General features: G+C 32.8%; 3 protein-coding genes across 5 annotated transcripts; 1 reads left to right on the plus strand and 2 right to left on the minus strand.

Moving 5' to 3' along the window:
• The first annotated feature begins 4,596 nt into the window (after window positions 1–4,596).
• On the plus strand, window positions 4,597–28,094 carry LOC134238726 (beta-1,4-N-acetylgalactosaminyltransferase bre-4-like). Of its 3 annotated transcripts, none has more exons than XM_062720846.1 (7): window positions 4,597–4,786; window positions 13,619–13,813; window positions 16,318–16,562; window positions 18,505–18,692; window positions 18,808–18,930; window positions 21,574–21,669; window positions 24,427–25,087. In XM_062720846.1, the coding sequence occupies exons 1-7, from the start codon at window positions 4,780–4,782 to the stop codon at window positions 24,545–24,547; spliced, it is 975 nt and encodes a 324-aa protein (XP_062576830.1). In that variant the 5' UTR covers window positions 4,597–4,779; the 3' UTR covers window positions 24,548–25,087. The 3 variants fall into 3 exon arrangements, with proteins under 3 accessions (XP_062576830.1, XP_062576831.1, XP_062576832.1); XM_062720847.1 differs by having other exon boundaries at window positions 16,333–16,562; XM_062720848.1 differs by lacking the exons at window positions 21,574–21,669; window positions 24,427–25,087 and adding an exon at window positions 26,821–28,094.
• Window positions 28,095–30,430: 2,336 nt separating this feature from the next.
• LOC134238733 (SCO-spondin-like) lies at window positions 30,431–52,915 on the minus strand. Its single transcript, XM_062720857.1, has 25 exons — window positions 52,664–52,915; window positions 51,471–51,543; window positions 50,006–50,239; window positions 49,152–49,331; window positions 48,854–49,024; window positions 48,533–48,703; window positions 48,096–48,266; window positions 47,664–47,834; window positions 47,269–47,439; window positions 46,969–47,165; window positions 46,688–46,850; window positions 46,104–46,144; window positions 35,822–35,894; window positions 35,369–35,602; window positions 35,087–35,266; window positions 34,678–34,848; window positions 34,241–34,411; window positions 33,981–34,151; window positions 33,337–33,507; window positions 33,059–33,229; window positions 32,760–32,930; window positions 32,487–32,657; window positions 32,173–32,369; window positions 30,830–30,992; window positions 30,431–30,510 (listed from the first exon to the last, which is right to left on the minus strand). The coding sequence occupies exons 2-25, from the start codon at window positions 51,535–51,537 to the stop codon at window positions 30,443–30,445; spliced, it is 3,849 nt and encodes a 1,282-aa protein (XP_062576841.1). The 5' UTR covers window positions 51,538–51,543; window positions 52,664–52,915; the 3' UTR covers window positions 30,431–30,442.
• Window positions 52,916–63,774: 10,859 nt separating this feature from the next.
• On the minus strand, window positions 63,775–68,886 carry LOC134238734 (uncharacterized). The gene is made up of 5 exons (XM_062720858.1): window positions 68,462–68,886; window positions 66,732–66,927; window positions 66,271–66,371; window positions 65,277–65,378; window positions 63,775–64,759 (listed from the first exon to the last, which is right to left on the minus strand). The coding sequence occupies exons 1-5, from the start codon at window positions 68,520–68,522 to the stop codon at window positions 64,086–64,088; spliced, it is 1,134 nt and encodes a 377-aa protein (XP_062576842.1). The 5' UTR covers window positions 68,523–68,886; the 3' UTR covers window positions 63,775–64,085.
• Between the last annotated feature and the right edge of the window lie 3,203 nt (window positions 68,887–72,089).

The raw sequence follows: 72,089 nt of genomic DNA on the forward strand, positions 1-72,089 counted from the left end.
AATTGCAATGTCCATGTTTTGCTCTGGGAAACCTAAAATACGTTCGAATAAAAAAGTAAAATAGGAGGTGCATAATGGCAATATGTAATAAAGATTCTGTGAAAGTTTCATTAAATTTCACTCAGTAGTATAAGAGGAGTTGCGGATAAGAGAAAAGCGTAACAGACGGACGGACGGACGTACAGACGGACGGACGGACGGAAATCCCGATCACTATATACCCTCCCGCTTTTCAAGCGGGGGGTATAATAAACGTTCCCGAAACTCCAATGGGTCACCACCCCCCCCCCCCTCGTTTCTTTATCTATGTGTCTATATAATACACTTCACAAAACAATCATAACTTTATCACTCTCCAGCCTCTAAAAAAATAAAAATTAAATAAAATTAAAGAATTCAGCAAAATAAATCACTTGATCAGGGATCCTCCTGTCTGTTTTTAAAAATTGCTACGGCGCTAGCTCACCTATCTTTTTAACAAGATAAAAATTCCAAAATATACTTCTCAAAGAATCCCTGATATAACAAATTTCACGAGTGACATACTTTAAATATATATGGAAATATATGAAACAAAATAAGATCTCGTTGCGACCAACGAGAAGGTCTTCCGTACGCTTTTCGATAACATACGATGACACCCTAGGAAACTTTGTGGGAAGTCTGGTTGAAATTGACCCAGTGTTCCTCGAGAAGAAGATGAAAATGTGAAAAGTTTACGACGACGATGATCACAACAAAGACAGACAGCGGACAAATTTTGATCAGAAAAGCTCACTTGAGCCTTCGGCTCAGGTGAGCTAAAAAAAGGGAGAAAAAATATGCACACTTTAAAAATGTTTGAAAATTTATTATTCTTTAATAAGGTTTTTAAGACAACTTTAAAATGATAAATCTAAGGTAATTCTATGCAAATCGTTTACAATGTATTTCCTTTATTGACCTGGAGGCCTGGAGTTGAACAATGATCTCCACTATCTCAAGAGGCCCTCACATGTTTAATCTATTTAAAGCCTATTTGGTTTTAATAAGAAAATGTTTTAATTCTATATATTTAACTGTACACATTTTATCCCTTCTAGAAGCCCCATCATAACCCCGAAATTTTTTTTGAACAATTTACAATCTTCACTTCAAAGGTTGATCAAAAAGTTCTCGAATGATCTCAATGATAAATTATTTACAAACCACAATTAAAAGTAATTCAAACTTTTTGATCACATATTTTTCTTTGCCGACCACAGCTAAAACATGGGTTTTCATTTGTTATCATTTTTTCTCATTTTAGTAGTTTTTTAAAAGATTTTTTAAAATATTTGAAAAAGTTCTCGAATGATCTCAATGATAAATTATTTACAAAACCACAATTAAAAGTAATTCAAACTTTCTGATCACTCTTCGTTTCTTAAGCTATGTAGAGGTTTTCATTTGTTTTTTCTTTTCTTTTTAAATAGTTCTTGAGAAGAATTTTTTAAATATTTGAATATAAATTAAAATATATGAAACTAGATTAGATCTTGTTGCATATATCAATCCACAACATGCTTGAAATTTTTTGGGTCTCTTCTGGTCTACTCTAAAGGTTCTTGAGAAAAAAAATCACATATTTTATAAACTAATACAATTGTATGGAAAAGAAATCATACTGATTTTATTCTGAACATCCTTTTTGTTCAATATCGCTTATCAAAATGTTTTCCTTTTTTGAGATACAAAAGGTCAAATATTTAGCAGTCTGTCCCTTAGTGATGACATCTATTTATGTAATACAGTGTATATAGAGTGTATATATAATTGCAAATCGTAAAGATGAATTTTTTTTTTGGTTCAGTAGTTAATAACAAAATTATGACTGTTACAGACTTATGGATGACTTTTGGTCCCTCTGATCCCCTTATTTGAGGGGTCAATCCCCTTTTCTTTAAACCAAATGAAAGGTCAGTGATTATGAAGATTTTTGTCAGATAACCAATCAGAAGTGGGGCAGAGTTATTTAGGGGTCAGTGCCTCAAGTCCTTCATGGGACCGTTTTGCCCAAATTGAAAAATTGAATATTGTTGAGAGCATTATGCTGAACATCTGTTCTTCAATATAGTTTATCAAAATGTTTATAAAGCTTCAAAGATTTAACATTTTGGCCCCTTTCGTAACCTTATCACGTTATCTACTCCAGTTTTAATGTATTTGGAAACGGAAGGCCTTTACAAGAGACGTTTGCGAAAAACATGCCCCCTAACCACCCTCTGGACATACATGCAAAGAGAATTAACGGAAACTACAATGAATTGGAAGTAAAAAAAATTGTTCCATTGTACTCAAAACAAAACATGGTCAGGATACATGTATATTCTTGCGATTAAACTGCATATCAAATTTCCAAGGTATCAAATATAAAAAATCCAAGGAGCATAATTGTCAAAAATTGTTAGAGCGTACCTCAGACAGAACTTGACCTTGTAATGATAAACGGATAAATTTGTAAACCAAATTTAATATCAGTATGTGCAACCTCAGCAAAGAAAACAAACTAAACCTGCAAATCATTTGATTTTTTCTAAATCCAAGGGTCTAAACTTGCTCAATCGTATATCCAAAGCAGAACCAGACCAAGATATTCTCGATACGTCTGTATAATAAATTTCATATCAGGATGTGCTACTTCTGCAAAGAAAATGAACAGAATATGCCTTCCTTTCTCTGAAAGGGGGAGGGGGCATACAAATATTTAAAGCAACAAACATATGCAATAGGGCAAAAGAATCTCAGGGACGTAGCAACGGGGGGGGGGGTCCCAACATTACCTTTACTTTTGAAAATGTCCATTGAAAGAATGGTTGGCCCCCCACTTCTTACCACAGTATAGTGATGTCAAGGAAATGTAGTATTTTATGCCAAAAAAAATTGGAAGTGAAAGTTGACCTTGAAAAAAGTTGGCCACAGGTAAATAATTTTTTTTTTCTCTGGTTGGCCCCCCACTTTCAAAAACGATGCTACGTGCCTGGTATCTCAAAGAGACATCGTGGCGCACAAAGGTGAACATTGACAAACGTAGAATTTCTTGCTTTACCGTGCATTTTAGTTGCTATATTTTCGCTAATGGTTAATGGTAATCTAACAACCGAGGTCTTTGATAAACGTGATCACTTTAACTTTTACAATCGTCAGCTTCCCTTACTTATGCAGCAATATACCTTCATCACCTGCATACGGAATTTACATATCTCAGTTGATTAGATACGCAAGATCATGCTCTACGTATGAACAATATCTACAACGAGGTAAATTATTGACAAAAAAGTTGATGAAACAAGAATTTCAGCAGGTTCGTTTAAATCAAAATTTCGTACGTTCTGTGGTGGACCTTGTCAGCAAATAGAATTTTGTTATCATATATTGAGTCAAATGCTGACTGACGTTTTTAATAGCTCTACTGGTCAGAGACCAGAAGAGCTTTTGCAATAGTAATGCGTCCGTCGTCCGTCCGTCTGTCTGTAAACAATTTTTCAAAATGCCACTCCTCCTACAGTTTTGGTCTGATTTCAGTATAACTTGGCATACAAGTAGACTACACTAAGATACATAATTCTGTGCATCGGTTTTTGATTTTGATGAACGGTGTTCCAGTGGTTACTAAAAATAGAAATTTCTGTGAAATTCTTTCAAAATGCTACTCCTCCTACAGTTTTGGTCTGATTTCAATATAACTTGGCACACAAGTAGACTACACTAAGAAACATAATTCTGTGCATCGGTTTTAGAAATTTCTATGAAATTCTTTCCAAATGCTAATCAACTTATAGTTTTGGTCCGATTCAATATAACTTGGCACACAAGTAGACTTTACTAAGATACATAATTCTGTGCATCGGTTTTTATTTTGATGAGTGGCAAGGATCATTTTTCTATTCATTGCTGTTTTAAATTTTCAAGTCCCAACTGCTACTTCCTCTTCCTTTGTTTTAAGTATAAACCAGTAGAGCTACAGTCTCGACAGAGACTTCTGGTTTATATATGTACGCATTGAATTGACGACGGATTTTTCCGTTATTTCCCGTTCATGACGAGGAGGAAACCACGGGTGTGACCGGTCGGCATGGAGATGCTCACTCCTCCATGGTACCTGATCCCACCTATGATATTTTGGAGGTCTGTTTTTTGCTCTGCTTCTATTGTGTATTGTTTTATGGACTTCTGATCTGGAATACTGTTCGTTATTTCCATATGTTTCACTATACTCGTAATTTTTTATAAATCTTTCGCTGTATGATGCAGTCTGCATATCTTTAAAGAAACACATGATTTATGACTCGTTATGTAACTTAAAATATATATTTTTATATAAGTGAAAATTCTCAAAGGAGAATTTAAATTTTTATTAATGTTATCCATCTCAAAAAACAACAACAATCAAATAATTAACACGTCAAATTAAAATCAAACTCTATACTTGTAGGTTTCAATTAAACTGACGCATATAACTTAAGATGTATCACACAATGCCCCATACGAGCCACCGTAGAAAACCATCAACTGAGTGCGAGTTGTGTAGATGTGGATAATGGAGAATAGTGGAGTAGACTATATTTTACCATTTTGATCGCTGCCCCTCGCTGTGCAAATCGATTGATATTTTTGAAACTGGGGGCAGTGGACAAGTGTTCGCGGAATATATGTTCATATAATCATGATAATGTGAATGCCTTTGTCTGCTCCTGAGGTCAAATTGAATCATGTAGCAAAGTGGCAATGGAAAGAGTTAATGCCAAAGGATGAGCTCAAATGAAAAGTGAGTAAAAGAAAATACAGCTTTTTTTCATAATGCATTTTTCGAATTAATTAATAATACTCTTTGATGCCCTCTTTGACTTCGTCAGCAGTTTTATGTTACAGTGGATGATGCATACAAGTTCAGCATTCAAGAAGATCATTGATAAATTGCACATTACACATGATGCATTACTCATAGATTAACGGATACATTTTAGCATTCGATTTGTTTTTTTTTCTTTCAGATACTAGACATTTTCGACTTTAGGGCTATAGTTTTGAATCTCGCATAGTATGTATCCATGTAAATTGCTCATGGAAGCTATAAATAACAGCTCTGCATTCATAATAAAACTAAATGCACTTTGACATTTATGTTACAAAATGTTTTGCTGATAAGTGCAAAGTCTTTGTAGTAAGATGCCGTATAATCGATATTGAGACAGGAAAAGGAAATAGATGTGATCATCAGCTGCATGATTATGATGTAACTAAAGTACTTAAAGCATTATAGTATTATTTAATGTTAACTTTCAATATTAAAGTTGAATTCATAAAATTCACAAAAGGGGCTTGGACGCAGACTTGAAGTTATCGATAATATCTTTCAAAATTTTCAGTTTAACACATGACTTATAAAATAGAAGCCAATAGATACTTCTTTTATCTGGAAATTATTTCATCAACGAATTTCAGTTTCACTTTTATCCTTTTTCTTTATTGAAGTTCACTTAATCTTTAAACAAAATTAGGGAAAAATGGTGTGTTAATGAAAAATTTTATACATGTTAAAACTATAAGCTGTGTCCCGTTTACAAAAACATACATGTTTGAAGTGATGTAGAAAAGAATGAGGTTTTCAATGACTTTGATGAATATTTGTGTGTGTGTGTGTTAATAACAACATAGCTTAATCAGTCATAGTTGTATACATTTAAATAATGTACTAGTATTCAATGTGGCTAAGTAATTCGAGTGTGCATTGTTGTTGTTGATTTTAACCAGATAAATGTGAACCATTTTAGCTTCCGCTTATTAAGTACGTACATTTTCAAAACACTTCATATTTTTAAAACGAAGTTTACTCATAATGTTAAGTAGTAAAATAAACAGGATCTCTTCAGAAAAGCAACCAAAAAGAATTGCCCTGCAAAGTGCATAGCTATTTCAGGCAGCACACACACACTTTTGTCAAAACAAAAGGCGAATGGCTTTATGTAAAAGGCAGTATCACACACAAAATTCTCCGCCACTGCCACTGGTTTCCCAATTATTTTATGAGTTCAACATCATATTTGATAATCCTGTACACTATTACAAGGCACGTTTTATTATTGTTTGGACAGGTCACCTCAATAAAAAAGAAATTGTATCAGGGAGGGGAATAGGATCCCCCACTTTTGAAACACACTTTAATATTAAAAATGTTCAGTAAAAGGCTGCCTTGTAAATACCCCCCCCAACCCCCCACCCAATTTTTTGTTGTAGGATAGGTAAATCATTGGATCAGCTGTCATGATTGTGTAATGTTCCCTTATCGACTGCTTACTTTCGTTGAGTGTAATTATCGGTTGACATTTTGACAATGGAATTTCTAATGTTCAATAATGGCCGAACAATTTGATTGTATAAAAAATATCAGTCAGTATTTAATTTTCTCACAGGATCCTTCTGTTAACTTTAGAATTTGTAAACTATGGACTGTTGGTAAATTTGTTTAATCAGCTTGTTTATATTATAAAACAAAACGTCATGAAATTGACTCTGTCTTTCTTTGAACCCCTTTTCTTACCAAAGAAAATATTTTATAGAAGAAAAGAAGAAATCAGATATAGAAGTCAAACATTTGGACTACCTTGAAAATCATTAAAAAAACAAAATACTAGTAATTTTTTTTTATTAAGATTTTCATTTTTCCCACTTCGAGCCCGATATTTATTATGTAAATTTGTAAAGGATTTGCTTGCATACGACTGTTTGGTTTCTCAAATTGTGAGATCCCAGCTGAAGGCATATTAAAAAAAAACGGGTCTTGCGTCCATAGCTTTTTTTATCCTGAAGAAATATTTTGATTATGCACAAAATGCATGATGCCTTCGCTGTTCAAGAAATATCAGCATGCCAATCCATGTTTTATAGTAGGTCGTAAAAAGTAATATTGATCCACAGTGCTGAGGGGGAAAACAAGCGGCTTGGCGGCTCGTGCTATTTTGGGGAAGATTGTGTAAAATTATTCATCATGTCTTCTTTGTTTCCAAGCCTCTATTTGTTCTCATTTAAGGTTTGATGGATTCCATTTTAGGAGTGGATGTGGGTCAACTACACATATCTGATAATTATACCATTTTCATCACGCACAGACACAACCAAAGAGAAAAAACAGCAGAATCATACAGTTATACCGAAAAACACACGACGTACAGTATGCTGTTAAACCAAGTAAAATGAAATGATATCATGATCGCATGAACGTCATTAGAATTTTCCGTAAAGGAAACTTAAATATTGGCAAGGACAGAGGAAACTAATATGTTTAAAACATAAATAATTGCAAATATAACACTTTCTGTCTTTCAATTTCATGTATACGAATTTGGATGTAGAAAAAACGGATCATTATTTTCAGTTTCATTTTCTTGGGCTTTGTGAAGCCTACATTGTAATTTTTACTAGAATTCGGAAATGTCTGTAATCTAATTCTTTTTCGAGAATTTTCCACTAAGGCCATCCTTTAAAAATATTTTTTGTGGTAACACGACCGACTCACGAAAATCCGCCCGACTCAATTTTTTATCACTATTCTAGGCATGTAATTTTTTTTTTTACAGATGTTATCTACTGTCCGTTTTTATCCGACCATGTTTTTCTCTTCTTATTCTCAATTATACAGACGATTGTTTACATGTACAACTAATGAGAAAAGAATTTTGATAATCATGGTCAACACGGTTAAAAATGGCGTCGACAAGGCCGCGGGAATCACAAAGAATGATCACACTTTGTCATAGACATGCGTGTTTACTATCAAACTAGAGGGATGGGGTGTAATAGTAACTATATATAAAGGCTTAAATCTTTGTCAGGTTTTTACATACTTCGTTTCGCGAATTCATAGAATCTTTCTTTATTTCATTTTAATTTATTTTTTTAAAATTTCAATAAATTGACAAATATTGAAACCCTTGTAAGCAATAAATAAACATTTTTTAAAAATCTGTTATAATTATGTGCTGCATATGTACATGTACTTTATTTAGAAAATTAAAAATTACAAAATTTAACAACATTTAAAATGTTTTTTTAAATGTCATGTAGTGAATGGGAGAAAAAGAAAGAATGTGAGAAAGAGTAGAAAAAAACAAAATAAAATATTACATACAAGTCTGTGATCTGATCTTTAGATCCAAATTAAAAGCAAACAAGGCTCGAAGTTAAGGTGGACCACTGATTGCAAAGATAGGCCATGCTATGCACTTAAACCATTAAAAAGACATGTGCTTTTACTTAAAAACCGCCAATAAAATTCCCTTTAGTTACATTACTTGCAGTATGCAGCAATTACATGTATATACATATACAAACCAATGATACAGTAAGAGGATGAGATTCTTTTAAGGTGGGATTCTTCTCATATTTCTTGTATTTAAAAATGAAATTTTTAGAAAACCAAGAAGACAATATCTCTAAGTGATGGTATCAGTCAAATTAAATTTGACCTTTTTATATTAAAGACAAGGTCAGGTCAAGGTCATTACTTTTTTCTGGACACTAATAATAAAAAATATTATTGTTGCCAATTACATGTGTGCGATCCCTACTTGTATTTTAAAAGATTGAATGTTTTTGCTTTTGATTAAATATACTACCATAAAGGGCCTATAAGAATATATTACTATATGGATATAAATAATTTCACTAAAATGGATATTGGCTGATCCGAATTTTCTCTACTTTTCTCTAATTTATACGATATATTAGTTACTAGTATTTTTATATGCTTCGTATATTTAAATTTTTCTCTTTTTCACTCTATCTTAAAGATGTCACATAAAGAAACAAAATGATACAAAAACAAAAAGTTTTGATCGTTTACTATGGGAGAAAAATACTTTTTTAAAACTGATTTTTGCCTCAAATCTGTACTCAGATTGGAAAATCATAAAACTAACATAGTTCTAGCTTGTATGAAAATCATATTTATTTGATATATTTTGGAACTTTATAGTCCCTTATTACTATTAAGTATTATTAGTATTAATTAAACTTACATTTGAAAAGTTCTTCATTTCTTTGATTGTGTAAAAATTTTAACGAAATTCATTGTTCTATAATAATTTTGAGAAGCAGAAATGAAGATATTTTTATACGCCACCATTGCGCTAAAAATATAGTCCCTGCCAGTTTTCAAACGCAGATTACCAAAACTAATTAAAGTTGTACAATTGTGATGAGGAAAGAAAAATATGGTCTTGAATCTCTTTCACCATCGTCGGAAACACACGGGTGATCTCGTCTATACTTATCAGTTGTCACCCGTGGGCAAACTCGCCGAAAAATCGTCGTATGTAATTAAATATGCATGGGTCATTTTTGGCCGCATATGCGATGCGAAACAACGAATCACAGTTCACGTTACGTATGCATGTTCGGCATTGCAAAACATGAAAAACTCATTCCGTAGTTAACACAGCTGATAAATCCAGTCACCGGTGCATTTTGCAGTTAGAAAGAGGTACTCCTGTGTAATATCTGACGGATATTAATTTCAGTGACTGTACAAATTGAATTTCATTGTTTAAATCAAACTTCGCACATTTAACGAGCGTCAAAATATTTACCATAAATAGCAAAGTAATAAACGTATTTTTCAAAATTGAAGAGTTCCAACTTTCTGATTGGTTGACTAAGAACAACAAATTAGCATATTTTACGGCGATATTTCTATGCCCACGGGTGATAAGTATGAAATCATCGATGCTATTTCACCTCAATACAGTATATACGACATTATAAGCAAATGTACTTTGATTATTTTATCTAGTCAGAAACCAGAGAAGAATCCTTCCTTAAGATTAAGAAATCTGGATGATCGGATGCTTGTGTTTAACAACATTATTTTTTATATTTCTTTTTTTTCTAAATTACCTACGTTCCTACTCACACCTAAAATGGTGAGTAGCGTTACCACAAAAAAAATTTTTTTAGCTCTACTGTCCGTCGTCAGTCCGTCCATCTGTAAACAATTTTACAAAATGCTACTCCTCCTACAGTTTTGGACTGATTTCAGTAAAACCTGGCACACAAGTATACTACAATAAGAAACATGATTTAGTACATCGGTTTTTGATTTCGATGAACGGCGATGCCATGGTTACTTAACATAGAAATTTCTGTGAAATTCGTTTAAACGCTACTGCTCCTATAGTTTTTCAATTGCAGCCCGGAGGACCGGGCTGCAAAACTATACATAAAGTTTAAGTGTTGGTGTATGGGAATTTGGGTGGGAGTAGTTATTTAAAATTAAAGGTTTTCTAAACATTGAAAAGATTGTTAATCAGAATGTTCTTTCCATTTATAAATTACGAGATACATAATATATATACTTCCGTAAAGTGAATCCGTAAAAATATATATGTTTTTCATATTTAATATATAAAATTGCTTATCATTTACTATCGAAAAAACGACGGGTCCCCTTTTTTAGAATATCGAATTTTACTTCTCGGATAAAAACGTACTCTGCACAGTTCGTGTTTCATATTCTAAAACTGAAAATTAATACATTTTTAAATATAGGTGATGCGTGTGTCTAACTTCAATTTATATTTTATGCAGCCAACATTTACTTGAGGAATTGATCAAGTTTTAAGTGGTATCGTTTTTGATTGATTTTTATCCGACTACAAGTTTTCAAAATATTCGCAACTATCGTCTCCATTAATTAGACGCATGCCTTTTCACACATATCGAAGCGGTTTGATGATCAACACTCATTTTCATTTTTACTTTATATATTTCCCGGGCATCAATGTTTTCTTGTTTCAATATATACTCGATTCTCATTATATTACGGGTTCCATTGTATCGCGTTATATGCCAAAAAATCGGATACATAGCTCATATCCTTTTTGTTGAAAAGATTATATGTCTGTCGTCTGAATGTAAATTTTTGTGATGATTTAAAATATAGAACATGCGTCGGAAAAGCTTTTATTCAAATAAAGCGTAATTTTGCAGATTTCCATTCCCGTTTTTTTATTATATTTAGACCATTGGACTTATAATCTAGTAAAATCCATAATAAAGTTCATGTTTTGAAATTCTTTAGTTTGCCTAATTGTTTATTTTTTTTATGTAGAATTACATCGTAAAATTAAAAATAAGAATGGAAGTCCATGTCAACAACAAGGTGGCATGTTTTTTTATGATCTCCAATTTAGGAGGTAAATAAGACTTCCTGTTTTAAAAATAGACTGAAAATTAAACGATGCAAGCTTGGGAAAGAATTTGACACTCGAAAGTTAGGCCATAGTTTGGTTTATGAATATCATTTGATGAAAGTTAAAGTAAAAAATTCGAATTACACTTTTTATGCAAAAGTTTTTAAGTACCGCGATATAATGAGATACCAGTATACATGTAATTTGGCACACAAGTAGATTACACAAAGATGCATAATTCTTTTTATTGCTGCCTGTTGCAAAGTTTCAAATCCAAGTGCTACTTTTCCTTGTATTCGTACAGACTAGTAGAGTTACAGTCACCAGAGACTTCTGGTTTAAAAAAAAAAATTTCGGTCTCTCAAACCAAATAGGTTTAGCAGAATTCGAGTTCTCAAGAGAGCTGCGAGTAACGAATAAAAGAATGTGTTAACCAAATCAAGTATTCAGTAAATTATATTCATCAAAATTTGTTATAAAAATTAGATTTGGGTGAAAAATTTGATATGAACAAAATACATTCAAAAGTAAAAGCATCTTTTGAACGTATTAAAAAGTCAATGGTACAACTCGAGGAAGACCGACGAAACCTGTGTAACAGCGCGAAATTTAATTACAACACAGATGTAATAAACTGGGATTATTTCACTTTGTGATATTAAGTTTTAATCGACGAGACACAGAGTGTAATAGGCCCTAATGTTTTATTGATATTCAGTGAAAGTGTTAGAAATGCAGGATTGTCCGTCTGTTTAGTAGAGCGAATTTCCCAAATTGTTATACAAGTATGTTCAAACCAATTTTTTGATGTTTTGCGTTGAATACAATACAAAAAAATACTATATTTTGTTTTATTACATTTTCCATTACATTTTGTGTTGACCTCAGCGCAACATTACACAACACAAATGTGACAACTAAAAAGTGAATTATTACATTTTCCGTTTTTCTTACACAAAATTTAATAATCCCAAAATCATGTCATTACATTTTGTGTTTTTACGTTCTACATTGATCTCGACGCAAAATGAAATATATATAAAACATTAAATAATGTAATTCTTATTAAAATATTTTAAACTATTTTTTTTAATATTATTATGTATATTAACTAAATTTATGCCATACAAGTTTTCACACATGAAGTGTATCAAAAGTGTTTCCACTTTTATTGTTGAGTGTATATTTCCTCGTTGGAAGATATGTATATCTTCCTCATTAGAAGATATCGTTAATTCTAAAAATGTTTAGAATGAATAGTGCTATAAATAGCTACCAAAGAATCAGCTTTAATTTATATAAGGAAGTGTTGTCTGACAATGGTCTACAATCCCAAAATTCATGTCATGTGAAGATGTATATAAAAATGTTTTTAAAAAGGAAATGCTTCTAATTTGAAAAATACACGGCATAAAAGAGTTAAAACCGATACCAACCTACCCATCTCAATCAAAAATTATCCAGCACATGACATGGTTTACACAACATAATCAAAAGACTATGTAATATAACTTAATTTCAATATATATTTTCTAGAGAATCTTTCCCTAATATCATGATAGCTTCATGTCAAGAATTTGTAAAACTTTGGCGTAGACGTTTTCAAAACCATGTTTTATTTTGTCTAATAAAAATTATCAACCAAAAATATATCAAATTTTTCTTTGCCAAATGACAGTTGAAAGCTTCAGATATCATATCATACCTAAAATATCAAATTACACAAGCCTGTTTAAGAAGATTCTTATTAATTTTGGGGTCAAGGTAATAAACACTGTCCGTTTTAACGCTTTATTTCCATGCAGTTTCTCGAAAAACCTTCTCGAGTTTTTGGTTTGAAATGTTATACACCACAACTCTATGCGCATTTTGAGGCCAATATCTCAAGTTAAAAACAAAATCATACATAGTCTGTATGTATAACTATCAAATCCGAGCGATATCTCATGAAACATTTGAGCATTAGCACTGGAATACTTTATAACGTATCCCTTTGACCCGCCCCTCTCCTCTAATAGTCCCACACTAATCTGTAGATCCGCGAATGCTTTCTCATTTCCTTAAGCGGGGTACAACCATTCTTGACAAAATCAATTCTTATATTTTCTATTCTATTTCCAAGTTGATACATTAAGCATTTTGGTACATGTATACATAAATGATATTGCCTTTTTATTTGAAAACCGTTGTATATGTCTACGTGTACGTGTATGATCAAGATGTCACACACGAAATCAATAAAGCACATTTTTACAAGTGAAGTAGATGATCCGATCAAAACAACTTATAGGTCCTCGAACACACAAATTACAAATAAAATTTGCAAGCAATGGGAAATATAAGTAATTAAAAAGCTAAAAGATTTGATTTTTAAAATGGAAATTAGTTTTTAGTTTGTCTTTTTTTTTCAGTTTTGTCGATGCATAAAATGAAATTACGGCTGTGCAGGTTTTCCCGCATACGAAACCGAAGCTTATACGTTCCTCTGGTGATTATGTGTGTCTTTCTGACAGCAATCTATACAGACTTGACTGTACGCGTCAGTGAGAGATGGAACGATCTGGTTTGTCTAGAGAGATATAAAGGATTAGGAGACATGGGACCAGGTAAGCCTGAAAGAATCCATTGTATGCAATAGATTTTTGTACATTTGAGTAATCTCGAGTTGTTTTTTTTTCAATGTATGAGTTCAATCTATTGTTTGCATGTTTCTATCTCATCACTCTTCTTGCACTTGTTTTTCGTGGCATCTAATGATTCACACTATACTTCTGTTTATAAATTACGATATCACCCGAAGGACCAATCCGCACGTCCCGCATTGGGATTCAAACCCGCGACATATAAGTGGCGTTTTTTCCTTTCTGCTAATGTGTAGGCTTGTCACATATTTAACTTGAAGTGTGGGTAGACAAGAAGCTTCCTCACGATCGGTATTAGGGAGAGGTCAAAGGGACCATTTTTGCAAACTCAGACATCTGCAATTTTAATTTGACCAGTGTAAATAATGTTGTAGGTATATTACAGTTTATATCCTGATGTGAAGACCACTTAACAAAACTGAGAACTTATCCTCACTCGATATCTGCTAAGAAAATATGGAAACTTCCTTGCTGAATAATCAAAATTCGATCAAAACGTTCAATTTCCTACTAACAAATATAATTCAAGTTATCAATTTCGTTTCCTGCACATATTATGGACTCCTGTTGCTTTTGATTAAATTTTTCTGATACAGACTTAATATTAATAACACTTGAACTTTGGCTTAATAAAATGTCAAGCTAAGGGAATAGTTTTGTCCTAAAATATAAAGCAAAACTGTAAAGATAATCGGATATATAGGTATAAAAGTGCGGATTGCTAAGAATGCTTTTTTTTTTTACATCTCCAACAAATAAATTAATAGGTACGATTTATTATCAAATCCCCGCCCCTTTATTCAACCAAATTTTTATTCCTGAGAAAATGATGTGTAGGCTACAGCCTTTTTGCCTATATGGAATATACACCACTGATAAGGATCAATCCCTTAACTAGGGGGTGGGACGATACACAGATCTTGCGATACGATACGTATCTCGATATATTAGCACGATACGATACGATACGTATCTCGATATTATGATAAATTATAAAACTTTTTAAAAAGTATTTTATTTCATTTTCTGTCTTAACATTAAATCAACTGTTACATGATAAATTATAAAACTATGCAAAAGAATTAGTATTTTATTTCATTTTTTTTTGTCTTGACATTAAATCAACAAATTATTCTTAGACTATATAAAATCATGTGTGCTTTGAAATTAATACCTGAAGTTCATCAATTTCATTGACTAAAACTTTACGGAAACAATAATACATGTACATGTACATATTATTGTTACCAAATTTCTGTAAAGAAGTTGTTTACAAACAGTTGTGTAGTTCATCAAAGAACACTGACTAAAATTTCATATAAAAAAAACAGCACATTTACATTAAAAGCAATTGCTGAAAGTCTGTAGCCTAGTTGAGATTACAAAAAAGCACGAGATGGACCAACAATTAATGATATCAAATGTTCTGGAAACGATACTTTCTGTGTAGTATAGCACGCTTTACATACTGAACTCTTCTTGTCCAATCTTCCGAGGCTGCTTAAAAGTGAAAACGTTTTACCCCTAATCAACGACTTATTAGTTCTACATTATGTTTTCAATATCATCATCGTCTCTTCGCTTCGTACAAGCCGCCATTTTCCAAGGACAGGTACTTTCATTTTCAATTTTTGGATAGGTCGTTCGTGTATCGTTTCGTACCGATATTTGATATTAAATAAACTAATTAAGGACATAGTTATGATGAGTAAGAACGCTTCTACCGAAATTGTGAATTTTATGGCCCCAGGGTCAGGGATTATGGTGTTAGGGTGTGGCTCTACCATGATTATATGGTGATAATAAATTACATATATGAAAATCTTTTTCTCTACTCCTGGGTAATAAGCAGATGAACTATTTATATAGTTATGATGTGCAAGGGCTCTTCTTTCAAAATTGTGAATTTCAAGGCCCCTGGATCAGGAATACCAAAGACGGGGGGGGGGGGGGCTCTACTTCTATATACTGAAAATGAATTGTTTAAAATCTGCTCCTTGGTATTAATTGAACATTTTTGATAAGCAAGTGTGCCTTTTCAAAAATTGTGCAATGTGTAGACCTAGGGTCAGGGGTTCATGTGTGGTAAGGGAACTCCTGATTATTACTGAATATTACTGATTAGTTGACATGTATTTTTGTTCCCCTACCCTGCTTATGGGTATAAAGTAAACAAACTAAGCAATTGCTAAGTGTATAGTTATGATAATCAATGGTGTCTCTTTCAAAATTGTGAATGCCATAGCATCTGGCTTAAAACATGAACCAAATTCAATCATTTGAAAGTTGTTGCATGATGCTCAGGTGACCTATAAGGCCCATGGGCCTCTTATTTTAATTAATTATTTTTATTTTATCAGTCTCAAAAATCTGCCATTACAATGGTCCATAATCATTTCATTATGAGTATTCGTACCGTGTTAAAATTTTTATTATTACTTTAACCAAAATATTTTCATTCTTCATAGTTGGCAATATTACAGCAGATATGATTCCAAGGGAGTTGCAGGATATGGCATCTGACTTTTGGTGGCTGCAATTTGGCGGACACCACTCGGTTGAAAGGCCACAAAAGGAACTGGACGTACATGAAAGAGTAGCAATAATAACCCCAGTGCGAGATAGAGAGGAGCACCTTAAAATTCTTTTAAACAACCTTCACCCTATTCTTCATCGTCAAAATCTGCAATACAGCGTGTACGTAGTGGAACAGGTACCTCTAAGTACTGGTAAGGCATGGTAGAGTGGAACACTATGATAAGTTTTAAGTATTACATACCGACAGTACACGTCCCTTCTCTAGAAATATAGCCATTAAATCCAAGCAGGAAGTAAAATTCCTAGAAATTAAGGTATATGCATTATGGGTTTGTTGAAATACTTTTGCTCCCAAGAAAAAAACCTGTTTTATTCAAAGCATTGTAGCAACTGCTTAATAATAAAAATATTTTGCCATAAATCATTGGACTGATAGTTGATATTCTTAACCGCTTAATTATACCTTTTTAGTACCTGAGTGAAGGCTTTAACTTGAAGCTTTTCTGATCACATTTTGTCCGGGGGGGGGGGGGTGTCTGTCCGTCAGTAAACTTTTCACATTTTCGACTTTTCCTCAAGAACCACTGGGCCAATTTTGACCAAACTTGGTACAAAGCATCCTTGGGTGAAGGGGAATTTAATTGTCAAAATGAAGGGCTAAGTCCCCTCACAAGGGGAGATAATCAAGAAAAGAAAAAAATAGGGTGGGGTCATTAAAAAATTTTCTTCTCAAGAACCACTGGGCCAGAAAAGCTGAAACTTATGTGGAAGCATCCTGGGGTAGTCTAGATTCTAAATTGTTTAAATCATGACCCCCGTGGGAAGGGTGAGGCCACAATGGGAAATCAAAGTTTTACATAGAAATATATTGGAAAAATCTTTGAAAATCTTCTCAAGAACCACTGGGCCAGCTGCAGAAAAGCTGAAACTTATGTGGAAGCATCCTGGGGTAGTGCAGATTCTAAGTTGTTCAAATCATGACCCCCGGGGGAAGGACGGGACCAAAATGGGGGATCAAAGTCTTACATAGAAATATATAGGAAAAATTTTTGAAAATCTTCTTCTCAAGAACCTCTGGGCCAGAAAAGCTGAAACTTATGTGGAAGTATCCTGGGGTAGTCTACATTCTAAATTGTTCAAATCATGACCCCGGGGGAAGGGCGGGGCCACAATTTGGAATCAATTTTTTAATTCTTACTTAGAAATATATAGGAAAATCTTTTGAAAATCTTTTTCTCAAGAACCAGCTGAAACTTATGTGCACATGGAAGGATCCTGGGGTAGTGTACTTTTTCAAAATGTCTAAATTATGATCAGTGGGGTTGTGGCAATGCATTATGTATTACAAGGGGGAAATCTGGTAAAGAACAGAATGGTCAAAGCTTCTCAGGTGAGCGATGTGGCCCATGGGCCTCTTGTTACATAAAGTGGCGATCTATTAAGAGCGGTTGGTAACTTTTAAACAATTAATGCAATAATTTATGAAACGCATTATGACATTTCTATCATATCATAAGCGGCTGCTACAAAGTGTCATTATATCTGATATTGTTGAGAATACATTTAAATTGGTTGAATTTGTCAAAAGCATACTCATAGCCTTTTTTTTTCGTATACAGGACACTGAGACTCCTATATACATGTATCATTATTTTTTCCACTTGTTTCGTACACGGGGCAGCCCCTACATATAATATTTATTTTTACAATTAAGTACCTTGGTTTAAACTTATACAAGGCATACATTGTTCGATATGAGATTTTTTCTTATGATTTGTACAAGCTGACGCCCTTGGCCTTGGTCCTGTCCTTTTATTGTCCTTTTATTGTAAAGCACTCAATTATTCTATTAAAAAAATATCTAGACACCTTTAGACATAACATTGGATACATCAATTTCCAATAAAAAAAAAAAACGAAAGGAATCCAATGAATTCTGAAGTATGAAAATTTATTAAATAATATCATAATTTGAAATTCAATATTTATTTTTACGCCGCACTTAACAAGCGATACCTGGCAATTAGTTTGTTTATACTTAAAAGAAAATATTTTCACGCGCTGGGAAAACAAATTAGATTCATACTAATATGTTTCTTGCCTTGTGATATTTGTAGGCTGATAATCAAGACTTTAATAAAGGGACACTACTTAACATTGGGTACATGGAAGCCCTGAAGAGAGATAACTACACCTGTTTTGTATTTCATGACGTCGACCTAATACCAGAGGACGACAGGATATCTTATGGGTGTTGTAGAAGTCCTATGCATTTGTCTTATGCCATAGATAAATTTAATTACAGGTAAGCAAACTTTAGCAGGTTGGTGATTTATATTTCATATAAAGCTCTAATTTTAAGCTGTTAATGAATTTTTATCAAAAACTTTTACATATATATTTACATTTTTTCGCTGTAGTCTTCCTGACACCAAACTTATCGGTGGAGTATCTGCGTGGCTGAAAAATGACTTTGAAGCCGTCAATGGCTGGTCCAATTTGTTTTATAACTGGGGAGGTGAAGATGACGACATGAGTTATAGGTAGGTTTTAGTATTTTCCGATTGTAAAATCTTTTGGGTTAAAGGTACATGTATGAATCTTCTACCTTAATACCTGTCTTCTTGTCCTCTCTGTTTTCGTATGAGAGTCATACCTTCATTAGAAAAAGCACAGTTTTTTTTTTATTATTGAATGGAACGAAAATGTATAATATATTGATATTTGTCCAAAGGCGAAAAATTTGATTTCGATTCTTCTATGAGAAATTATTCATTATTTACCTTATTGTCTGCCTTACCTCAGGCTCTTTCATAGTTGTAAAGATATTCAAAAGCACGACCAAATTTGGACTCTGTGTAGAGGACTAGATCTCACGGAACACGAATTTTTTGATAGCGTCTAAGCCGAGGCAAGCAATTGACAAATAAGTTATTCATGAAAGGATAACAAAAGACTTGCTAGTCAACATTTCACAAATTCTCTGCTCGAAACAGTGACCTTGTTTGTAAATGCAATAATTATGACATTAAGTGGCATGTTGACTGTTGTCTTAAGCTAATCTTAGTGAGCTTTAATTTCTGATCACCCGTTGTCCGTCCGTCTGTCAGTTCGTCTATAACCTTTTCACATTTTCAACTTCTCAAGAATCACTGGCCAATATGTCCTATTTCCACTATGGAAGAGTTATAGTTCTTTTTGTGCTCTTTTGTTAAAAAAAAGTTGCAAAATGTACAAATCTCGCGGGATTTCTGGGACAAACTTAAATAAACATGTAAACAATATGTTGAGTGTCGATGAGAAAATCCTAACAAAAATCGAATGAAACATTTTATTGTTGTTTACTTTATTTGCATCAAGAGTAGAACCGACAAGGATGTCAATTTTTTGTCTATTGTTTATCTTATGTTTTTGTTTATCATCTAAATACAATGCACATGCCTCGGAAATATGATAGACATATGTAAGAGAGCGAGAACCCTCAATTTATCATCCATTAATAAAAATACGATCATTAGTTTATTTATTTTTTAATCGGAATGAAAACTCTTGGGTAGTGTATACTCTAAATTATTCAAATCATGGCCCCCGGGAGTAGGGCGGACCCATAATAGGGATCCAAGTTTTTCACTGAAATATATAGGAACATTCTTAAGAAACATTCTTCTCAAGAACCACTTGTCCGTTTAAACTGAAATAAAGTGGAAGCATAGCTTAGGGTAGTGTAGATACTAAATTGTTCAACTCATGATTCCTTAGTTTTTGCCACAATAGGGAATCAAGGTTTTATATTGAAATTTTACAGGAAAAATCTTTAGAAATCTTTTTCTCAATTGCAAGAACCACTTACTCAAAAAGCTAAAGCGTATGTGGAAGCATCCTAGGGAAGTGACATTCTAATCATGACCCTAGCTGGTTAAAGGCATGGTCACGAGGTATTACAAAGAGGGAAATCTGTTTAATTACTGAATGGCCAATGGTACTCAAGTGAGCGATGTGGCCCATAGGCTTCTTGTTATACAAATTATAAGTTCATAAAGTTAATAAAATTAATCTAAAGATCGATAATAGGTCAAACACTGTCACATTTATAAATTTCATATATTAATAGAAAAGGAATAATGTTTTCAAAGTTGTAAAGAAAATTGAGTTACACCCCTTTTCTATAGATGTTTGTATTAGATAATATACCGGATATGACTTTTTTTCAAAAAATCTCTTGAATAACATAAATTCAGGTTTAAAATGTTCGTGTATTTAAACTTTAAAGTACAAACGTGTAAGAAAAAGAGGAATAAGTAACTGGGGGTGGGGGAGGGGGGAGGGGTATTCTATAAGTTCATTAGACATCATGTACATGTATCGTTTGTGTGTTTCACTTCTTGATTAAGAAGCTGCAATAATTAATACAAGTCGTGTACAATATTTATTTTATTATTTGAAGAAAAACAATCTACTCTTGATAAAGAATCTTTTCATTCTTAACTCGGTACGATATATTCTGGTGAGCTTGAGGTAAAATATACCAGAGAGTCTGGCACATCTGTTTCAAATTTGGATATTTTACTTGAAAAGGGCGTTAATGGTAATCTAACAATCAAGCTCTATGATAAACGTGATGACTTTAACTTTTCAATCGTCAACTTCCCTTACTTATGCTGCAATATACCTTCATCACCTGTTTACGAAGTTTATATATCTCAGTAGAGCAAGCTCTACGTATGAACAATTTCTTAAGCGAGGTACATTATTGACAAACAAGTTGATGAAACAAGAATATCAGCAGTCACGTTTAAAGTAATCTTTTCATAAATTCTATGGACGATACAATGACCTTGTCAGCAAAAACAACTTATCATAGAGTCATATGCTGACACGTTTTTCATACTAATTATGGGTCCAATATTTATTCATGTACACTGAACTGACGATCGATTTTCCGTTATTTTTCGATCATGACAAGAAGCGCACGCCGGGTGTGACCTATCGGCAGGGAATACTCACTCCTCCGTGTAACTGTTTGCTCTGCTATTTTGTATTATTTTATGGACTTTTGATCTTGAATACTGTTCGTGATCTCCATATGTTTATTATCTCCATATGTTTCCTACATAATGTACAGATGCTTGACTGTATGTTTCTTTAATGTCAGTGGTTATTATAAAATTATTCTTTTGATGTTGCAGAATTTATGCCAGTGGTAGAACAATAAATCGGATGTCTCCTTCTATCAGCAGATATAAAATGATCAAACACAAACAATCGAAGATCAATAGTGATAGGTAATTTGATTATTAAATATTATCACAAACATCGAAAAAAAAGTATAATACAAAATCGATCATAGAAAAAAAAGTTTCAAATGATACATTAACAGTATTTAATAACTTGGTAAACATGATTCATTTCTGATATGTGTGCAGCAGGTCGATGCCGTAAATACTCGCCTGTAAGTCGTTTCTTTGTTTTCTTGCTCTATTTATCAGAGACCAGATGAGCATATGCGATAGTAAGGCGTCTGTCGTGCGTCCGTCTGTCTGTCTGTTAACAATTTTTCAAAATGCTACTCTTCCTACAGTTTTAGTCTGATTTCAATATACATGTAACTTGGCATAAAAGTAGAGTAAACTAAGATACTTACTTCTTTATATCGGTTTTTGATTACGATGAATGGTGTTGCCGTGGTTACTAAAATTAGAAATTTCTGTGAAATACATTCAAAATGCTTCTCCTCTTACTGTTTCAGTCTGATTTCAATATAACTTGGCATACAGGTAGACTACACTAAGATACATATTTCTATATATTGATTTTTGATTTCGATAAACGGTGTTGCTATGGTCTCTAAAATATAGAATTGATTGTATATTGTCTAACGTCCCTCTCGAGAATTTTTCACTCATATGGAGACGCCACCACTTGCCGGTGGAGAGCTGCAAATTTTGTCCTTTACTCGCCACTGAGGGCCATTGAGCAAAGAGGGGTCTTTTTCGTGCCAGCACCTACTTGGACATGGGACCTGGGTTTATACGGTATCATCCGAAGGATCGGTCTCCGCGTCCCACAGTGGGATTCGAACCCGCGACGTAAGGATCGACTCCTTACTTCGTGACTCTAGAGCAGACGCTCTAACCACTGCGCCACGCGAGCGACATAATATAGAAGTTTCTTTGAAATACTTTTAAATGTTACTCCTCCAAAAGTTTTAGTCTGATTTCAATAAAACTTGACACATTAGTATCCTACACTAAGTACCTGCAGGACTGTTGCTCTTCGAAAAAGCATATTGACAGACCGGAGAGCTACAGTGCCACCCATTGTAAAATCTGTGTATTTATTGCGCACAAAAAGTTGCGCTTAGTTTTGGAATTCCTTACTTCTCTATCAAGTACTCATGTAGTCAACATCTGCACGTGTTGGACCGAATAATCTTGCGATCCAAAATGGCAATATAATAAGACGAAATTTTCGATGATCTTATAAATTTCAGGGCCAGGAGGGCTATTAACAGCAATTAAATGTGGTGCTTCTTTGTTGAATAAGTGAAATAATATGTTAGGAACACGGTTAGTAAAATTTTGAGATGACAGTTTAAAAACATGGAGAAATAAATCGAGAAACAGCGCACTTTTTGTGTGCAATAAATACATGTATACAGTTTTTTCAATGGATGACACTGTAGCTCTCCGGTCTGTCTATAGATATCTTTTTCGGAGAGCTACAGTTCTGCAGCTAACACTAAGATGCATAATTCTGTATATCGGTTTCTGATTTCGTTGAACGGTGTATTTCTGTGACAAACAATTAAAATCCTTCTCCTTTGACAGTTTTAGTTTGATTTCAATATTACTTTGCACACAGGTAGATTCTACTGAGATACAGAACTCTGTGTATTGCTTTTTTATTTCAATGAACGGTGTTGCCATGGTAACATGTACTAAAAATAATATTTTTGTAAAATACATTTAAAATGCTACTTCTCCTACAGTTTTTGTCAGTTTTCAATATAACTTGGCACATAACAAGTACACTATACTAAGTTACATAATTTTGTAAATTTGTATTCAGCTCACCTAAGCTGAAAGCTTAAGACTAATGAGCTTTTCTGATCATCAATTATCCGTCGGTCGTCCGTCCGTCTGTAAACTTTTTCACATCTTCAACTTTGTCTAAAGAACCACTGTGTCAACTCTACCCAAACCTGGTACACAGCAACCATGGTTGAAAAGGGGGGGGGGGGGGATTAAATTGCTATAAAATGAAGGGCCATGTCCCCTTACAATGGGGAGATAATCTAGAAAAGACAAAAATAGGATGGTGTCATTAAAAATATTCTTCTCAATAATCACTGGGTCAGAAAAGCTGACACTTGTATTTGGAAGCATTCTGGGGGTTGTGTACATTATAAATTGTTCAATTCATGACCCCCGAGCGTAGGGCGGGCCATAATAGACAAATCTATTGTTACAATGAAATATATAGGAAAATTAATTAAAAAAAAACTTCCTATCTAGAACCACTATAAGCCACAAAAGCTTAAACTTATGTGGAAGCATCCTGGGGTTGTGAAGATTCTAAATTCTTCAAATCATAAATCCAACGGGTGAGACGGGTCAGATACATAATTGTCTTTATTGGGTTTTGATTTTGATGAATGATCTGTAAAATTCGTTTAAAAGGCTCCTTTTACAGTTATAGTCTTATTGCACTCTTGTCACAAATAAAGATTAGCATTACTCTATTTGTTATTTTTTCAAGTCCAACTGATACTTTTCTTTATAGGTACAAACCAGTAGAGCAACAGAGACGTGTGGGGGTGTTTTGTTTCGATCTTTTTTCTTGAGGAGGGGGGGGGGGCTTTTTTAAAAATTGTTTTTCTCTGGTCGAAAACTTTTTGTCCGACATATGCGAATTATGAAAAGGTTGGTAAATCATAGATTTAATACCTCCAATATACGCTGAAACAATAAAAACGGCTTATAGGCGAGTTTATACAGTATATTGTTTGAAGTAATGATATGTTTTTTCCCTTTTTATAGATACAAGATGCTTTCGAATTCTTATACACGATATAAAAAGGATGGACTTTCTAGTTTACGATACCAACAGATACAAGTAGTAGAGCAACCACTTTTTACAAGAATACGGGTAGTTCTGTAAACTCTAACTAAAGGCAAATTATCAAGGAAAGCCTTTCCGGAAAAGCTGTATCACGCAATACAATGTGTTCAAGGGTTTAAATGTGAAACTGAAACAGAGAGTAGTGTTTTTTCTATGTGTAGATGATTTTTTGAGAATCGCAGCAGAATCTTCAACCGAGATTTTCATCAGGAGTTTTATTGTTTCATTTACTTTTTAAAGTAAATTTTATTTCCAGCTTTGCACATAGTGGTACGATATTTTTTTTCAAATAATGAATGCGAGTGTTTGAGATGTTTATGATTAGAACATGAAAGTTTGCACATGAACGATACATGTGAGTTGTCCATTATGTCTTTTTGTATAAATGTTTGTTTAACTAAATTACAAACTTTGATGCATGCATGTAATTATATGTTAAAGAAAACAACGAAGTATATTTGAATTGCTCTGCCCACTGAACTTTTGATTTAATTTGTGTTAAATGTCGGTACAGTTTGAACATTTATTCCATATATAACTATTGAATACTGGTTTTTATAAATGTCTAGAAGAAATTAATATCCTTACCTTTGTTTTTTTATGGGGGTGATGGATTGATATTATACATTTATTGCAGAATTGTGAGGGAAATGTGAATAAATCTTCATGTTTCCTGAATATTCATGCAATAAATTGTTCATTATACCGAAACAAGCAAAACTTTTTTTAAAAAACCGCCTTTAAATTCACTTTCAATTCTAATGTACAGTTACTGAAATTCTTGGACACATTACACTCCTATAAAACAATCATTAATTTTTTTATGTGAACCAGGCTATTGTCACGTTAACTACTCTCTTGAGTTTTCGTTCAACGAACACTAGCTATTGCGGGAAAATGCACTAGGTATCCGGAGAGGTTGAATATGATGAAAAGCATGTCGACGACCTGGAAATATAAAGTTTCATGGTCCTGTCACGTGATAATCTAGAACCAATCAGATAACGCGTTGTATAGAATGATTAATATGTGGTACATATATAATAATAAAATTAATGTTATTTTCAAGAAAAATGCATATTAACTACTGTATCATGTATTATTAATAGAGCTTCTTAATTACACCACATGCAGTTTGAAACAATCATAAATTTTACTCATTACAGAACCATGTGATGTTGTAATCTACGTATCCAGGTCCCAGAGGGAAGATGGGCCAAGGACTTCACATGTTTGCTTCCCTTTATCATGTTTATCATATATGATTTAGATTAAATTTATGGAAATTGGTTAAGCGATTTTATAGGAAAAGTTGAAACCCCTTGTTCAGTGGTACAGTGAAACATATGGAGATAATGAACAGTATTCAATATCAAAAGTCCATAAAACAATACAAAGTACATGTAGGGGCAGAACAAATACGGACCTCTAAAACATCAGAGGTGGGTCAGGTACAACACATACTAAAAAAATCAATGTAGCCCTTCTTTGAGACCAGGCCGACTTTAAAATTATGTTTGTTTGCTCTATAGCGACCCGGAATGAAGAAATGTGGGTCGGTAGGTACATGTAGGTCGTATATTTTTTTTTCACTTAAAAGTAAAACATCAATGCTAAATTTTTAAAATATATTTTCCGAAATGCATAACAAATAATTTTGTCCTGGAGCATGTGGAGGTTAAAAGAAGAACTGAGTTGGGTCATTTTAGCCAGTCGGTACAATATGTCACTCTTATATAATTAGACATTAAATTTAATTCTGATACATTTTTGTGTAACCTTTAACAGAAAACACGTTCTCATTTTACGGTTCCATCATGTAAATGAATGCAAAGTTCAATTCCATTGCAGATACAAGTGTGAATATGTATTCCTCTTCATTGTATTGCTACATTTCAGTATTGAAATTCCTAACCTATTTACTACCTATTTAAAAGGCATTAATCACTAATGAATAATTAATAATAGGTGTAATTCTTACAAGTTTTATTCCAGTATTTTGAAAAGGATTTAGGATTTGACATGAAAAGAAAATGTCTTCGTGAAAAGAAGAATTAACTCGCCCATCTAGCATTGTACGGCACTATTATCGATTGATTTAAATCAGGGTGTGTAGGTGGCCTTTTTTAAAACGCTTACTCTTGATCCAAAAGTACTCGTTTCTATATAAAATCTTTTCACTCATAATATAAAATTGAATAACACAAGGTGTATATCGAAGTCCGATTAACACTTCTTTCTAAGAATAGCAGTCGCATAATTAAATGCATTTTTAAAGTATTATGGATTATATTTACATTTGTATATTACAGTCCTGTACTAACAACAGTATCCCTGTCTCAGGAACACTGATATCCAGTTTGAAAAAAAAGGTCCACAAGCTCATCATTTGCAGAGGAAGGTATTCAAAAGAAATAATGAAGTGTCACTACAAATAAAAGATAGAACCTGACAGTACACTGGAACCCCTGACTCAGGGTCTATGATTTTAACAATTTAAGAGGAAGTACCCTTGCATATGATAACTATGCACTAACTATGTTTGCGTTACACTCATAAAATATAAGAATATTCCCCAAAAATGACGATTTTTTTTTTCTTAAAGCCCCGCCCTAACAGGCAAATCCTGACCTGAAGGCCATGGATTCATAGAATTTTAGAAGATTTAAGCAGAATTATTGATTTCATCAATCATCCTGTTAGCTTTCTGTTGAATACCCAGGGACAGAGGGTTTTTAAAAAGATTTTTTGGAAATTTAATATATTATCACATACATGTATGCACATTCTTGTACCGTTTGACTGTCTGGGGAATAATCTGGTAGTATGCGACATGCAACTCGGCTATATAACTCGCCAGGAATTTCTTCAATTTTTAAGTATTGCGTATAATTACTTTTATTTCATCTGTTTATTAACAAGGAATAGGAAATTCAATTTTCTAGCGTGGTGTAGTATAGTTTAAGCGCTTGATTTAGGAGTAGATCCTAAAGGTTGCAGCTCCCAATCCCAGAGAATATAAACAAAGTAGCGTGTCGCAGTGGGTTCTGGCACGAAAATCTTATGAGTCTACCACAGGCAGACCTATATGAGTAAAAATATTTTTTATCCAACGTTTTTATGAAACGTTGTATAGCAGCATGTTTGGTGAATCAATATATGAAATGGAAATGAAATAAATGGAAACCCGCCCTCACACCTGAACCCCTGACTCGGGGGCTATAATTTTCATCCTTCCGTACTTAATTTGTCTGCTGAGTATTTACAGCAGGGGAGAGAATCAGTCTTTAAAAGAGTTTAACAGTTTTTACTATACTACATGTATCAATATAGACAGTCTTATCCTAACTCAAGAATCTGATCCAGGTTGGACCATGGTTTTTAAAATTTTAATTTGTTACAGAACTCAGTACCAACAGATTGATTAATTGAGGTATTATATTTTAAAGGGTTTTAAACTAATGGCATTTCCCCTCTAAGATTTATAACTTAACTCCTATATGTGACATGTTTTGCGCGTTATTGGACGTTCTTATACAGCTTTGACTCGTTCATGTATTTACTATTCATTTGATGTTACGTTCATTATATTTTAAAATAAAGGACAAGATAGACAAGATCCTTTTTGGCACTGATTTTGTGTGTCGATCAGAGTGATGCAACAGTTTATCCCTAAAAAACCTGTTGTCACCTCTGTCACAAAATGAGTATTGGTTCTAAGTTTTGGAATACACAGAGAGGTCGAAATGAAGGTCGATTTTCGAATTCTCTCATTTTTATGCAAATTTTCATCGATTTTACAGCACATTTTATTTCGAAAAACAAAGAGCACAAGCATGCCTATCAACCAAATTTATATATTTTATACACTAGTATCAAATGCAGTTTATGTGTAAAAATATCAGACAGGCAAGCTTGTGATCTGTTTTCCGAAGAGAAAAGTATCTCAAATATAATGAAATACCACAGGAATGAGGAAATTCGGGAAAATGTTCATCTTAAGCACCCTCTTGTGGATTCCATGTCAGTCTTGAATCCAATTAAGTGCTGGTTTTAAAGGGGCCTGGACAGTTTCAACTGATTTTTTTAAAACCCATTTTAATGTTTACAATTCCCACCTAAAGCATCATCTGTTGATTAGCAAAAATTTGAACATCCTTTGTTGATTAACAAACAAGATACAAAACTTAAAGTTCTTCATAATGTAAACAAGGCTCGTGCCTTGTTTTTGTTTACATATAGAAAATATCATATTTATAACAAAATGAAGCAAATCAATGGTAAGTGTCGAATCGTATTTAAAATTAACTTTTTGAAATTATCTACGTGGAACGAACATCTATTAGTATATTAACCTGTGTAAACAAAAACATGACACTAGCCTTCTTTACATAACAAAGGTTTGGAGCTCTAAATCCGTCTTGTATCTGAACAACTGGCGTTCAAATTTTTGATGATCATTAGAAAGACCCTAGTTATATATCTTTAAAAATGGAAAAATAAATTTTGAAATTTTAGCTAAAACTGTGTTCATGTCCCTTTAAAGCAAGCATCATTTAAAGGTTCATAAATCCTCTGCTCAATCATATAAAATGTTGCTTGAACCTTAATGATTTCCAAAAGAAACGAATTTTATAAGTAAAATACAAACAATTATAGCATAGCTTGTGGGGCAAAATTGGACAAAAAAGACACTTCAACTTGGCAAATCTATAAAGAATACATTGTAATAAATAAATATGTCATTAAGAGTTATCTTTCTTATCAGAGTATCAATGAACCTTAAGTTCTTAACTACAAACTATCACAATTTTTGTCATGTAGAGTTATCTTTCTTATCAGAATATCAATGAACCTTACGTTCTTAACTACAAACTATCACAATTTTACCAGTGTTCTGATTTTTACATCAAATAAGGGGGCAGATTCGGCCGTTACTCTACCTTGTCCTTTATATCATTTCAAACACAGTTGTACATGTACAATTAATTAAAACTTTGAATTGCATTCATATCAATATTGAAATATATAATCTTTACACAAAGAATTTATCTCCTATTTGTAAGGCATTGAACACCAATATACAATTTAAAATGTAGGTTAGTACAGGATTTCTTCGAGTGTTATGAAAAAGACCTAGTATTTGATATGAAAGGAAAATAAATTTTTCTAAGGTCATAAGATGAAATAACTCGTATAGACCATTACACGACAGATTTGCCGATGGATTTAATCATGAGTATATATGGTCTACTTTTACCTCTAAGTAGTTAAGCTTGTTATTAAAATCCAAATAAATCATGATTGTGTGCCAAAAACGAATAGGGTACAATGCCCAGCAGAAAACTTGCAATGGGTGTTGTGTCAATTTCTCGCATGCTCGGGACACCATGTTACAAGTACGTCCAGTCGGACGGAATAGAAATTCCAATGTATATAAACAGTAAAAAATATATACTTATCTATGTGCTTATCATCATAAATTGCTTTGATTATGTACTTTATATTTTTACAGTGCACATCAGTTTCATGCACATGAATTATTCTCTCTTTATTCATTGTCCGTACCTTATTATTGAAATCACAGGCACGTGACGTCACTTTTTTTTCCTTTTAATAAAAATACATCCCCTACCTAATAATAAACGTGTAGGGGGTATATTTTTTATTAAAAGAAAAAAAGTAACGTCAAGTGCCTGTGCTTCGAATAGACGAAATCAGTTACACGTACATGTATACATTAAAATTTACGACCGTTAATGTGCGTGCAGTATTTGTTATTTACATAAAGAAAACTAAATGAACTAGAAATCATTATATCAAAACAATTTTATTACAATAAGTTATAATAATGATTCCTGAGTACCCATTCGAATAAAATTTCAATAAGCAAAGCATAATTTTAAAGTTTTTTTTCTATCGTTTTCCTGGCTTTTACACGGTGAAACCAATAGCTAGGGCAGTGCTGACCAGGAGAAGCAGTGCAGAGGCCACAATGTTGGCTGAAAATAAAAGAAAACAATTTGAATTTTTTTTATTATGCTTAAAAAAATTAAAAAATGCATAAACATGTTTATGAATTTTACGACGATTACATCTGTACAATATATGTAGCACCGATATGACCCCTGTATAGTGTATCGACTGCAAGCATTTCTTATCAGTAATTTCAAGCAAACATAGAGATAGCATCGTTTTTGAAGGGAGGAGAGACACCAAGAGAAAATAAATCAGCTTATATTGTATAAAGTGATATCTGGAAATGGTTGGAGAAGAAGCACCCCCCTCCCCCAATGCTTCGTGCTTGATGGTGACACATACCTGCGCTGCCCTTAGCCAGACATTCCTCGACATTTGTACATCCGGCATAGGTGGCGTCTTCGTCACTTCCGTCATCGCAGTCGGACGAACAGTCACATTGGAATACTCTTTGGATGCATGTCATTGAACCTGATTGACAGGTGAAGTATCCAGATGGACAAAGCTTAATGAAAAAAATCAACATAATTTAATTTTGTTTGTATTTTAGTCTCTCATTGGTTGATTTCCAAAAAGGAACGCAAATTATTTCTTAATAACCTGGTTTGGTATGGGGACAACCCCCCCCCCCACCCCTTGACAAGCAGCTGAATTAAGTTGACAAATCCAAGACTACCTTGTGTAATGAAATTACAATGTATACAACTTACATAATTGAATGGTATGTAACCATTTTGTGTAATGAAATTACAATGTAATATCAAGTCAGAGATGTACGTGTTGTAGATTGTGTGTACATTTTTATGATATATATAGTGAAATGATGTGCATTCCTTTTCATAATTATTTGTTACTATTCATATTCTTGGTGTTTGATTACATTTTTTCTATTAAATATGATCTTTTTAAATCAAAAGTACAATTTTTGATAAACATTTTTAACTAAAAGTAACCCCAAACAGTCATTTAATAATTAAACCCTGTGTAAGTGCAAAAAAAATCAAGAATATAAGCATCGGTAAATAGCCTATCTCTCATTAGTTAGAGTCGAAAGGTATATATTTTAATCACTTTTTGTAATTATTTGGGTATATTTTTCATCATATTAAAGATTGAAAACATTGTGACAAAGACTTCTAAAAAAATATTAACAAATGTAAGGTGGAAAATTGACTTAAAAAATAGAAATCAAATCATTTGCCTTTCTTTTAAATGTGGACTTATCTTTTATGTCAATTGAATAAAAAAGAAATTATTCTTGAGAAATATTGCTTATTATTGTTCAGTTAATAAAGTCTATAAATAACGGTGTTTGAAGAGAAATTTTTGTGATTTTTCATATTCTCTTCTTGACAAGTACCCCTAAAAATAACTGAAAATGTGTAGTCGCAGTATGTAATTACCATACCAAGTTTCACAGGCTGTACTAGATTTTGAAACAAGGAAACATACATATCATGAGCTTTTAACTGATTGATAAGCAAGTACTAATTTATTATTTTTGAAAAGTTTGAAAATCTAGTGACAAGACTTTTTCGACATAGGTTCTATCTTAAAAATAAATTTCTTACAAAGATAATTTTTGTTGTTGAAATGATAAAAATGCACCAAAGCGTCGTGTGAATTTGATAATAGATTCAGGCTTTAAGCTTAATATTAAAAAAGGATTACGAAACTAAATGTACCTGTTGATAAGTGCCAGGGGCCACAGTGGGACAGTCTTGTGTGTTACAGTCATCAAAGTCACCGGATGATCCTGAACACTCCAAACCTCCATTTGCTGGTTTTGGATTGTCGCAAATTCTTGATCGCGATCGTTTACCACCTGCACAGGTTTTGGAACAGGATCCCCATTGTTGCCAACTCCCCCAAGCCCCATCAACTGCGAATATAAAAGGATCAATTTCAATTTGCTCATCGTATACATATGCCCTACTAAATACAAAATGTAAAACCACGTAATTAATGATAATTATGCATTTTTCTCATCATAACATACTTATACAGACTTGCGTGTTGCAAGTTTGGGTGCTTGATTGAGCTCCTGGGCAGCTAGCTCCACCGTACTGAGGAGACGGATTTGTGCATGTGCGCGTGCGATCCTGTGTACCTCCACCACAAGTAACCGTACAAGTACCCCAGCTTCCCCATGACGCCCAACTACCGTCAACTGATAAAAGTAAATAATTTAAACATAAAACATAATCAGAATTTCTAAAACATATCAAGAGAGTAAAATTTATGTAACAGAAAGCAACATAAATGTCATTACTTGGACAATTCTGTGTGTTACAGGACTGGGATGAACCGGTACTCCCTGGACATGCAGCGCCTCCATATTGTGGTGCTGGATTTGTGCAAGATCGAGACCGTGTTTGACTTCCTCCTCCACAAGTAACCGTGCATGTACCCCAAGATCCCCAACTTGCCCATGATCCATCAACTAAAATAAATACAATCGAGTGTTGTATGTATAGTACGATCGACTGTTATACTAGTATGTATAGAGTAAAATAATAGGTTAATTATCAAATGGAGCTTCGCACATGTTTTAATTAAATTGAAACCTACTTGGACAGTTATGAGTGTTGCAGGTCTGTGAAGATGAAGAGAAGTCTGGACATGCTGCACCTCCATACTGTGGTGCTGGGGCGGAGCAGCTGCGTGACCTTGACTGTATTCCGCCACCACATGTTACCGTGCAGGTTCCCCAGTTGCCCCATGAAGCCCATTTTCCATCAACTGGACACACAAAAGATATTACAGTTATAAATGTATCATGTTGTCAATGAGGATCGTTTTTAATTTATTTCGAAAAAATTTCAATTTAACGGTAAATTAATACTCACTTGGACAATGGTGAGTATTACACGATGTTGAAGAAGAGGAAGATCCGACACAGTCATTTCCAAGATACTTTGGGGCAGGATTCGTGCATGTTCGAGATCTCACTTTTGTTCCACCTCCACATGTGACAGTGCAAGATCCCCAAGAAGCCCAAGCTGCCCAGTTACCGTGTACTGAAATGATTGTTTTACTTTTATTCTCTTATCCCTTTTCTTACTAAAAGATTTTATTTTCTGGAAAAAGGATATCAATAGTCTTGTTAAAAGTTAAGTTTCGTAAAACAATTAATAATCAATACATTGACGTTGTCAGCAAAAACAATGTGTCATGAAGTCAAATGCTGGCTTATATATAAACTGTAAGACCATTATTTATAGACTGGATTGTCTACGGGTTTTTCCGTTTTTCCGATCTTGACAAGGAGCACGTGGCTGGTCAACAGGTGATGTTCACTCCTCCATGATACCTGATCCCGCTTCTAGTTGAGGACCGTGTTTGCTTTGCTCCGTATACTTGTATCGTTTAAATTCACTTTTAAGTTTGATGTTTTTTGTTATCTCCATATTTCTCGTTACTCTTTTAATGATTTATTTGACTTTAAGATAGACACGTAAAGCAAATCTTGAAAATAACTTGGAAGACTTACTGGGGCAGTGATGAGTGTTGCAATCCGCTGAATTAGAAGCTGCTCCAGAGCAGCTGTTGCCACCATACTGTGGAGTCGGATTCGTACAGGTACGGGTTCGGATTTTAGTTCCTCCAGCACATGTTTTGCTACAGGAACCCCATCCACTCCATGAAGTATAACCCCCGTGAACTGAATGTAAAATGAGAATTATTAGTCTTGCAAATAAACTTGGCATTGTTAAGAATGATGGTAGAAATTTCAGCCTTCTGAACACGTACTTGGACAGTGGTGAGTATTACAAGCAACGGTATGAGACGAGGATCCAGCACAGTTGTTTCCACCCCAGGCAGGGCTCGGATTCGAGCACGATCGGGTTCGAGTTTTAGTTCCACTGGCGCATGATTTGGTACAGGATCCCCAAGATCCCCATCCACTCCAACCACCGTGTCCTGTCAGGTTAAAGATTTACATTACTTCAATTGTTATACGAAAATAACGTAGGTTTGTTCCTCTGCCGTCCATACAGTCGGAGGTATATTATCAAAATTTTGGCTTTGCATGTGTTGATGTTTTACTATCATTGGAAAATGATTGTTTACAAACTCAAGCATTTTCTACAGAAGATTAAGCCTAAAGATTTGGCCAAAGTTTTTATTCATACTTAATTAAAAAATTTTCGTCTTAAGTTTATAAATTGAATACAAAAAATACTTACTTGGACAGTTATGGGTGTTACAGGAAACAGAATGAGACGAAGATCCTGCACAATTATTTCCACCGTAAGCGGGGCTTGGATTCGTGCACGACCGGGTTCGAGTCTTAGTACCACTAGCGCAGGATCTAGTACAGGATCCCCACGAACCCCAACCACTCCAAGCACCGTGACCTGCCAACATAATAGTGATACTGATTGAAGAAAATAGCAACAATGAAATTACATAAAAATGGTGGCTATAATTCTATAAAAATTGGTTATCTAGTATCTAAACTTTTTGCGTGAAAAAAGTTGTTATGCAACCATTTCATCATAAATAGGAAGTGCAATGGTATAACTATTTAGAACCTGCAAACATACCCGAGCTTTCTGCAGGGTGATTATAATAAGTGAATTTAAAGCTACTTACGAGGACAGTTGTGCGTGTTACAAGAAGAAGATGATGACGAAGAACCAGGACATGAGGATCCACCACCAGATGGCGCTGGGTTGTTACAGGAACGAGACCGTGACCTAGTTCCGCCACCACAATTCCTATTACAGCCTCCCCATCCACCCCATCCTCCCCAGTTTCCGTTTACACGACGAGCTATTACATAGAAGAAATGACATGTACAATATAAGTGTATTTTCAAAATCTTTTACTAAAGGATAGATAGGTTTATTATTTCAATCCCTGCTCCTAACTTACAAACGCAATTCCAGTTAAACCACATGTATTTGTAAGTGCCAACACAGGGATCGCCAAACCAGCTGTTAGTAGCACACACGGAACACGAGCTCTTTCCATAGCATCTGCCATCCAGTACCCCTACCTCGTTCGGAGCGTCACACCAGTAACGGATCCCGTAATGGGCGTAGGTAATGTCGATGTAGGCGTTACTGCCACAGTTAATTGTGTAACAATCGTGTTCCCCAATATGCCCTGTGTGATGAAAAATAATAAAAATATACGTTCAACTTGGCAAGATTAGACTGAGTATTAAATCAAGGTTTTATTTTTTTTTACCCGATATCAAACATCGTTCCACTTAACTAAAATATGTATATCTCGTTATTGAAGCTTTTTATTTAAATAAAAAAAACATTGTAAAGCAACGCCTTGAAATAATTGTTTAAAGAAGCAATTTCATTCAAATCTTACCACTGCCTGCATTCACAACAGAAAGTCCAAATGAAATCACTACCGTAATATAGGCAAAGAACTGCATCCTCATCTGTAAAGTATTCAAGACCAATAATACGTAATAATTTTTAGCGAGGATTTAATTTTGGCATTATTAGCGAGGGTGCCGAGATCGCTAAAATTGAATATCGCTAAAAATTAATTGTATTTAAGTTGTAATAACTTTTTTAAGTGAGCATTTCAAAATCGCTAATATTACTTCTCGCTAGAAATTAATACCCAATTTTAAGGTCAAATCGCTAAATTTGCGTCTCGCTAAAATTTCCACTTACATGTATACGGTAATATAAAAAAAATGTTTGATATACCCCGACCGATCAATTCCATTCGCTCCTTTCCGATTCTCCCCCTCCGATTTTCTTCTTATATATATATATTTATATAGATCAAATATTTACAGATTGTCTGATTTTGTTTTTAAAGATTATTTATTTTAGGTTAATTATTTTTTAAAGACACTCTTTTAAAAATAAATGTTTTTACATCGGTAGTTTTTTTTTAATTGTCCACCTGTTCTGTTTTTAATAACATTGTTTTATTACTTATTACAATATGTGACATTTATCAATGTTAAATAATATAAAAGAAAATCAACTTGAAAACCTTAAAAATGTGCGTTGGGGTACATATAATAAAAAAAAAATTAAAAAGATTGTCTCAGGATAATTCATTTCAATAAAGCTGTAACAAAATTAATGAGGAAAATGTATGGTTTTAAAAAATATTTTTTAACGCATAATATATATACTGTAAGGTATTATAATTAAACCATATACTTCATAAAAATTTGAATTATTTATTTATTTATTTTTTTTTGTAAACTTTTTTTAAAAATAAATCATATAAAATGAAGGTAACGGCCCCCTTTGTCTTTTTCATTTTACTAGCTTTTTATAAGTATCGACATATAATTTGGTAGAGGTTAAAGGAAATACATGTATGTATGAACGAAAACGTTTATGTTAATGCCTGAATGTCAAACAATATACTTTAAACTTTCTACTGTTCATAATGAAAAATTTTTCATTTAATATCTTGTACGATTTGCTATTCAAAAAGAGGTAATTTATCATTAATTTTAAAATCAATTCATGTGTACTTAGCAGTAGATCATGAAATAAAAAATAATTCTTAAAAGTCAAAACATAGACCAGGTTTGGAAATAATTTTAAATTTCGAAACCTTACAACTCGAGAAAGTTGAAAAATTAAGATTGTAAATTTTAAGAAAGATTTAGAATATCACAATAATTTTATAATTTTACCTTCCTGCGTCCTTAACAGGTTATTGGAATATTAACTTTCCCTCTTTAATTCAATGATTAAAATCGGAATTAAGAGATTAAAACATAAAAGTGGATACGGATTTGGGTCAGATTGGAAGTTATTAGTGCCAAAGGTTTTATTACTCCAAAGTCGTAATATTTTTTTTCCCAACTAACTGGAACGTTTGCGTGTTCCAAGTTTGACTTTATTGACCTCTTTTTGCCTGAATGTATGTAAAAAGGTAGATTCTATTTTTTCATTTGGCAATACATGTATCTTATGCACAGTCATCATTAATTTAGAAAAAAAGAACATGTGATATTGAAGCTTATTAGAACGTTTTTGGTGTGTTAATGAAGAAGCTGTAGCCGTTCTTTTATTACGTGTTGCGAAGAATACGAAAAGGTTAAAGAATATGTAACAAAAGTCCATTTTATATTGAATGGTACAAACATTAAATGAAGAATGATATTCGGACACTTTAAAATGACGTTGAATGAAATGTAAGTAAGTGATACAGCATAATGTGGGATGTTCTTAAAATCGCATACTAATGGAAACGTAAAATTTCGATGTAAAAATTAAATACTTTGTTACAGTATCATTTTATGGTAGACTAGTATAAAAAATACGCCAATTAAAATTTTCTTCTCAAATTAAAATTGTTTTCAATTGATATTTTGTTCTAAGGTTTAAAATACTGTCTCATTATGTGACGTGTAGTATAAAAAGAAATTTGTCCACACATTCACATTTTGGCCCACATAGAGTAAAAAAATATCCTTTAGGACCCCTGTAAAAAGAGGAACTTAAACATTCATCATTAAAATACGCATTTAAAAAAAATCATTTATTATTAATTAAATTGTAATGTTGCTTGTAAAAGTGACTTTTTTGATTTCATAAATAAGTAAAATACATTGATAACAGTAATAATTATTTGAGTGCATTGTAATTTCATTAAGAACAGGATGTGTTTGCGGAACACTGATGCCTCCGTATAGCAGCTTTTGGCGAGGGTTGAAGTTTTTCTCAAATGGAAGTCAATCTTCAATGTCCGGGTCCATATCGTTGTTATTTAAATGGAGGTCTTGTCACAAGGAATTCATCTGTATCTGAGAAATATTATATAAAAGCCCTATTGCAAACTGTTCAAAAATTATAAACAAGGTTAAAGATTTCAAAAAGGGGGTAAAACTCTTAAGGTCAAGGTCGAAAGGTTTGTCAAAAATGGTTCTATACAAAGGAAGGCTTTGTTACAAAGAATATGTCTCTGAAATATGATAGCCCTAGTGCTCATGTCAAAAGTAATGACCAAGGTTGAAGGTATAAAACATGGGTCAAATTCTAAGGTGAATGTCAAAATTGTTGGTATCCAAAGGAGGTCTTCTTACAAGGAATACAACCGTGAAATATGACATCCTAGTGCAAACTCACAGGCATGTGTTACGTATACGGGGCATCCCATACTTATTTTTACCACAAAGTACCAAACTCAATTTCAGGAAACCCCCCAAACTCCGAATTTCAGACTCCAAATTTTGTTAATACATTAATCATTAACCTACTATAAAGACATGGTACGTCGCTTCTATAGACTTTTTTTTCTTGACAATTAAATCATTTCAGACGTCTCTTGTCGAGCCTCTTTTTATTGTAAACCACTCAATTATTCCTCGAAAATTACCTAGATACAAGAAATGTGTCAAAACCTTTATGGGATATACAAGTTTCCGGCTGTGGCTATAGTAGTAGGATAAAACCAGATACCTCGGAATGGAATACTTGGAAGTCTCTGTAGAACTGTACTCTAACGTATGATCAATTTCTAAAATGAGGTAAATTATTGACAAACAAGATGATGAAACAAGAATGTCAGAAGTCTCGTTTAAAGTCACAATTTCGTAAGTTCTATGGTCGATACAATGACCTTGTCAGCAAAAAAATTTTATCATTGAGTCAAATGCAGTCTGACGTTTTTCATACTAATTGTTAGTCCATTATTTATTCACTGAATTGACAAGGAGCACAGGGCGTGTTTGACCGGTCGGCAGTGGACGCTCACTCCTTCATGGCACCTGATACCATCTCCGATATTTTGGAGGTCCGTGTTTGGTCTGCTCCTATATTGTTCTAGTTATTTTAAACTTAGTTTCCTGTCCTTGTGTATTGAATGTGTTTTCCATTCTACTTAGTCATAAATACACAGTGTGTTTTGCAGTATTCAAGATCAACTTTTGATTTAAATTTGATAAGCTAATATTTTTTTCTGAATGTACAATTAGTCTTGATTGTGTTACATTGTACTGTTGAACTATTTTCAATTGAAATTTCAGGCATTCAAGAAAAGTAAGGAAAAGCAACAAAATAATTCAGTTAAATAGTATTTATTTAGTAGTTAAAGAGAGAAATTTAGCCAGTTTAAAATATTCTTTAAAAACAATATAAATCAATTTTTTCTTAGCAAAATTTACATGTAAAAGATTATTATAATAAGATTATTATAAAGATGGTGGTCAATGCGTAAGTGTTTTTTTCCAGCTCCGCTGTTTTTCCTCTTTATTCTGTCCTTTTTATCGTGTGAGATCTTTAAAACAGTTCAAAACTGTCCAGCTTGTTTAATAACAAGTACAAGTAACTTAAATTGAAATTTGTAAACTTTTGTTGTGAAGAAACAGTGATTTTTCCAACACCTTATGTACCGTGAGTAGCTACTCACAATGTCAACAATGTCAACAATTACAACGCAGAAAGATGGTAAAAAATCAGAGAGTGGGGGAATCGATAAAAAGGCTAAGGGTGACAAGAATACTCCAGACAGAAAGTTGGTGCAATTGAACCTCCAGTCAATTCCTGCTTCAATTAAAAATACGGTGGTGTCAGGAAAAAATGCCGCAAAAAAACAAAGAAGTAGCAGTTCTGATTACGAGTCAACAAGTGGTGTCAATAGTGCATTGGGTGAGCTCAGTCTTATACAAGAAGGCATATCGGATATAAGGCGAATAATGGTCAGTAAAGATGATGTAAAAGGAATGGTTACTTCAATCGTTACCGAATTAAAGGGTGAACTAAAAAATGAAATCCTCGCTGAAGTCAAAGAGTCACTCATACCTGAAGTTAAACAGAGCGTGACGGAGCAGGTAAAGAAAGAATTCGGGGAAAAGATAGACAGAAAAACAAAGGAGTTTCAAGATCAGACTAAAGATATCTCAGAGGGGTTTAATTTAGAGTTTGAAACACTGAAAGAAAAGTTTCACGAGCAAGCAAAAGAACTCAGGGCCCTAAAAGAACATTTGAAATGCTATCAATATTTGACTGAAACAGCAGTTACTTTAGCAAACAGCAATCAGCAGTATTCGCAAAAGGACAATATTAAGTTCACCAAATGGAATGAGCAAAAAAACGAAAATCTGCGTGCAGATCTCTGTGCAAACTTGAAGGAGACAGTTAACGTTGATCTACAACCAACAGATATACTGGCCATACACAGAGTCCCAGGATCGGGTGGTAATGTCGGACCACGGCCAGTCATCGCCAAATTCAGGAATACCGAGACGAAAGTGATGGTCATAAAGAATCGCTCAAATGCGGAGTTGAAGAAGCGCTTTGTGATGCACGATCACGTAACTCCTATGAACGCCAAACTTATAAAAGACTTGAACGAGGACGAGCGTATTGAAAGTGCCTGGTACTTTAATGGCAAAGTGTTTGCGTTGGATTACGATGGAGACAGACACCGATTTGACATCCTGGACAGTGTGTCTGACAAACTTAAACACAAATAGCACGATTTATGCATAAACAGCTGGAGCACGAAAAACTTCCAAGAACTTTTAAGATGGGATCGGGAAGCAAAACTTTGTGATCGGGATTGATTGAAGCGAGAGAATGCGAAAGTGTGTGACATGGTATGTGTGTGAAGATTATCCACATTTCTTTTGTTTTGTTGCTTATTTCTCCAAAACCATATACTACTTTTCGACACCCGTTTCTTTTTTAAGTATTATCCTTTTATTTTGTATCAGATTCAATGTCAGATAATATAAAAGTTGTTACAGTGAACTGTCAGGGCCTTGCAAAACCATCAAAACGACTAGATGTTTTAAATTTTTACAGAAAAAAAGGATATTCAATTATATGTCTGCAAGATACTCATTTTACTACAGAAATTGAACCATATGTTGAAGCACAGTGGGGTTTCAAATGTATATTTAATTCTTTTAAATCTAATGCAAGAGGGGTTGCTATAATGTTTAATAATAATTTTGAATTTAAAATACACAGTATAAAACGGGATAATAGTGGGAATATGCTGGCATTAGACATTACAATTGAAGATAATAGAACTACTATCATAAACATATATGGTCCTAATTCTGATAATCCAGAATTTTATGATATAGTTAGAGAAACTTTTCTTGAATTTGATAATGAATATCTGTTACTTTGTGGTGACTTTAATCTTGCTTTAAACCCTTCTTTAGATACTTTCAATTATCGTAGTGTCAGTAACCCAAAAGCACGTGAGAAACTATTAGAGGTTATGGAAGATATTCAGTTAATTGACTACTATAGAATTTTAAACCCAGACAAAAAAATATATACCTGGTTGAAAAAAAATCCATTAAAACAAGGTCGCCTTGACTATATTCTTATTTCAGAAAGTCTTTCAAATTTGGTTGAAAACTTTGCTATTAAACCTGGTTACAGGTCTGACCATTCTTCAGTTATAATGGAATTAAAATTTAATTCTTTTGAAAGAGGGCGAGGTCTATGGAAATTCAATAACAGCTTATTAACAGATAAAACATATGTTGGAAAAGTAAAAGAAACTATAGAAAAGGTAGTTGCCCAATATTTACATGTTCCAAATAATGACGGTAATCAATGTAATGTTCAAATTGATGACAGTCTGTTTTTTGAAGTTCTTTTGATGGAAATTCGAGGGGCCATCATTTCTTGTTCATCTTTCAGAAAAAAAGAAAGACAAAATTCAGAAAAATTATTACTAGAGGAAATTGAACATTTAGAAACAATGACAGAAATTAATTTTGAACTTTTAGAAGAAAAAAAGCTGAGTCTTGAAAATTTGAGAAAAGAAAAATTGCAGGGGCATATCATAAGATCACGAGCTCGATGGATTGAAGAAGGGGAAAAACCGACAAAGTATTTTTGTAATTTAGAAGCCAGGAATTTTTTAAATAAAACTATTAAAAAGGTAGAAGTAGAGAGTGAGGGTACAATATATAATCAGGCAGAGATCTTAAATCATGTGAAATTATTCTATAAGCATTTATATACAAGTTCAGATTCTGAGCTCTTAGATATTAATTTAGAAGAAATTATTCAAGGACAAGATGTCCCAAAGTTAGATAAGCATGCATCTGAGAAACTTGAGTGTGATATTAATGAAAAGGAAGTAGCAGAAGTGCTTAAAAATATGAAAAATAACAAATCTCCAGGTAGTGATGGTTACACGGTTGAATTTTTTAAATTCTTTTGGAATGATTTAAAGGCTTATTTACTTAAGGCAATTAAATGTATTTTTATCAATAACGAGATATATCACAAAGATTAGGTATAATTTTGTATTCCAAAAGGTGATAAACCTAGACAGTTTCTAAAAAATTGGGCCCAATAACACTTCTAAATGTTTTATATAAAATAATATCAGGATGTCTCGCACAAAGAATTAAAACAACACTAGATTATTTAATATCAGATACTCAATCAGGATTTATGAAAGGGAGGTATATAGGTGAAAATACAAGATTCATGTATGACTTAATCCACTACACAGATTCCAAAAGCATCCCAGGTCTATTAGTTTTGATTGACTTCGAAAAAGCCTTTGATTCAATTTCATGGACATTTACATATAAAGTTTTGAAGTATTTTGGTTTTGGTTCAAAGATTATAAATTGGGTCAAGATTCTAAATTTTAATTTTAAAGCTTCTATTTTACAAAGTGGATTTTTATCTGATCAGTTTGATATACAAAGAGGTTGCAGACAAGGTGACCCTGTTTCTCCATATTTATTTATTCTATGTGCAGAAATTCTGGCAATTCTAATTAAACAGAATAAGGACATTAAAGGTATTGTGGTAGAAATAAAGAACATAAATTATCTCAGTATGCTGATGTTTCTTGCTTTAGATGGTTCACAAAAATCCCTTTTTGCTGCTCTTGATACCATTGATTTTTATTCAAAACTTTCAGGATTGAAAATTAACATATCAAAAACTAAAATAGTGTGGATTGGATCAAAAAAGTATTCAAAAGAAGTTTTCCATCACACAAGGTGGAAACTAGAATGGGGAACTACAACTTTCAACTTACTAGGAATTCAGTTCTCAGTTCATCTTAAAGAAACTGTTGATATTAATTATGACTTACAACTACCTAAAATAAGAGCTTTGATTAAACAATGGAAGCGAAGAATCCTAACTCCAATTGGTCGCATAACTGTTGTTAAGACGCTTATCCTACCTAAGCTTAATCATTTATTTATTTCTTTGCCATCTCCTAGAAAACAGTTTCTAGTTGATTTGCAAAAAGATATTTTTGAATTTATATGGAAGTCCAAATCGGATAAGATTTCCCTTGTCACACAGACTATCTTTCTGGAGGTTTAAAAATGGTCAACTTAGACAATTTTATAATGGCTTTAAAATCTTCTTGGATGAAAAGGTTAACTCAAAAACAAAAGCCATGGATGGATTTCTTATTTGCATTAAATGGAAAAGATGTTATTGAGAAGTTATTTCATTTTGGGGATCTGTTTATTTCAGAGCATTTACTTCCTAAAAACAATTTTTTCTGGCAAGATGTATTAAAATCATGGCTGGAAGTCATGAAGTTTTAAATAATTGTAAACATGTAAAAAGTAATTTTTTAAATATCCCGGTGTGTTCCTCCTCCACAAGTCACTGTGTACAATTCTAATATCTTGGTTGGCAAACGGTCTGTTTTTATCAAAAATTGGTATGAGAAGGGTATCAGAGTAATAGGAGATTTTTTAGATAGCGAAGGAAAATTTTTATGCTTTGATTCTTTACAAAAAAGATTTTGCCTCTCACAAACAGATACAAATAAGCAGATTATGCAATATAATAGTGTTCTTACTGCAGTATCAAAATATTTGAAATGTATGTCTATTGACAACCACTTATTCACAAAATCTTACAATACACTTATGCCCTTTTATTATGAATTGTTGTTACAGTCAGAAAAATGCACTAAGCCAATTTACTCCATATTAAACACAAATAATGTTAAACCTACATCTATATCAAAATGGATTTCCATTTTGAGTATCTATGGGCAGTGTAATTTTGAAATACATGATGTTTTTAAAGTTTGTTTTAAAGTAACAAGTGATACAGCTGTTCAATGGCTGCAGTTTAGAATACTGCATAGGATTCTTCCTGTAGGTTACTATCTTAAAAAGATTAATATCAAAACTACTGATTTGTGTACCTTTTGTAAGAATGAAAGTGAAACAATCCAACATGTATTTTTATTTTGTAATAATATTTTGGCATTGTGGAGTAGTCTTAGCCAACATATATATAGAGCTACTTCAAAAAGGGTCGGATTTAACATTAATAATGTTATATTAGGAGAGATTCCTTTGTCAAAAAATAATAGAGCTGTGAATTTTATTATATTATACACTAAACAATATATCTTTACTTGTTTGATGCAGAAGAAAATGCCAAATCTCAGTGCACTCTTATGTCATCTAAAAATCAAATATAATGTTGAAAAATTTGTTTCAATCCAAAAGAATAAAATTGTGTATTTTAATTCTATATGGTCTACATGGAAACCTGTTTTTGAGGAGTGACAGGGATGGCATTCACTATTGTTACTGTCTTTTTTTTTTTTTTTTTCTTTTTTATCCGCATATTGATAAAAGAATATATGTATAATTCAGATAATTTATGCACAATGTTATAAGGCGTTGGAGGAAATAGTGACGAATTGAATTTACATTTATTATCTTTTTTTTATCTCTCTTTTTAAATATTATCTATAGATGGATAGTGGATAGTGTGAAAGGGTGAGTGTGTTTGTGTGTAAGGCATAAATGTAAATATGTTCATCTATCTCTTTGTTTATTATGAGAAAAAATATAAATAAACAAAAAAAAAAAAAAAAAAAAGATGGTAGTCAATTACTAGTAAGTAACGAGTAAAATATGATACATCGGGCAAATTTTGTAATAAAAAAACACCTATGTTTGATATCAGGTATTACATGTTCCAGGGCCTGGCTTAATTAAGCTTTTTGGTACAGGATCCTTTACCCTAAGGCTTTCTTTTTCGGATCTTAAAATAAAAAAACTTAACATATTTGAATTGCATGTCTTATTGTAAAAAAGAAAATACAATTATATTGTTGGAATGTCGACTGTACACTTATTTTAACTATATCTCATAATTCAATGTTGATTAAAAAAAAGCGCTTGAAATCCAATCTGCTTGTAATTTAAAAATGTTTTGACCTTTAAATATGAAAAAAAAACAAATTTTGAAATGAAACATGGTTCTTTAAGCAGATATGCATACAATACGATATGAAAACATTTCAGGTTTAAGGGAAAACCGAAATAACAGGCAGACACTTGTACTTGTGCATAGATTAACGAAACATGTGGTCAATTCATGAAAATAAGACTTGATTTATGTCCCTCTTTGGCTTAATATCTGTATCAAACACAAACATGTAAAATTATCCTACTGAGAACAATGCGTATATTATACGCAAATACTTGTATCGGAAGCCCTCTGTTATTACACAATGTTGTAAATGAAATAACGTTTATATCAATATACATGTCACAAGATTAGCATAATCAAAGCAAAGAAACGTTATGATTCAACTAAAACTAGTAGACTAGTAGAAAAGTAGTACATATGATATAAAGAAATGTCCATTTGCGTTTTTAAAGGGTCATCAATCGGCCAACGAGAATCGTCACACAAAGCACAGCCATGGATAGAACGTTACCTGTAATGACAGAATAATTGGTAGAATTGTACTCATTGAAGGACAGATAATACATTCCTCAATAATATATCATTTTTTCCAAAATGTTGTCATTGAACAATTGCTACTTTAATATGTTTATTCACAAAAAAATTGAGGTACCTTACCATGCGTTTGTGCAAGACAGGAGATGTTAGTGTTTATATTTTGTCCTTTTGGAAAAAACTTAATCTTTTAAAGTGAACTTTTTTAGAGTTTCTTTTTTTTAAAATGATTAAAAACTGTTATATTAAAATTAAAGTTTTCATACATAACAAAAATATACAAAACAGATATTTGTTTAGCGTATCGTCTGACCTAAAACTTGTAAAAAGTTTTACTCGAGCAGATATAAACTTAACGTGGAAACATTTAGCCTTGCAATTTTTTTACCCTCTACCCCCTTCGTCCCCTTCTCTTTCTTTTAATATGAATTATTTTTTAAATATATTAGAATGGATATTATATTTTACTTACGAATGTACGTGTAACTGATAAAGAACAAGTTTGTCCAATTTTTCTTACCAACACTAGCTTTTGACTGACACTGTAGCAGATTCGTACACCCTGCGTAGGTGGCGTCCTCGTCACTTCCGTCATCACAATCGGCTGAACAATCACACTGAAAGGCTTTCTGAATACACGACATCGAACCGGAGTTGCAAGTAAACCAACCGGATGGACAAAGCTGTTAAAATCGTAACAAAAATCAGTTTTGATTATTCTATGTTAGTAGTTAGAATGACGTTAACGTCAGTACTTCAATGGAAAGATGAACCCTGAATTCTAAAATATGTATACGTTACCTGTTGGTACTGGCCCGGCGCAGGCGTGGGACAGTCTTGACTACTACAGTCTTGGTAGTCAGCAGACGCCCCGGAGCACTCCAATCCGCCATTTGCTGGTTTTGGGTTGTCACAGCTTCTGCTTCGCGACTGTTTGCCACCCCCGCATGTTTTAGTGCAAGCACCCCAGTCCGACCATGCACCCCAAGCGCCATCAACTGTTGTTTTAGAGAAAAACATATACAACGTCAAACAGCTGTAGTTCTATACAAGAATGTACAGCAACACGATTTTTTTCAAATAAAAGAGAGTCAGTCTTACTTATGCATATTTGGGTATTACAATCCTGGGTGCTATTAGAGGCCGCTGGACAATCGGCCCCACCATACTGAGGAGAGGGATTGGTGCATGTACGGAATCGGTCTTGAGTACCTCCTCCACATGTTACAGTGCATGTCCCCCAACTTCCCCATGCAGCCCAAACGCCATCAACTATAGAGGTATATAATTAATTGCTGTTTTTATCAAACTTTTCATACGTATTTTATTAAACTTCCATTTGATGAACTTGAAATCTAAACAATCGTTTAACAAATAAATCCATGAATTTATTTTTTGACACTTAAATGAGTATTCATGTTTTTACTTTTTAAGTCACACTCTTTAGAAATCGGATATATTAATTGAACATTTATTTTTTTTTAATGGAAGGTTACTTGGGCAGTGATGGGTGTTGCAGTCTTGAGAAGATCCGGTACTTCCGGGGCAGTCTGCGCCATTATACTGGGGCGCTGGATTTGTGCAGGTTCTTGAACGAGTCTGTGTTCCACCCCCACATGTGACTGTGCAAGTCCCCCACGTACCCCAAGCTGCCCAAACTCCGTCAACTGTAATAAGATATGATCATACGTATTTCATTGTCACAAGGATAACTGATCAGAAAAATTTTTTTGGACATTTTTCAATCGTATTTGAAGCGTAACAAAACTTTTCAACGTTTAATTAACACAACGTTATAAGCGAAGTTAAGTGATCATTTTAAAGCATACTTAGCATCATTGATAAATTCCTTTTTTTAATTTGTATTCAAGAAGATTAGAAAAAAAATATGTTCTACAAACTAATATTTTAAAATCAATTTAACTTACTTGGACAGTTGTGAGTGTTGCAGGTTTGTGAAGATGAAGAGAAATCTGGACAGGCTGCACCTCCATACTGTGGAGCTGGGGCGGTACAGGTGCGAGATCTTGTCTGGATACCGCCTCCACACGTGACTGTACAGGTGCCCCAGTTACCCCAACCTGCCCACTGACCATCAACTGCAAAATGATTAAAATTTAAGTCCTCTGTGTCTCTAAGTTGTTGGAATTAAAAAAGAAATATTTGTTTTGTAAGTTTTTATATCGGAAAATTGTACTTATCTCTATTATTTTATAAAACTCAGTTTTTGCTCCAAGATTTTATTTGTTGCAACTGAAGTATTTTGTTGCAGTTTAAATGTTGTTGACGTAATTGTCGAAAGAACAGATAACTGTGTGTTAATGGACATACATGTATGACGCCTTAATCAAAATCTAATACATACTCGGACAGTTGTGGGTGTTACAATCAGTTGATGAGGAAGAGGAACCAGCGCAGTCATTTCCACCGTACTGAGGAGCAGGGTTTGTACACGTGCGAGATCTGACCTTTGTTCCTCCTCCACAAGTCACTGTGCATGACCCCCAGCTCTGCCAATTTGCCCAGTTTCCATGTACTGGAATGCAAGATCCAGAAACATAACGATTTTCCATAGAAAAAAATACGTCAATATGAAAACCTTAAACATGTTGAGATTCATCTGTACAAGCAAAAGATTCTATTATAATCCGTAACTTATATAGCATTTTATGTGTGTAAGACTGACTTGGACAATTGTGAGTGTTGCAGGATGTAGAGTCGGAAGATGATCCACTGCAGCTGTTGCCACCGTATGCAGGAGAAGGATTCGTGCAAGATCGAGATCGTGATTTTGTTCCACTGCCGCAAGATTTGGTACAGCTTCCCCAAGAGGACCATGATGTAAAGCCTCCGTGAACTGTATTATTAAATGTATTAATTTAGAAAGTTAATTTTTACACTGTTTGGAAAAAAAGATTTGAATTTACAACTACCAGTATATTGATAAGGAATGTGTTGATACTTATAAAATCAATATGACCCACCAGGGCAGTTGTGAGTGTTACAGGAAGTGGATGAAGTAGAAGAACCGGAACAATCGGATCCACCACCAGATGGCGCTGGGTTGTTACAGGAACGAGAACGTGACTTTGTTCCGCTGGCACAGCTCCTGGTGCAGCTTCCCCAGCTACCCCATCCTCCCCAGTTACCATTCACGGCTCTGTCTACAACAGGTAACCATACATATTGTTAATTTCGCTATGAATTTTATAATATATAATAATGTTATTTTAATTAATTGAATCCGGTCAAATTAAATCCGGGAGTTTATTATTCGAGTTTTCTTCTTGACTAACCGTAAATTTGATCTGATCAGGTTTTTTTTTCTACAAACCAAAACACCATTGGAAGTGGTGACGTCTCTATACGAGTGAATAATTCTCGAGAGAGGCGTTAAACAATAAACAAAGAAAACAAAACCAATCATATACCTCATTCCAAGGCTTGTGTCGATTACAATTTAATTTATAACAGATATAATCAAGCGATTAGTATTTTTAAAATTTTGTTTTCTTGTGTTGTCACACTTAACATTTTAGTATATTTAGTATATTGTGCTTTTAATTTTGTCAAGAAATAGTAAAAAATAAAAATCTTGCTGAGAATTTAATAAAGCGCATGTTAGTTTTAAATTTGGCCAACTCATGACCTTCAAAAATACTGAACTGGTTAATTAATTAGTGTGTAACTAGTATTTGACCTGGTATACATAGTCAAAGTGTAGATTCCATGAAAATTGAATACTTGCATATGTACTAAACCTATCCTAATATTTTGTTGAATTTATAATAATAGTTCGTTAAATTCTATTTATTTGACAGTTTAATTCAGTACTTACTTATACAGTTGTAATTGTACCAGAGGTACTTGAACGTTCCAACACACGGGTCTCCATACCAGCTGTTAGTCGCACAAATTTCGCAGGACTGCTTTCCGTAACATCTTCCGTCGAGGACGCCAACTTCGTTAGAAGCATCACACCAATACTGAATCCCGTAATGGGCATATGTTATATCGAGATACTGGTTAGAACCACAACTGATTGTCGTGCAGTCGTGCTCCGAAATTTTCCCTAAAAATATTTGTAACATTGACACAGCAGAACTGAACTGCAGAAAAACAAAAGAGAGTTTTAAATTTTCAAATATATAAGGGAAGCACATGTTATTTTTTTCCCTTTTTCTTTATTTCAATATAAATATTATTCCGTAAATAAATTAATGGGTTAACCGTCTAAAGGAATTTGAGAGAGAAGAATTTACATCAAATGATGTATTTTTATTAATGTGCGCAACTTAGTTTTTCTATTGAACAACATGTCATCAAAGTGTAAATCTTTGAATGATGGCGGCGAAACAATCGCAAGATAACGCTTCATGAATGGCGATGATTCGATACCCCGAGCCCGAATTAACAGGGGATTTCCTTTAGAATGGACTTGCGTAGCTGAGACTTCTTGATGCAATTGTGAAACTGCGTGGCCCTGTTAGAGTTTTTTTAAATCTCGACAGGACATTACTCATGCTCATGAGTTTAATAAAACTTGTGTGAATCTGTTCATCCTAAACATTTCAAGAGGAAATGTCTTACCCCCATTCTTCTTTTTTTTTATTTAAAGTTACAGAATCCAGAATGCTCATAAAGGCGTGGTCCAATTGAGATGGGAGAAAAGGCAGTACAGTGTGCATTATGTATTCATATTTAATTAATTTTGTGAATTAATGATTCAGAGTAAGTTCATATTCTTGAAATTTATGATTCTTGTTTATGAAATTAAATTATAATGAACAATTTACGAATTGTTATGTTTACGTTTTGAATTTACGTACAGTCACTCCGTGATTTCAAAATTTACAGCTCGGCCATGTATTTGTTTATTTTTAAAATTTCTTTTTCGTTGTTTTTGTTTTATTTTGATCTTGTCAATAAAATATATATGTATGTAACTCAACACAACGGCTAGTCGTCGTTTTTAAAGATGTGTTTAAGGAATAACTCTTATTTTTCGATTTCATGATGTGATCAATTGTTTGGCTTGCGTGATACTAGTAATTTGCATAAACGCCGAATTGATTCCGCCAATCAACGTTCTAGAAGCCCCGCTTCTTGTCTCTATTTTTCCCACCCTGCACATGATTTTTTTTAACCGCGCCTATCGATGAACCAGTACATTGATGGAGAAATAAAATACATTATTACTATTTGTAATTTTATCTCATACAAAGACATTGGAAATGTAAATATTGTAAAATCTTTGCTCTAATGCCATATACTGTGATATGATAGCGTCTGAAATTCCTTACCACTTCCGGAAAGTACCCCGGAGATTCCGAGTGAGATCACTACCACGACACAGGCAAAGATCTCCATCGTTATCTAAAACATGTAAAACAAGACATGAAGAAATAAGATTAAAGAACTAAACTTGCCATGAATAAATACCTTTTTATAAAGTAAGGAAAGATAAGACAATTTCTTATCACCAAATATATTAACAAAACTAGCTCAATATCTGATAAGAAATAGGAAATTACTTTTCAATTAATTTTAAAAGGAAGCTTATGCTGATATAGGATTTTCTTCCGGGAGTTGGGATGGGTTTTTTTAAAATCAAATAATCCGTCCAAATAAATAATTAAATGTCCTCGAAATAGCTAATTCATTTAAACAATGTCTTATTTATCTCGATATCTGACCTGTCATAATTTTTATTTTGTTTCTAATTTATCCAAACAAATTCCGATTTATCCTGTCCGAACATTATTAAATGTATCTAATTCTGTAGAACAAATTTATACTTTTCTATAAGTACAGGTATATACATTTTCCAAAAGGAATGACTTTTATCTGATCTTCCAGCATAATGAAATATAAGAAATACCCCCCTCCCCCCCCCCCCCAATAAAAAAAAAAAAAAAAAAAAATATATATATATATATATATATATATATATATATATATATATATATATATATATATATATATATATATATATATATTTCCGGTTTTTTTCTGAAGGCTAATTTTTAAAAATAATTTTAAAGAATATAAAACTTAACATGTATGAAAAACAAGAAATAAAAAATTATGTTTAATACCTTAAAATAATTCCTTGTTTGATAAATCGGTACAATCCTAACAGAGAAAAATATTTTGAACTAAAAGAAATGAATTGCCAAGTTTTACCAAAAATTATAAATTAATTTTGCAGAATTAACTTTTGATTAACAATTGCTCTAACCGAATAATTATTGAAAGATAAAATATAAGTCCTAATTGCAAAATTTATTAGGAACAGAATCATTAAAATAAAAATAAAGGTTACGTTATGCGAAATATTCAGTATTACATAAGTGTAAGATATTATTCAGAAAATATAATCATTTGAAGGCCAGAGGTGTTAGCTTATAAAAAAAAAATGGAACAAAACATAAGCAAGATTTGTATTAATCTTATATTTATGAGATTAAATGAGTACTTAATTTTTCATAATTACCTGTTCCCGCTGTCTTGACGTTTCTCCTGGCCTTAACGAAAGCTGCCCCTTCTAATCTTAATCCATTGTGGCATAAATACCTATTTTATAGATCATGGTGATCTTAAATCTAATGTATTTAGGTCAGTTTTGATTTCTTATCATTTTTTGAATTTTTAATCCGCTGTGGACAATAGCATTTTAAAGAGATCGTTTGCTTTGGTCCTGTTTTAAAAAGGTATTACATATACTTAGAATCGAGACCTTATGAAATTAAAGAAGGTGAGACATGTGTGTATTTGAATGGTCAAACAATGTGTCCTTAAATCGGTTCAAGCAAAATTTTAATTAGACTTTTGAGTTATTTAAACGTTATGAATTTTCTATTTTAAATTCATAAATATATTCATTTTATGTTATTAATGTTACTACCATTATTATAGAAAATTGTATCCATAAGTAAGATATTACTTTTAAAAAACACATCATTTTCAATTGATGCATGTTAGCATATTCAACTCAACAGAATACTAATTTACAGATTTGTGAAGGAATTTGAAGTTAAAGGCACCATAAATGACAAATGACTTAATTCTGGTATTAGAAGACCAAGGGATGTCTGTACCAAAGAGAACATTACTGCCATTGATAGAGTTAATAATAAAGCTTTACAAAAATCCCTTAGACGGGTCCTGCATGAACAAGATAGCACCTTTAGTAAATCTAGTGTTCATAAAATACTCAAATTTGATTTTAAATTGATTCCTTACAAGATAGGTATAAATTTAGAGTTTGCCCATAGGATTTTAATTAGACCCGACTCTTAAAATTAAACAGATGCATGGTATTCCGATGAAGCCCACTTCCATCTTAACAATATTGTTTATAAACAATCTTAAATTCTGTTGTTTGGTGAAACCCAATTTTAATTTGGAAAAACCTCTTAACTGTTAGAATGTTACATTTAAAGCTTGGTAAAAAAAAAAAAAACTACAGAAATTGTGTTCAAACAATGTTAATCCAAAGGGTGCCATTTGGAACATGTTGTAAAATGACGTGTATTATTCTAAAGAAAAAAAACTGTTGATGATTAATAAGGAAACTGTGACAAATTTATGCTTGGTAAAAAAATTATAACAATTTTATAACATATGTAAAATTTCATTAATGTAACTTTAGGCATCAACATTTTATAACAATTTAAAAGTAACATATGTCTTGGGACACCCTGTATAAGGGGAAGTGGCAAATATGTAACATTCGACATGTGTTTAATTTATGTATTACATTTAATAGGATTAACACCTAGACAGACTTATCCTTCCAGGAGTGTTCTTGTTTTTATTGGAGCGAATCCACCGTATTAAGGTCATTCGATTTACTTATATTAGTTCATATTGTTATTTCTTGTCCGTAAATCAGGTGTGGATCCGAAATTGCTATAGTTTTTATTTTTGTGAAAAATATGTTCAATATCTATGTCCCTTTAATTTTTAGCTCCACTGGTCTACTGCCATTCATCCTGCTATGAAGAAAGTATAAATGAGCTAGCTTTGAGGGCTAATAACACCATGTTTAATTTCAAGTAATAACTATATATATTCAAAAATGATGAAAACATCCATTTTGCACTACCGAAGGATGTTTTCAGATTTCTTGACCAGTGATTCTAGAGAAGGTTTTTAAGGAGTCCACCCCATTTTTCTCTTTTCTTAATTATCTCCCTTTTTATAGAGCTTGACCCTTCATTTTAGCAATTTAAACTCCACTTAACCAAAAAATCCTTTGTATTAATTTTGGTCAAATTTGCCCGGTGGTTCTTAAGAACCCTCTCTACGCTGCACACTGAAGAGTTCTGATTCTAAGGTATTTTTCTGCAGTTAGAGTGATCTGCCCTTAGATCTAAATTCTAAAAAAAATAGAAATTTACAATATATTATTCAATTTGTAAGGAATTCAAGTATTCTTAACATTTTAAAAGGCCAAGATAAATTAACTGAACATGTTATTTACATGTATTTTCTCTATTGAAGTAATTAACAGTGACTTCTATTCACTGATACTGTGTTGTCTTTGAACATTTTTCCCGAAGGTAAATGCCATGCACCACACAGTGAAAATTAAATAAATTAAAATAAGCTCAATATTAACTCCTTTATGCAATATATTTTTCTCAATGTCCAAAAAAAAGTTTGTACTTGTGTAGAGAGGGTCCTTAAGAAGAAGTTGAAAAGTCTACAGACGGACGGACAACGGGTGTTCAAAAGAAAATCTCACTTGTAATGTTGTAAGAAAAATTACTCTGTATGAGGTACGTAGCACTTTTTCTTTCAAATTTTGTACGAGTTGTCAGTCTTTCCAGATTGTCCACTTGTTATAGCTGTACATGGGAACTTAGATTTACATTTATATTAGAGTGAATAAATACAGTTTATGTAACACTTAAACATCATTTTATTACCCACCAATAACATGAATAAAGATGGATCGGATTTAGATCTGGTCAAATTTATAAGAAATGAAGATTTGGGCATTTTCTATTACATGCGATAAAACATGAACTGACCCAAAATGTGTAAATATCCATAGTTTGTAACATAATAAGCGAGCTTTTTTTTTTCTTTTTTAACAAAATATGCCTGTCAGTGACCAGAAGAGCTTATGAGACGGGAGGATATCGTTTATCTATAAACCGTTCTTTATATAAATCTTTTTTCATCTGTGTTCTGATTTAATCATATACCGTATAGCGGGTTATTTTAGCGGGGTGCTAATTTTGGCATTTTGATGGCAGCCCGCTAAAATTATAATCGCTAAAATATCCAGTAATCTTCTTAGTGTTCAGTTGCAAAGAGTTAAAACTCTGTGTCCGCTAAAATAAATTACGCCAAAATTATTTGCATACCTTTGAGCAGGCAAACGCTAAATTTTAAAACCCGCTATACGGTATCTAGACACACAATACAAGAAGACTTCATAAAGAAACTTTCTATCTGTTAATCAATGATTTATTTATAAGCTGTGAAAGTTTTAACTTTATATCTCCCAAAGTTTTGGAGACTTAGTAAAAATAAATTTCAGACATCTCGACCTTTGGCAAATCCTTAACAAAAGTAGGTTGATAATTTTTGTTTTACGCCGAGTCAGCAATATTTCAGCGGTATGTATTTAAATATTGTTGGAACGGTTTTTGGGAGTTTTAAGGTTTCCCTGGCGGTCCCCAACCAGACTATAAGTGAGATATCTGTGAAACACTTTTTGGGATGTTGCTCCTACTACATCTTTTGTCGGATTTCAATAAAAATTCACCCGCGTAAACTACTCAAAAATACACAATTTTAAGTCTTTTTATATTTAATTTTCGATGTACATGTATGATGATGCTATGGTGACTAAATTTTAAAAAAAGTTTCTGTGACATATATTCAAAACTTAGTTTATTGAACAGTCTTGGCCTGATTTGAATACTATTAGACTTCACATTGATGTATGTTTGATTGAGTACACTGGGTTTTCATTATGGATAAACGTTGACAAGATTTAACTTACTACAAGTAACAGCTTTTTAAAGAGCTTGCCTGACTTAATCAATCAATATCTGCATGAGGAGTGATAAACCTTTTGAGAAATACTGTGGGTTTAAAATATTTCCTTACTTTATATTTTGAGAACCTTGTGTAAATGAAATCTTGATTTTATTTAACTTTTAGAAGAATCATCTCCACACTGCATTCTAAAGAGGTGAGAGAGAGAGAGAGAGAGAGAGGGGGGGGGGGGGGGGGGGGGGGGGGGTTGTCTGCAAGTGGAGTGATCTGCCCTTCGATCTAAATTGATTTCGAGCTTCATTGTAAAATCTGTTACCAAATCATGCCGCATTATCAACATTTTAAAAAATGGATATAATGAAATACAAGTACACATTTTGTTGGAGTGTATTTTCTCCACTGAAATAAACAGTAGTAATGTGTGTTCATTAATTTTTTTGTTAAAAAGGGGGGGGGGGTGCCACTATCTTATATTGAGAATGAAATAAGTAAATTCAATACTTAGGCGTTTGTGGAAAAAAAATCCCAGATATGCACTTGTTTCTTATTTATTGTATACATCTGAACAGAGACGCATAATAGATCATGCATCTGGAGACAATGACTAATTGAACTGCATTGTTTATAATTATTGGACTAGTCCATTTATGGAATAAACCAACCGCGGGATCGGGAAGCAAATTAGAAAAAATCATTTCTTTAGTGTTGCATGTCCGCATACTGATATATTATACGATATGTTGTTTAAAAGAATGAGATAAAACATTAACTTGTAGAGAGAATTTCTGAAGCATTAGAAGGAGGTTAAAAGGATAAACTTTATTTAATTCCATGGAACTTGCTAGCACACCCATTCATACAACAGAACAATCCAAGGAAAAGGCGCGAAGAAAGCAGTGACATTTGGCGCGAAAAGAGCGATTCACCCCTTTCGTAGAATGTAAATGGACTGATCCAGTAGAAAAAGGGATGCACGGACATGTTGAAACGGTGAATCATATGGAATAATCTGTTCAATGCAAAAAGAGTAAAGGAAGTAAACACTGCAGTAGTTTGCATCAGTAATATCATTCTCTTTTCTGAAAACTGTTTCTTTTAAAATGCAGGTGAAGGACTCCAATGTAAATCAGCTTGCATAAAATCTAGCTATCTAGGTATGATCGCATAGTTTCGGATTATGGAAATATCAATCCCTATACAGCCTGACGCCGTGACGTCAGGCAATTATTTGGCGCATAAGTACATGTAAACTACACTTGGCTTCAATAGAAAAAATGTTCTGTTTCTTGACTATTGATTTCAATGAACGATGTAACCATTTTCCTATGAGAGATTTTTTTATGAAGTACGTTAAAGGTGCGATTCCGTAGACTTTTTGGTTTCTTATAATGATTACTATAAAAAGAATTTTCTATGAAATGCTCTCAAGAATAAATCTTCCTTCCCTTAGATTTATAAATATAGTAAATGGCATGCAATTAGACTACTAACACTGAGATGCGTACTACCAATACATTAGAAATATGAAACATGTTTTAGATCTTCTGAAGGAGTAATGTTACACCAAAATTTTATTTCATAGATCTTGAATCCGGTATTATTTTTATTATATATATTTTTTTTTTTCAAATTTTTATAGAAAATGAAAAAAAGGTTAATGATGGTTTAGAGTTTAAATATTGTTTTTAATAAAATTAATGCATGATATGTATATCTAATAAAATATGCAAAGAAAAGCCTGGTAATTTCTGTACTAATATTCATTTATTAAATAAAGTATTATTTGTGAATATATTCAAAACCTATAGATAATGTATTTTTTAAAAAAAAGTAACAGGTATAAAGTTCATGTAAGACAATCATATTTTTAAAAAAAAGAACATGAAATTATTTTTCTTTTAAATGTTTCCCAATCCCGATCGAAATTTAAGTGATCCTCACCAAAATTTAAAATGGAAATTGGAAAAAGATAACATTTTCACAGGAAAACTGGTTTGCAGTTAACGATTAAAAAGAGTGCATAAAGAAAGTGCCATCAATTGTCATTTTACTTATTTTGAGTTAATTTTGATCAGGATAAGTTTTAATTAATATTTTGATCGAGATTGGTCAAAATATCTAAAAGTATTATTTTACCTGAAGTTATGCTATTTCATTTTAATGTATGATTGGCTATTAACCAAGTGTTTTTTTTAAATTAATTTTTCTTTAAAAAAATCAAATACATGCAGTGTATTTATTTTTCTGCCTTTCCTTACATATTTTATTAGACCTTCGTATTATGCAATTATAAACAACAAATTTTAAACCATTTAAACCCTTATTTTCAAATAAAACATTTTATTAATTCTCTCTGTAAAAAAAATTCCCGAAAAGTTATATAAAATAATTCAGAGATTGGTCTCTCAATGCTTAAACTAAAGTTGAATAGGAATGTCATAAAGATCTATTAAATTAAATCTGGCGTGGCATTCTTCCTTAATTAAGACCAACAATGGACTGGGATGACAAGTCATTATATGTACGACAAAATCTCAAAAGTAGCAAAAAACTTATTTTACTCATTTTATCACCAGTTGTGTAAGAAGCAAACAGGAAATGATATGAAGTCTATAAATCATATTAAATATAATGAAGGATATTGTAACAAGCTATAAAAAATATCTCATAAATATTCTATATATTAAGGAACAATGCATATGATACGCCGGTGGTCCAGCTCTTTTGCATCATCATCGCATTTATCGATGAAAACCGACTAATGCGCTTTGTGATGACAAGTTTATGATTACCATTAAATCTATACAAGGTTGTTTCAAACTCGTCCGAAGTGAAATACATTAAGATTAGAGTTAAATCTGCATTCGTCGGTGACACGACCAGGGAAACAAACATGACACTGGCGATTGTAAACAAAATTCAGTCTGAGCAATAACAAAGTATGAATGAAATTTTTGGATCAGTAACCAAATGGATTATCATATAAATGTTAAGAAAAAGAGGTAGGGACAAAAGTGAAGAAAACAGCCATAAAATACTCAGGTGTCTTTTCAACGACAGATTCAAATTTTAAAAAATTAGTAGCTTTTAATTCACGAGATTTCATGGTCCCACGTTTATCATGTGATTAACATGTAAATCTTCTTTAGGTAGTCGGATAAAGTAATTAAGGTCAATCTTTCGACTACAGAGACTTCAAACGAGACTGTTGATATTTGGGTTTCATTAAATTATTTGTCAATAAGTTACCTCCTTTAAGAATTTTTTTTTGACCATAGGTAGAGCATGCTATTGCGTTTCTAATCAACTGATGAGAGATATAAACCCCTATATGCAGGTGGAAATAGGTTATATTGCTGCATACATGTAGGTAAAGGATTGATTATATGACATTAACGTCCCTCTCGAGATTTTTTCACTCATATGGGGACGCCACCACTTGCTCGGCACTCAGGGTTATTTATCTTTTTTCGTACCACCACCTACTGCGACACAGGACCTCGGTTTATAGGTCTTACCCGAAGGACCGGTCTCCATGCGAAACCGCGACATAAGGATCGATTCCTTACTTCGCGGCTGTAACCACTGCGCAACGCGGGCGACTGTAGGTAAAGAAATTTTTGTCATAAAGTTTGGGTTGCCATTAACATCTTTTTCTAGTAATAAACCTTTGTTGTTAGATTAACTTAAACGTCTTTTTCTAGAACATTTCTGAATTTTCCCTCTGGAACTACATGTACTTACCGGCATTTTAACAAAATCTAATCAAACGTTATACAAGTTACGTTAAAGGAATTCGTTTTCTTCCAACTAAAGACTGCTTTGAAATTAAAAGGGAGATTAAAGCAGTATATACACACTGTAGCACAGATCGTAACATCACTTGGTTTCGAAGTACTATAATATATACTAAATTAAAATGAAAAAAAAAATCCTCTAAGAGTGCATATTGTTGAACAACTGTCTTTCTTCTGGAAAATATCTATACAATATACATGTAGTTGTAAGGAAAATAACTGCATAGTCAATTAAATAAGAGCAATTGCGTTTCGAAATGCTTTAAAACTTATTTTGGGATATTTCTTCTACAATGATTTTGCATTTTCTCGAGAAATTGATTATTTTGACTCCCTGCCACCTGACACTACTACCTGTCCTCCACCCTAGATGATAACTCATGATATTATCGCCTGTTTTGATTTGATACTTCAAGATCACTAAATACTTATTATTTTGGATGACACCCTAAACAACGGTTTTTGTGAACACCCACAAGTAAAGAACATTCTTAAGATTTTAATATCAAGTTGATATAGAATCTAAGAGTACACTGGGATTCTTTATTTGATCGGTCTTACGTTACGTGTATCTGTATGATACTGGTTATTTTATTTTTAGTATTATGTTCAGGAATCGTGTTATACATTGAATAGGACATCAGTACATAAATTTTGCCAAAACATTAATCTTCTCGAGAACTGGAATTGACATACCTACAAAAATATTAGAAGAAATATTTTCATGTACAAGTTTATTAGGAAATCCAATACGATACTTCTAAATTACAGATTTTTTTTAACCTAATAAAATAAGTGTACTCGTGAGAAAGTTTTTTCCTACTATTTCATCGTCAATTGCCCCGTGGGGATCCGGTAAGAATAGGTCCTCAGTACCCCCTTGCTTGTCGTAAAAGGCGACTAAATGGGGCGGTCCTTCGGATGAGACCGTATAAACCGAGGCCCCGTGTCACAGCAGCTGTGGCACGATAAAGATCCCCCCCCCCTGCTCAAAGGCCGTAAGCGCCGAGCATAGGCCTAAATTTGCAGCCCTTCACCGGCAATGGTGATGTCTCCATATCAGTGAAATATTCTGGAGAGGGACGTTAAACAGTATATAATCAATCAATCAATCATCGTCAATTTTTGCGAAGCTACTAGGGTCGGTAAACTTTTTCTAGTTGCTTTGTTTTTAATATTTTCCTTCGGCATGAAAAAATATCAACTGCAGGTTTCCTAATTTCTTTAGAAAAGGCTACTTAACGACGTTCGATCCTGATATTTAAAATCTTAAACTTTTTTTGCCAGGTAAATTTTTAGTTTCTACATACATAGCTTAATTAAAATTCAAATCAAAAAATGGGGGTCAATACGCTTCTTTTGGCGCTACAGTACATTTAATATGACCTTTTTGCACTGAAATTTGTGTCTTAATTAAAAATTATATTTCTGACGTTTTCCCTCCAATATTTTTATACAATTAAAGCATGAAACAAAAGGAACTCTAAGTTTGTTTAAAAAAAGACACTTAAGGAGGAACAGGACCTTGAACTAAAAAAATTCCTGTCAATGAATTTTTTTCGTATTTTTTATATTATTAATTGAATAAAAGTTTTAAAACTGCTTCGCCTCACAAATATCGCCCTGTATAGTGTTTGTATTATGTTTTGACATAATGCGAATTTTTGCACAAATAAAAAGTATTTTGATAACACTATATACTGAAAATTTAAATTATCTGAAAGCATTTGTTTTAATTTAAAGTCTTAATTTTTCAAGGCAGCTTCAACAACAAAAATATTTTGGAAAAAATTTATCAATAAATATAAATTTACGATTGAATGTCAGTCCTTCATCGTAATTATTAACTTCATAAAAGCGAAGGGTGAAGTATATGATCGCACAGGACATTTTTAGATATATGATAAAAAACGTTTGTGCAGAAATCAATTTACGAAAACATAGGCACGCAAAATTATCTAAATTTTTTAAACATGAAAAAATATTAATTTAAAAATTCTATCAGAAATTTGTCACACATTGTGTGACCTGTTTATTATGAAATAAAATTGATCATGAAATAATTTGCACTAGAATTCAAACACTATTTCTATGACGTCACTGACGTCAGACTGCAAGGTAAAGAGAAACGGATGTGTGGATTTGGCAATTTCACAATAAAAAAGATCTTTATAAATCAGATATTTATTTTTGAAAATAAATGTTTAAAAACCAATTTTAGGATAAAATTACACAAGAACTGTTCCAAAATTAACATGTATATCAGCATCGACTATGACGTAATATGTCTTTTGAGTCATGTGACATGTGTCCTGTCTCCTCTTAAAGATTGTGTCTAAGAAAAAGTTTTAAATTGCTTCGCATAATCAATTATTTGACCTTTCTGCACTAAGTAAAAAGTGATTTTTCTGGCATTGAAAATTTAATAAGCAAGAAAATTATTTTAAAGTCTTAAACTTTTTCTGATTTTAAGCAAATAGGACAAATTTATCTTAAATATTTAGAAAAGAACATGAAAAGCGGAGGTATATGATGTAAATTTTTAGATATTACTAAAAAAGTGTCAAGTTTACTTTAAAATTGGCTCAATTTTTTTTCCCCGATTTTCAGAATATATTTACTATATTTGTCACACATTGTTGATAGAATTCATAAGAAATAATTTAATAGATATTTCAGAACCAGCATAACACATTTAACTGCAAAAAAACAGCTTTTTGTGCAACCAGTAAGGAAAAATTGGAATCCAAAATTAACAGTACTGTTATAGTTCAAAATGGAAAAACTGATCATTTTCGTCTTAAAAAACCTTCCGCCACAAAATATAGTCCCTATCTTAATTCTATTTGAATGGAAATTAATCGCTGTTTTTTCATTAAATATAGTTAAATTTGCACTGTAGAATTCAGATTTAATGTTAGAACTTAAAAATGATGCGGAATTTTATAAATAAAGGACCTGACCAAATTACGCTCAAAATTTCAGGATCGAACGTCCTTAAGGAAATATGTAAAGAAAAAAAAATTCATTGACAACTTCTTTCAGTACCATTTTTTGCATACAATACTACATCACCCTTATATCAGTTTACTGTTGCAAAAAGTGGGGGGCCAACCAGCATTTTCATGAAAATGTCCAATAATAAAAGTTTTGTTTGGAAAAAAGTGGGGGAGGGGGGAGACCCCCCCCATTCATTGCTACGTGCCTGATAAGACAGAGTAGGGATCAGGTGTCAAAGAGGAGTACGCATCTCCTGCTGACTAGTCATATCCACCCTTAGCCTTATACATGTATAGATAAGGTAAGGGTACATTCCTAGTCTGTTAACAAAGAAATATGACTTACTGATCATGATAGACTACATGTGTTTTTGCAACCAAGGGTTACATCAATATCAATATTATACATCTTATTCATAAGACCCCTATTGGCGAAACCGGAGAGGATATTAAAGGTCTCCGCCTCGTTTGTCTGTCTGTCAGTGCGCCCACTTGGTTTTCAGCACTTTTCTCTCATTTCAATAAACAGACAGGGAAGTAAAATATATTGTATTTTAAACTTTAAAAAGATCAATAGTATACATGTGTAAATTATAGTATATTCGTTTGTGACTCCGTGAATAAAAGTCATATTTTATCATTTAAAAGAAATGAGATATCCTTTTTAGAGTTTCATTTGGGTATGACATGAAGTCGGTCATACCCCAGTGAAAAACAAAAAAAAAATGACAATTTATTTGTTATATTTATATTTTACGTTTTTATTCATGTTATGAAGAAATATAGGAATTATCTAGATTTTGATTTTGAAATGCAACGTAACGTATCTACGACGTTATGTGACGTCACAGTCGGAACTTTCTAAATTGCTCTTGCAGTTTGCTTTCCATACGCAAGAAAGTCTGATCATGTGATCAACTGCATGTCATTGAAAATTGATTTTCAATTTTATTATCATTGTTATACAAGGAAAGACATCAGCAAATGTAAAATATACATGTATGGAAATACACATCTCAAAAAAATATCAAATGAGCAGTCTACTGCCACAATAAAACTTTAGGAAAAGTAAAATTAATATAATGCAATAAAACATAACAATTCAGTATGATTCGTCAATACGATCGAACACTGGCGGGAAATTCACCGGAGATTTGAGATTGATTTGACTTGAAAACATTTCATTGGACACCAAATTTTCCTGTGATTCTTTCTCTTTTTTCGCGCGTTTCCTCCTCCTTCCTAAAATAAACAAACAGCATCCACAACCAATCAAGGCTGCTGCCAAATAAAGAAATACCACACTACCAGATACTATCCCAACAAGTGCGTCGGGGTCAATTTTTGAGTTATTAGTTTGTCTGATTGTGCTAACTATCGTGTTCTCTTGGTTTTTTGTTGTTTTAATTTCCGTACTTTCTTCTATCGAATTTGTTGTTGACCATGATATTTCTGTTACGGATGTTGTTAAAATTATTGATTCTGATGTTGTTATTGTTGTTGCTTGCGTTGTTTTTTCTGTTAGCGTGGTCGACTCTAGATCTAAAATTGTAGATGCTGCTGTTGTTTTTTCACTTTTTTGTGTAGGGGACGTTGTTAATAATACATTCTCAGAATATTCTTCACTTGATGCACCTTGAATGGTTGTTGTTAAGGTAGCTGCCATTGAAGTTTCACTCAAACAATTGATTGACGATGTATCAAAGTTATTCCCTGTGCAACTATTTGCAATGGTCAATTCTGAACAATCGGGAGTGCATCCGCATTGCACTTCCTCTGAAAATGTTAAAATACAATGTATATAGATAAATCATCATTACTTCTGTTTTATCTGCTCTATACACAAGGTGGGAGAGAGAGAGAGAGATTGATTGATTGTATACTGTTTAACGTCCCTCTCCAGAATATTTCACTGATATGGAGACCTCAACATTGCCGGTGAAGGGCTGCAAATTTAGGCCTATGCTCGGCACTCAGGGCATTTGAGCAGGGAGGGATCTTTATCGTGCCACACGAGAGAGAGATAGTTACAAATACACTATTGTAAGTGCATTTTCACTATAAGATTATTAAAGCCCCATCCTAACTCTAGGACCGTAAGGACCTCTTACCCTGGTGGCTTAAATTTCAAAATTTTGGTAGGGGTTTAAATTTATTACAATCACGCCAACATTTTGACTGCTGTATGTCTAGAAGTAAAGAAGGTTTTTTTTTACAGATTACTCTTACTTTGATGGTTTTATACCCAGGAATGATCCCCCGGTTGGGACAGGGAGTATGAAATTTACTTTACCTTTGTGTAGTAGGTACAACTTGGTGTTAGTATGCGTACAGAAGTCGCAGATATCGAGGTTGTCATCGGGCGATAGATACACTCTTTGTCCTTCATATAGATCTGCAATTATATAGTACTAAATTACATGTGTCAATAGTGCATTAAAAGATTTTAAACAAAAGAATATAAACTACTGACATTAAGTGGCCATGTTCTATTCTATTTGTCTGACTAAGTGGATGGTTTTTTGATTCGGGGGGAGGGGGATGAAAAAAAATCTATCCTGCAATAAGTTGGAAATCAATAATCTATCCTGGATTGACTGAAAAAAAAATACTAGTAATCTATCTCTGGCCAGCTCTTTTACCTCCCCATCCCCCACGAATTCGAGTTCGTTGTTTCCTTTTTTTGGCTTGTCAGACTTTTTTTTCAGTAAAGCGAAGAAGAAAATAAATAATCTGTCCATGATCTTATTGGAAATAAAAAAGAAGTCCTGCATCGGCATTAGAATAAATAATCCAAATCGGAAAATTTTGCCAACCAAATCCTCAGAATCAAACGGTCGTCTCTTAAGGAAGCTCTAAACACTAATAAAAGTGCTTTATGGACTTAGATTAAAATATGTATATGAAGGTTTGCGTTTTGGGGACTAGTTACTAGTAGTTAATTTTCGACATAGGGTACCTGCCTTATTTCCATGTAGGAAAAATGTTTAAAGACACAATAGACTATTTCTGAGCAAAAAGAAATTGAAAATGAATTCATTTACTTATTCCTCATATAATATAATGTTATGAAAATTTTCATATTTAATCTACATGTATTACAAAATGCGTAATTAGCTGTGAATAACCATTTTTTAAAATCTTACTTCTACAGGCACTCCAGCTGCATAACTACCCTATAAATAGAACTCTAGAGCGTGTAGTGTTTAGAGCTTCCTTTGTAAGTTCGTATAAATAAAGACTGTTTAACAAATTCAACAAAAAAAGCTTTTAAAAAAAAAGCTTACTTGTCATTGGAAAAAAGAAGTAAAGCGATGAGTTCTCTCTCTTGTACAGCCAACATTTGTACACGTACTTTTCTTCTGAGTTAATGGTAACTTTAATTGTACTGCAATTAAAATGTTTAAAAAGTTCATTATGAAAAATGATCATAATTAAAAATGTAAATGTTATGGGTAAGCTTTCGAACAATGCATTAATATGTTTATCTGCTAGCCTTTCGTAACATTTTTTTTTAATGTTTCTAAGTCCTGTATTCAAGTAAGAGATTTTTTTTTTATCTGATATTATTTCAATGCTTTCTTTAAAACCAAGTACTAAGTATATTGGTCCCTTAAAATTCAACAAAAAAATTTAAACTTTTTTTAATTTGCCTATTCTTCATAACAAAGCATTAGGGCAAGTTAATATGAATTTCATACATTTTAATAGTTTAGTAACACAGATGCAGAAAATACATTTATTTTACCTTCTAAAGGCCATAAAATTTGTTTTTTCTTGGTAGAAGTCCCACTGTGCGTGATTGGAATTACCAATATTGATAGCAGGATGAATTAAAATACGACTTGAATAAAAGAATATGCTTCCGCTTCGTTCATCGCTTTTTAATAGGTATTGTTTATCTCTCAGTTCTTCTGGTAGGTCTAGTAAATAAGTTGGATGTTCTGAAAAAGAGGCCAAAAATTAAGAAACTCATTTCTTCATTTTGGAAATAGCATTTTAAAATGTTCAAATTAAAAGAATCGCCTACTCTACTAGTATCAGCCGATGATATCTACCCGGTATATAGATATATGTGAATTAATTCTTCTGTCTAAATTGAACACAACCTCCTGTTTAACAAATTGGCGCTGTGGCTTTGACATGGCTCGGGTAAAACGAGAAGAGAGATTTTTATTTGGTTGAAGTGAGATCAGTTTTGAAATTAACCCCTTTCCCTCAAAATACATGTACATGCATAGGATTCGTAATCTTGTTTGTGAAATACTATAGAAACTGACTGAAAGGGGGAAGAAAGAAAATATAAGAACAGAATGAAATGTTAAATAATTTATTATTAACTTAAGAAATACTCGCCCAAAACAAGCTTAAATGTTTTGGTGATTTTCAAGTTAGATTTAAAGGTAAATGTGTTTATTCATAAAAGTTTGCTTTTTGAATTAATTTACATGTCATTTTCTTTTCTTAAGATTGTGGAATAAAGCAAAAATCAAAATGCACAAAATTCAATTATACCAAATGACATGTAAATTAAATAATTACCCATAAATACAATAGTTCATAGCAGGGGATGGATTATAGTATTGACATAACACATTGTTTAAGACGTCTTTGACAGGTTCAGTGGATATGAATAAGTCCATAATAACAGCAGTCATTATGTTTTAAAACTGATTGCGCGATTGACGACGGATACATATAGAATTGAAAGATTTTGAAGAAAAAAAATGCAGCAAACAAAAATGTTCGAAATTTAAATGTAAAGAAAGTTTTTTGAATGTAAGAAATGATTTCAAAATTGGCTCTTTTGTTTGTTGGGATAATGCATAGCTGGAGGACTAGATGAATTAAGAGATCTACCACAAAATAATTGAAATTCGTTATTTGCACCGCACATTGAGTAATACTTTAAATTCATGCAATCAACTTACTAATCGACTATCATTTTTAATAACATTAAATTTATATGTTATATATAAAATGATTAATTAATATTCACTGAAACTTGAAGAAGGTGATCTTAAGGAATAAATTATAGTTTTTTGACGTATTATAAGCTGAAAATGTTAGTTTAAGTTGAATAAGAAGTAACAAATTCTTAACATTTTCAGCATCTATAAGTTCAATGCACATTTTTCATAAATCCTGAATTAAAAAAAATAATTGAAGTGATCAATATTATTTGATATAATCTTTTAACGTACTAGGTTAGACTGAGCCGACTCAAAATATATAGGGCTTTTACAATAAAAATTGAAAATGAAAAACATGTATCATTTTTTCACTCATCTATAAAGCAGAGAATTAATATGTCTTATCTAAGTTGATACATTTAAAATTCTTTGAAAAGAGCGTGTAGAAGTCTAACACCCTAGCGATATGATTTGATACATGTAAATTTAATTGTTTTTTTTTTTGTCTTTTTATTTAGAAAAGTGAGGAAAAAATGCTCAGAAAAAATATATTGTTTCAACTTACCTGCAATGCAGGCAATAAATATGAGGAAACTAACGAAGGTGTTAAAATTTTTGGTCTGCATTCTTCAAATGAATCACTCTTCAAACCAAGCTTATTTCAAATGACCAGTCATGGTAGGAAATTGATATTTTGTCCTTTAACAGAGCTGTGTAGAGCATTGGTAAAATGCTAACGACTTTTTATCAGACGCTAAGGTGCCCAACCTTTTTATATTATGGGGCACCTGATGTTTTGTAAAATTAACACCAAGAGTAATGAAAAAATTATTTTCGTTGTTCGACGCATATCATACTAAAATTACATGGATCACGACGCCATTTTAACGACTTATGTCCGTGTCAAATTGCGGTAATGGTCTTTAAAAGAAAGCCTAGGGATTACATTTCCTGGCGGGTGGAATCAGCAAACGGAGAGTGACAACTCGATTATCATTACAGATAGGAATACACGTTACACTAACCCTAGTAATGAGTAGATATAATAGGAAACGGTGACAGAAATCTTTTTCTATGTTTTATGAACGTCTTTTTAAAGAAATAGAGTGATGATAGTAATGTCAGTTAATTAATGAACTTGTAGAACAAAAGTACTTTTTCAGCAATTATTATGTCATATATGTCTTGTATTTGTTGAAAAAAGTATGTTGTAATGAAAATATATTGATATAAGAAAATTTGAACCACTTAAATAAATTTAATTAGTAATAATTGCAGGCACATTTTAAATAACCAAATGCGCCTGCTATCGAACGATGTTTAATTTGATTATTAAGGTATGCATTTTAAAAGATAGAATGGCCAAACTGGATTAAGATGCTTGAATTTGGACGCATCATCTGCTACATTTTTAAAGGACTTTGTTATGTGGTTCGAATTCGTTTTGAAATTGGCAAATGTGATGCCCCTGGCAAGAAAACGGGGTGCACTTTAAGGCGCAAAAATCATATTATAATAGCATGTCTTGTTACGATGACACGGTCTTGTTACAAGGACACATTTAAGAAGGGAAAAAATTAAAAAAATGAATTTATAATTATTTTAAATTATTTGAGAATGAAAAAATATGCTTTGTATTCATGTAATGTTGCAGTGCGCCAGTACAGGTACATGCGAGATATGATTAAATTGTACAATTTCGTTTTCTACCTTCAAGACATCAGTGCTACCTTCTGAAATGAAGGTACATAACTTCGCCTTTTTAAAGATTTAATTCAATTTTCCATCTCTCTACAGCAGAAATAGCTTTGATGAACTCCTTGCTACTTTGTTTTCGTTTTTTTACGTATTACCAAAATTGAAATCTTTTTTTTTTTGGTCGAGTAAGGCCATCCATGCAAAATTAGAGTTGTCTGCCGCATTTTGCTATCATGGCAAAAGCATTCCAAAAACGATTCTTCAAACAAGAATATACAGTTTTATTTAGAGTCTGTAATGTTTTTGGTGTTTTCACAAGGACAGGATTCCCGATTTTTCTTTGTCTCTTCTGCATATCGATGCCCCTCTGACTTCTTATGATTCACGACTCCACCATGGCTTTAATTTGAATATCTAGTAATAAAGGACCCTTAATTTCTAGTATTTTTTACGTCTCTCAGAAACTATTTTCCCCCGAATTGTCCATAAACAGCTCTACAAAATTTCCGTAAAGTACATGTATATTATTCTTAATAATCGCAAATTAGCAAGCTTTAAATTTATCTTTCAAAGATTGTACATTAGTTCTTTTCCTTTTATTCGCAGAAAAAACTTTTGTTTTTTCTTTGTTTTCTTCATTTCTTTTATTCGGAGCGGGCCCCCTTAAATTTTAATACTTACGAAGCTCTCCTGTTTATACATGATTTTCCTTCACATCCTACCTTGGCGTCTACGTGTGTGCCATCTTCTTTCATAAGAACAAGTTTCCGACGAATTATTCTCAGCAACTACTCACTGCAGATGCTTGAAAGTTCACCACTCTTTTGGAAGGGATGCCATATGGTGGGATTCATTTGAGTCATTCAAATCACTCTCTGTTTATCCCTGCGTCTTTTCGTAATAAGTTCAGCCTATGAAAATGTTGGTATATGATGATTGTCTTATACATTATTTACTAATGATGGTCTATTTTGAAACCATTTAACTTAAAATGCATACTTATTAGATGGTCCAATGTAGTAAATTCTACTAGATACTGTCAAAATTACAATTTTTTTAACAACTGTCTCAGTACCTGCATATACCCGTTTTTTATTTTGTTGATGTCAAATATTTTAAATTATCTCTTTGAATATTACAGTATTCAGACGTTCCAAATTGCATATTGTCAGTGCAAACAGTTAAATTTCTAAACTGTGAAATAAAAATATCAATTAGTCGTTTCTGAACATTTACGAAATAAACAATTGTATTAGGGGTTATGATTTGGGCTGAAAGCTTAAGGAACAAAAAACTCCTACTTCATATTGACAATTTATCTTTGGTGTACATCATTAATAACAAATCATCAAAAAACAAAAGAATTATGATATTAGTCCGGATGTTAGTTCTGCAGACCCTCAAGTTTAATGTACAAATAAAAGCTCAACATATACCAGGTGTTAAAAATGAAATTGCAGATGCTATTTCTCGGTTTCAGTGGACCAGGTTTCGTCAATTGGCTCCTTGGGCAGACCCCTTTCCCTCCATGGTACCTATTCAGTTTTGGAGAGCTATTCAGGAACTGTAGCCAGTCTTCTGCAGGCCAGTGTATCTCAAAATACAGCGAATGTATACCGTCAGGGATTGCAAAGTTTTTTTCAATTTTAGACAACAGTTGTCATCTCAGCAGATATGGCCCCCACCCGTTGATCACATGATTAATTTTATAGCATATCTGTCAGAGAGTAATATGGCTTTTTCTACTGTCAAATGCTATTTATCAGGAATCAGTTTCGTCATTAACTTGCATGGTTGGCAGAATCCAGTGGATTCATTTATTATTAAGAAGTTGTTAGCTGGTTACAAGAGATGTAATCCGTCTCAGGATATAAGAAAACCAATTACATTACCTTTGTTGAATAGCATTGTCAGTGTTTTGCCACATTTGTGTTTTTCTGATTTTGAAGCAGCTTTATTTCAGTCTGCTTTTGCATTGGCTTTCTTTGCATTACTAAGGGTGAGTGAAGTGGTGGCTTTGGGTGTCCAGCATATAACTGTATCTAGTGATACCATTGAAATCTTTATCAAAACATCTAAGACTGATCAAATTGGTGCGGGGGCATTTGTGCATGTGAAAAAATCAAATGATACAAATTTATTGTTTCAATCTTTGCAGACGTTTGCTGCATTAAGTACCAATGTAAAAAGGGTGTCCTACTTCTCTCATTTAAATTCCAAACCCTTAACCGAATACCAGTTTTCGTCCATGTTAAACAAAGCTTTGCAGTTTCTGAATATACAGTCAACTCAATTTAAGACGCACTCATTTCGCATTGGGGGTGCAACTCACTTGTATACAAAAGGGTTTTCAGAGGATCATATTAAGCAGATGGGAAGGTGGCAGTCAGCAGCTTACAAATCGTACATAAGACCATGTTCGTTGTAAATTTACATTGAGTTACACTGTATATGTATTGTCATATGACACAAAGTTACAATTCAAAAAAAAAAAT

Source organism: Saccostrea cucullata, unplaced genomic scaffold (genome assembly GCF_032062105.1).
Source record: "Saccostrea cucullata isolate Sc308-1 unplaced genomic scaffold, CSIRO_AGI_Scuc_v1 ctg163, whole genome shotgun sequence".
NCBI classification, from domain to species: Eukaryota; Metazoa; Mollusca; class Bivalvia; order Ostreida; family Ostreidae; genus Saccostrea; species Saccostrea cuccullata.

Excerpts from the sequence above, each read along its gene's own strand:
- LOC134238726 (XM_062720846.1), top strand. Across the intron at positions 18,693-18,807 it reads ATAGATAAATTTAATTACAG|TCTTCCTGACACCAAACTTA; the intron begins GTAAGCAAACTT and ends TTTTCGCTGTAG. Across the intron at positions 21,670-24,426 it reads TCGAAGATCAATAGTGATAG|ATACAAGATGCTTTCGAATT; the intron begins GTAATTTGATTA and ends CCCTTTTTATAG.
- LOC134238733 (XM_062720857.1), bottom strand. The coding sequence starts at position 51,537 with ATGGAGATCTTTGCCTGTGTCGTGGTAGTGATCTCACTCGGAATCTCC. Across the intron at positions 46,145-46,687 it reads TCAGTCAAAAGCTAGTGTTG|GTAACGTTCTATCCATGGCT; the intron begins GTAAGAAAAATT and ends CTGTCATTACAG. Across the intron at positions 34,849-35,086 it reads TAACACGCACAACTGTCCTC|GTCACGGTGCTTGGAGTGGT; the intron begins GTAAGTAGCTTT and ends TTATGTTGGCAG.
- LOC134238734 (XM_062720858.1), bottom strand. The coding sequence starts at position 68,522 with ATGCAGACCAAAAATTTTAACACCTTCGTTAGTTTCCTCATATTTATT. Across the intron at positions 66,928-68,461 it reads ATTTATTGCCTGCATTGCAG|AACATCCAACTTATTTACTA; the intron begins GTAAGTTGAAAC and ends CCTCTTTTTCAG. Across the intron at positions 65,379-66,270 it reads CTTCTTTTTTCCAATGACAA|ATCTATATGAAGGACAAAGA; the intron begins GTAAGCTTTTTT and ends ATATAATTGCAG.